This window comes from Magnolia sinica, chromosome 15, assembly GCF_029962835.1.
Source record: "Magnolia sinica isolate HGM2019 chromosome 15, MsV1, whole genome shotgun sequence".
NCBI classification, from domain to species: Eukaryota; Viridiplantae; Streptophyta; class Magnoliopsida; order Magnoliales; family Magnoliaceae; genus Magnolia; species Magnolia sinica.
The window spans coordinates 14,047,127-14,119,215 of NC_080587.1; the positions used below are offsets into that span (position 1 = coordinate 14,047,127).

Below are 72,089 nucleotides of genomic sequence, written 5' to 3' on the forward strand. Positions count from 1 at the left end.
AGCTTGTCCGAGGAGATTGCTCTGCAATCATTTTCTTACAACGAGCTCGTAAAAGCAACTGACAATTTTTCAAGGAAGAGTTGGGAAAGGGTTCTTTTGGAACAATTTAAAAAGGGACCTTATACAAGAGTAACATAATAGTTGTTGTTAAGCGACTTGAGAAAGTGATTGAAGAAGAAGAAAGGGAGTTCCGTAATGAAACGAGGACCATAGGGAGAACTCATCACAGGAACTTGGTGCATTTGCTCGGCTTCAAAAAATCTTCAGGCTACCCAGTCAGCTCCCCAGTCTCAACCTCCTTCACTAGTAATTACGTAAAGGTCTCAAAACCAGAGAAGTCGACTCATCTCCCTCGAAAACTAGGTGGGAGCTTTGACCAGTAACATCGATCGTATCATGAGGTTGTTGGAAAGACAACATGTGGTCCCCGCCAATCAGCATGCAAAGTTAAAAGTAGCAACTAAACAATCTCGCCTAGTACCTGTGCCCCTGAACCACACGCCATGAAGGCTCGACTAAGAAATAGTATACATGTCCCAACACAAACCCTGGGAACCACCGAGCTCGCCAAGTCAGACCTGCGACATACACTAAAAAAAAAAAGAGGTGAGCTTAAGGAAAGGCCCCAGAGGTCACGACCAAAAATGAGGTTCCCTGGAGGGCAGAGATGAAAGAAATCCGAGATCAGCTCAGGGTTATCCAACAAGACTTCCAAGCTAAGGCCCCAACCTTCGTAAACGCCCTACCAAGCAAACTAAACCACCGTTTACAAATGATATTATGTATGCCCAACTGCCATCCAGATTTCGGATGCCCCAAATAACTCCATATTTAGGTTCGGGGGATCTGGTAGAGCATCTACAATCCTTCCGGGCATGGATGGAGCTCAATGGTGCCTTTGGGCCCGTAATGTGAAGGACATTCTCCCTAACACGAGTGCGAGCTACTTGGAAGTGGTACAGGCACCTAAAACCTAGGTTTATTAGCTCGTTTACGCGACTTAGTAGGACGTTTGCTACCCAATTTATTGGGGGAAGGGACATAAGGTAACCCGCGACCCACCTCCTCATGATAACACAAAGGGAGGATTAACTCTTGAGAGAATATATTGTGTAGTTCAATGCTAAGGCTGTCCAAGTGGATGGTTACTCTAATTAAGTTGCCTTCATAGCCATAATTGTCGGTCTCAAACAAGGGAAGTTCTTTTCTCAATTGGGAAAAACTCCCTGACAACTCTTGCTAACCTCCTTCACCGAGCTAAAAAATATTCAAATGCGGAAGGTTAATTTAGCACACGTAGAACCACTCGAGGCAAAAACAACTCGTCAAAAGACAAGAAACGAAAGGAAGGGAATAAGGAGCTTAGTATGAACTCCAAGAGGAGAATAGACGATGACTAGAGCAATGACCATCAATCCAACCGACAGCTGGAAAGCCGATTCCACAGATATACTCTATTAAATACCACACTAGAACAAGTACTCATGGAGGTTAAGGACAAAAGAATCTTGAGGTGGCTAAACAAGATGAGAGTTGATCCCGAGAAAAGAGACAAAAAGAAATGCCATCACTTTCAGTGGGATTATGGTCATAACACAGCAGAGTGTTTTGACCTCAAGGAGGAAATTGAATCTCTTCTTTAGAAGGAACATCTATGCAAATTCATCGACAAAGGCAGAGAAGATTGGCCAGCCAGACAATAAGAGCAACGTGATAAGTAGGCTGACAATGAAGTAATAGGCAAAATACATACCATCTTTGGAGGACCTGCAGGAGGTAAAGACTCAAACCAAGCGCGTTGAGCTCACACGCGGAGTTCTAACAGCACTAAAGAAGAGAATCAGGTTTACCTCACTAGGCGACCCAATAAGGAGACTAGGATGGATTCATGTGGTGTCTGTCACCTTCACCGAATAAGACATGCAGGATTCAACATCCATATGATGACGCCCCAGTGGTCGCCATGACCGTCACTAACCACAAGCTGCATAGAATATTGGTCAACACTGGGAGCTCAGCGGGTATCCTGTTCGCAGTCGCCTCCGATAAAATGGGAGTTGTGAGATCAAGATTATGACCTGTGTGAACCCCTTTACTCGGCTTTGCAGGAGAAAATGTGGCCTCCAAAGGAAGTGTTCTCCTGCACGTAACAGCCAGTGAGGGTGCTAACCAAGTCAACACTATGGTCAACTTTCTTGTGGTAGACTGCCCCTCGGTGTATAACATGATTATGGGTAAACCGTTCTTAAACATCATGCGAGCTCTGGTGTCCACCTACCACCTCAGTATGAAGTTCCCAATCAAGCATGGAGCCGGCCAGGTCAGAGGCGACTAGCATGAAACCCGACAATGTTATTCGATAGCTCTCCAAGCAAAGACACAATAACAAGAAGCAATGCAAAGTACCTCTCTTGACCAACAAGAAGAAACTGTCAAAAAGGGTCACCGATGGAGGACCTCATTGCGATACAACTCTCTGAAGCCAACCCATCCCGTACTATTCAGGTCAAATCATTACTCGAGCCAAAGCTTCAGGCGAAAATAGTCAATCTCTTGAGAGAACATGCTGATGTATTTGCTTGGTCCCGCCAAGATATGCCCGGTATATACCTAGGAGCTATGGTCCATCGATTGAATGTGGACCCTAATTTTAAGCATATAACGCAGAAAAAGAAGGCGTTCAACGTCGAAAGATATGCAATAATCAGTAAAGATGTCGACAATCTCCTCAAGGCTGGATTCATCGAGGAAATACACTACCTTGATCGGTTGGCCAATGTTGTGCTAGTAAAGAAAGCCAGTGGAAAATGGTGGGTCTATATAGATTATATAGACCTAAATAAGGCTTGCTCGAAGGTAGGGTTGTACATTAAGTCGAACCGAGTTGAGCTACCTGAAGGTAGGGGTGTACATCGAGTCGAACCGAGTTGAGCTGAGGCTAGCTGACCTCAGCTTGAACTCAGCTTGGCTCGGTCCTCGAGCCTGACTGGCTATCTCAGCTCGGTTTGGTTAGCAGCTTAGTCCAATTCGAGCGAAGTTCGAGCTAAGTTCGCCTGTGTAACATTTCCATAAACACCTAGACTGTACCTTTAAAATCCTATTGTATGTGAAATAGCAGCAATGGTTTTCAAGGTATTTTATCAAACACCTTCCAAGCAACATAAAAACTAAGAAAAAAGGGTATTCATTTCATGTACATACCTTCCTTGCCACCAACCACACTTTGTTGAGCCATTTCATCAAACACTTGGTGAGCAACATCAATATCAAAGTAACTAAGTCACTGAACTGGTTCGATCCGAGTTCGATTCGTGCTAGATTCAATCCGAGTCACCGAACTAATATAGTAGGATAACCATTATGATGTAAACCATAGGTCATACTACCTTTTAGGTATCTCGAAATCCTAAACAAAGCATTTCAATGCTCTTTTCTAGGGTTATGTGTATATCTACTTAGCCTTCCTACGGCAAAAGCTATGTCTGGTCTAGTGTATTTTGTTAAATATATAAGGCTACTAATTATTCTGAAATACTCCAATTGAGACATACTACTACCTGTATTCTTCATGAGAGTCATACTATGATCACAAGGTATAATGACAGGTAAACAGTCAAAATGGTTAAACTTTCTCAGTAACTTCTCAACGTAATGAGATTGTGATAATATAATAATATTATCTTTCCTGGTTGCTTCAATACCCAAGATTACACTAGCCTCTCCTAAGTCTTTCATGTCAAATTTAGATGACAAGAATTTTTTAGTCTTAATTACTAATTTAATATTAGTTTTAAAAATAAGCATGTCATTAATATAAAGGCATATAATAACATAATCATCTCTAGAAATTTTATTGTATACACATTTATGTACATCATTTATATGATAATTATTTGATTTCAAAACATCATCAAATTTTTCATGTTATTGTTTAGGAGCCTGTTTTAGACCATATAATGATTTAAATAGTCTACATACTTTATTTTCTTTACCTAATATCTTATAACCCTTAGGTTACTCTATATATATTTCTTCTTTTAAATCTCCATTTAGAAAATTTGTCTTAATATCCATCTGGTGTACTACCAGTTTATACATAAAGGTTATCGCTATTAAGACCCTAATAATTGTAATCTTAGTTATAGGAGAATATGTATCAAAATAATTTATTTATTTCTTTTGTTTAAAGCTTTCTACTACCAATCTAGCCTTAAACTTATCAATAGTTTCATCTGGTTCTAATTTCTTTCTAAACACTCATTTACAGCCTATTGGTTTATTTTCAAGTGGTAGGTCTACAAGTTCTCAAGTATTATTAGATATAATAGATTCCAACTCATCATTTATTGCTTCCTTCCAAAAGGTTGCATCTAGAAAATTAATCAATTTTGTATAACTTGTAGGATCATCTTCTATTAAGAAGGTGAAAAAATCATTTCCCTGGTTAGTTTCTCTTCTAACCCTAGTACTTTTTCTTGGTTGTATCTCTTCTACTACATGCTTGCAAACACTGTTACTAGTAGACGCGATATCTGATTCATTAACTTCCTCTATTCGTATAGATTTAAATTTCGTAGGGAATATAATATCAAAGAACTCTGCATCCCTAACTTCTATAATTGTATTAGGATCTATAATATTATTCTTACTCCTTAAAACTAAAAACCTGTAGGTTGTACTATTTTGTGCATACCCTATAAATACACAATCGGTCGTTTTAAGACTTAATTTTCTTTTCTTAGTTTCAGGTAATCCTACTTTAGAAAGACACCCCTACACTTTAATATATTTATAACTAAGAACATGGTTATTCCAAAGTTCGTATGGTGTTTGCTTAGAAGACTTATAAGGAATCCTATTTAGGATATAACAAGCAGACAAAATTACTTTTACCCACATATTTGAGGGTAAGCCTGAAGTATTTAACATAGCATTTATCATCTCCTTAAGAGTTATATTTTTACATTATGCTATTCCATTTTGATCTGGTGTATAAAGAACTGTAGTTTCGTGAACTATTCCACTCTTTTCATATAATTCTCTAAATTGAGAAGATTCATATTCACATCCTCTATCGGTTCTAAGACTTTTAATTTTTATATCTAACCGATTTTCAACTTCAGTTTTATATTTAGAAAAAATATCTAAAGTTTCATATTTGTTCCTTAACAAATAGACTCTAGTGAACCTAGAGTAGTCATTTACAAAAGTTATTTAATACCTTTTTGCTCATCTAGACATGTGATTTCTAAAATCACCTAAGTCACTGTGTATCAATTCTAATAGAACAGAGGATCATTTTATTCATTTTAAGGATTTTCTAATGAATTTTAATTTTACACATGTTTCACATTTATCGAATTTTTCATTAAATATATTAAGTAATAAACTTAATCTTTTCATTTTCTTCAAAGATACCATATTTACATGACCTAATCTACTATGTCAAAGATAGAATGCTTCAACGATATAAACAGAACTAGATGTCTTCTTATTATTATCATTGGATATATTTACAATGAATAAACCATTACTACAGTATCCCTTACGAACAAAAGTTTCATTCTTAGTCATTACAAGCTTTTCTGAATCAAATACTAACTTGACACCGGCCCTATTGAATAGTGAACCAGAGGCTAAGTTTCTTCTAATGTCAAGCACATGTAGGACATCATTTAACATTAGAATCTTTCTAGAAGTGAGTTTCAGAAGTATTTTCCCTTTTCCTACAACTGGAGATGTTCTAGCATTACCCATGAACACCTGTTCATCATCTCCTGATACTTAGTAGGAAGTAAACATGCTACGATCCTTGCACACGTACCTAGTTGCACCAATGTTTAATACTTACTCAAAGTTGTTTATAAGAAAGACTTCTGACACCACAGCTACTACAATGTCAGACTCATTGCCTGTTTCTATAAGATTAGCCTGCGGCTTATTTTTGTTTTTCTTAAGCCTGCAAGTTTTAATCTGATGCCCAGGCTTTTCACAGTTATAGCAATTTCCTTATTTCTTGAATTGATTATTTGTATTCTTCTTTTTTAGCATGCATTCATTTGCATAATGTCCAGGTTTGCCACAGTTAAGAAATTTGTCCTTATTGTTTTCCCAACTTGATTCCATAAGATTTGCCTTTGAATTTATTTCATTTTCATTTTCTTTTTGGTCCTTGATTCTATTAGCCTCCTTTATTTGTATGTGTACGATAATAGTTTCTAAAAAAACACCGTTCTTTTTATGTTTCATTTTATTCTTATATTCTTTTCGAAGAGGTGGTAACTTTTTTATCAACGCTCCTGACAAAAACGCTTCATCCAATTTAATTCCTTCTGACGATAGTTCATGAACTACATTTTGAAAATCATGAATATGATTTGTGACGGGTTTATCGTTTGTCATTTTATAATGAAAGAAATTAATGATTACATGTTTCTTAGCGCATACATCTTCTAAAATGTACTTCTTTTCTAAAGCAATCCATATATTTTTAGCAGACTCGTAAGAAGCATACACGTCATATAGTTCATTGGACAAAGAGTTTAGAATATAATTTTTACAATTATTTTCATCTACTACTTCGTTTGATTTGTTAGATTTATAGTAAATGATTCAGATAGAATATATGAAACTTTTAGGGTGGTCAGTACGAACATCAGTTTCTGTTTCCATCGTTCAAAGCATTGTTAAGTAAACGGTTCGATTTTAGCTAACTCAACAGAAGCATTTATCATTATGGTAGCCATAGTGTATTCAATTCAACAATTCAATTTCAAGATTGTTGGAATATTTGATTGAATTAAATAGACTATTAAAAAATCGAGAACCAAAAAAAAAATCTTGAGAAAGAATACTTATTGAATTGAGTCAAGGCGTGACGTGAGTCACTTAGCTTGAAATCGAATTTACTCCCATTGGACAACATCCAGAGTGCAACAGGTTTTCAGAACAGTCGACCTCTAGGATATAACGACTATGACCCGGTCCTAGCGGTGCACTCACTGTACGCGGGCTCAAACCACTTCCAGTTTAACCCGAAAGTGCTGAGTTAACTCAGCAACAAACTCAACAAAATTCTTAAACCAAACCAGAAGAACAGAGAGAGTTTTATAATATAAGAAATGATTTTCGTACTTTAGAAACTAGAGCGAAAGTCCTTATATAGACTCCGAAGTGGTGCATTAAGCACCCTTTAGAAAGGGTTAGGTCCGTTGGGTTTAAACCAAACCGGAACGGACACATCTATCTGGTTTAAAAAGAAGTGCGAGTACACTCTCACAAATAAAGTCTTGCGAGTACCCATACACAACACCTACGCAAGTACACTCCCACTCGCACCTGATCTCACCCCGTCCCGTCGTGTCACACACGCGCACATGCACACAAACTCGGACTCGGACTTGGCTCGACACGGCTCGGCTCGGCGCGCGCGTGCGTGTGGTCAATGATATATATTAGAGCTATTGGCATAGCCCCTTCACAAGAATAAATTCACATACCCCCTGAATGAGGCTCAAGCCCCAAGGCAAAAAGCTTATCTTATATACAAGAAGATTTTTTGTGGAAAATCCGACGTGGGACAAAACCTTCAACCCAAAAGCACTAAAATTTCAAATGTAGAGGGAAACCGAAATATTTGAAAATCAAATTTTAATGTTAATTTTGAAACAAAATACAACAATGCTAACATCATAGTGGGCCCCACAAAAGTTGGTATGGGAAATCGTACGATGCCTATGTCTTATAAGAAGGGTTAACAGGATCCCTTGTGGCCTTCAATGACTGTATCTTTGGAAATACCATGGAATTAAATAGTATTGAATTGTATTAGATGGGATTAACATCATTATTGCACAATGACTGCATGTTTGGAAATACCATGGTATTGTAGTCATCCAATTCCATGTTTGGGATAAAATTTTGCTGTCGGAAAACACCAGATTAAGCAAAATCATGTTTGGTGAACCATGAAATTGTAATCAACTAACCAAATTCACAACAATGCCGTTCACTTGTACACATATAACCAGAATGTCACGTGTAAACGGTGTATATGGATGGACAACATGGATAAACGCATGCATCAATGTAGGGCCCACATGTGTAGTGGATTTCAAAATTCACAGAAATCCTATATGGGACAAAATGCAATTCCATGGGCCTAAATGCATATTCCATCCTACCTAATCCCCACCTTTCCCGTCCTCTCTAAATGCTGGATGGAATTGGACAGGACCAAATGCAATTCTATCCCACCTAATCCCATCTTATACTCTTGGCCAAATGCCCTAGGATTGCATTTGGTGGGATTAAATGTATTGAATTGTCTTAGATGGGATTAATATCATTATTGCACAATGATTGCATGTCCAGAAATTCCATGGTATGTTGGCCATTCAATCCCATGTTTGGGATAAAAATCTTGCCACAGGAAAAACCATTGGATTAAGCAGAAGCTCGCTTGGTTGACCATGAAATTATAATTAATGAACCAAATTCACAACCGATGTTGGTCACTTGTATATGTACACAAACAAAATGTCACTTGTAAAGTGTGTGTATGGATGGACGGCATAGATAAACATATGCATCAATGTGGGGCCCACATGTGTAGTATATTTAAAAATCCATAGAAGTCCCATACGAGACCAGATGCAATTCCATCTCATCTAATACCGTGTGCCAAACGCCTCCTAAGCTTCATGGGACCCACCTATTGACTGTTCACATCCAAAACTCAAATGAATACCTACCATTTGAACCTTGATAGGGCCAACCACAGTGTTTTTGTATGCCATCCAATCCACTTACACAGTTTTTCACATCAGGATGAAGAGAAAACACAAAGATCAGCGCTAGAAAACAACTTTAATGGCCCCTGAGTGGGTTTTAGCTAAGGCTGTCATGGGATAGGTTCAATCATGCCAAGATCTAACATGCCTGGCTTGCAAAGCAAAACCCATTCCCACATTCTGCCTGGACCCATGATGGACAAGAACAAAGAGGTCTGAGCCTAGGCATGTCGATTATGCATGGCCTGGTCCAAGTTCGGCTTAATCCATCCCAACCACATTCTTTAGTGTAAGATTTAGGTTAATCATTCGATGCGCTCAATCATATATGATATTAACAAAAATGCCCTTAAAATCCTAAATAGATTTAGGTTGAGGCTGGGTTAAAGGCTTCTTATATGCAGCCTATCCCACCCCATGTTTAGTGTTTCAGCCAAAGCCATATATAAAGGGAAGCAGATTGGCTGGTGTACCACACACCAGCTATATAGCCGCTGTAGGCACGTGTCGTGCGAAGGCGAGCACTGGCGCTCCTCGATCTCTGAGTTGTACGAACAGTTCAAAGGAGATCAAAGTTTTATGAACCCCACCGTGATGTATTTATTATATCTATACCGTTCATCTATTTTTAGAGATCATTTTAGAGCATTATTCAAAAAATGAATCATATCCAAAGATCATATGGACCACACCACAAATACTAGCAAAGATAATGACTTGCACCATTAAACAATTCGTAGGGCCCACCATAAGGTTTATTTTCCATCCAATCTGTTCATAAGGTCACAAAGACCCGAATGAAGAGGAAAAACAAATTTCATATTGATACAAAACTCCTGTGAGCCCCAAAAAGGGTTTCAATGGTAAACATTCAACCCCCACTGTTTTTTGCAGTGTGGTCCACTTGATAGTTAGATCTGTTTTATTTTTGGTCTCAAGCCTTAAGACGAGTGCGCCAAATGGATGGATGGTTTGGATATAAAATATACCTTATGATCAAACCCACGGAACTTGTTGACTTCAATACATCACCTTACAGGTGGTGTGAGGTACACCAACCACTCCACTTCCCATATAAATTCGGCGGAACCTGAAAACCGGACGGGCCAACTCGGCTTATCGACAACTTTATTATTAATGATGAGCATTTAATCTCTACCATTATTTTGATGTGGCTTAATTAACTTTTGAATCAGGCAATAAATTTGAAGGACAAAATGTATGCGACATGAAGGCCATGGTGGGCCCCATTAGAGCTTATGGTTCTAGGGTTCTGAAATCACCGACCTTCAAATGCATGTGATTATTTCCCGTCTTAATGATGATGGGTTTCACAATTTAGTTTGTTTATATGTGGCCACCAGTGGTCACCGGCCTTCAAATGCATGTGATTATTTTCCGTCTTAATGATGATGGGTTCCACAATTTAGTTTGTTTATGTGGCCACCAGTTGACCACTGATGCATGGCTATTCAACGATACTTTATGGGCCATTATGATATATATATATATATATATATATAATTTATGATGGCGTCAAAATTTTGAGATCATTTTAGAGCATAGGCTAGAAAATGAAGTTGACCAATATCTCATATGTATGGCACCTCAATAAACAGTGGTGATTGGATGGTCATCATTAATAATTTATTGGAGGCTATAAAAGTTTTGAATGAACTTGAAATTTGTATTTTCATTTCATCCAAGTCCGTGCAACCTATCAAGCACACTCTCCAAATTTATTAGACAACTCTATTTTATTTTTTTTCTGACAGTTATGGGTACTCGAACCCTTGACCTCTACCCGGCGGCGCAAGAGTATGGGCCAGTTTGAGAGCAAAAGTTTGAATTTAATTACTAAATCAACCTTAGTATATCTATTTAACCAATGCATGTAATGTTTGACATAATGATTGTAATAAGCTTGCTGAAATATTTACTTTGCTTGAAAATGATGAAATTCGAAGCATTGGATGTGTCACAAGCACAAGATTACATCCTAATAACTAACCAACAATTTCTAACCGTTGATTTACATGGACAATATTTGGAGGGTATTGATCGATGTATAAAAGTCATTATAGTGATGCAATTAATAATCTAAGTATTTTGAGATATCATTAGTGGGCCATGTCCAATAGATTAATAGTCCGGTGACAAACATACCACGCATGCTACTCTTGAAAGGATTTTAGATATAATCCAAGCTTTCAATGCCAATTTCAAACTCCTTTGGTTTTTTGGAATTAAAAACTCCCTAAATTTCAAAACCCCGTTAATTTACGGTGCCAAACGATAAGGGATTACAAATTCCCTTGTATCCCCCCAAATCTATGGTGCCGAAAGACCCCCACCTCCCCTATGTAGCTCAGATTAGATTGCCTGCGACCCCGGCCAGGGCTCGTGGGTCCATAGAGGTGTTTGTGACAAATCCACTCCGCCCATCTGTTTCTAAAGACTGAACAACGTATTCCAAACATCGAGCAGAATTAAAACTCAGGTGGGCCACACCATCAAAACAGTAGGAACAACAACGTCCACTATTGAAACCTTATGGGAGCTGACCATGATGTTTATATGCCATCCAAAACCTAAATAGAATTATTACCACTTATATAAACAGTGTGAACAAATATCATCTTGATACAAAACTTCTTGTCACCACCAGGCGTTCAATCCCCATTGTTTCGTGTGATATGGACCACATAAGCTCTGGATCTCCCTGATTTTCAGCTTTCAAAACAGACGGGCGGAGTGGATTTGTCACGGACATCTCTATGGGCCCCACACAGCTCCGGGCACAGAGAGCCATAGGCAATCCTCTTCCGGATTTAATAAATCCCCTTCGGCTGCGGCATTTTCTGTGAAGAAGAAAAACTCAGCAGCAGAAGTAAAAAAAGGAAAGGGAAGAAAAGGTGCGATTTTGTATATTCTCTTTTAAGGTTAGGTTTTGATTTTCCACATATCCGCATTCGATTAGCAGGCGGACTTTTTTTTTTTCTGGAAAAACTCGATCCCGCCTCTCGAATGATATCTCTTTTGCATCAGAATCCACGATATTTGATATGGCAAAAATCTAGGGCTTTGGTTTTTGTTTTCTTTCTGCATTCGATTTGCAATCATGCTTTGAGTTTTCTCCTTTTTTAGAAGATTTCTAGTTGACAGCTCGGAGAATATAGATTTTCATCGGACTCTTGCTTTATGGTTGCGTAGTTCCTATTGCGGATGTCTCTCGTTGATCTCGGTAGCTGTTTGGTACAGATTCAATGTGTTAGTGACTGTTTTCTGCTTGAATTTAGCAAAAATAGGGTTTCGGGATCTCAATAGAGAGGAAAAAGGGGGGTCGGTGCTATTATGTATTGATTAGACGGCATAATGGCTCTTCTGAAAGGTGGGGTCCACCTCTCTTGGTGATCTTAGCAATTGTTAGATTTGGGTTTGCTAAGAACAGGAAGTAGCAGGCAACAGGTTTACCTCACACCTAACTAGATTGCTAAAAAGTGGTTGCTGGAATCAGACTTATCTCTGATCAGACCGCTGAGGTGCATGTATGCATAGTACCGAAGAAGATGGAGCTGGCAACATTCGTTGAACAAGGGCCAAACACAACCGGGTTGCTCTCTCCCTCCCCTAAAGATAGTGACCTAGGTATGTGTATGGCCTGGAAATGGATCTCCTTGGGTGATTATAACTACCTCAATGGATTTTGGCTGTTGCCCGCATATTATTGCCTATATTGTTCTGAGAAAATCTTGTCAACCAAAGGAAAGGCATAATTTTCACGTGTTCATTGTTCTTCTTTGAAAGATGATGAACTACACAAGACAAAACGAAAAAGAAAAAAAAGAAAAAAGGGAAAGCAAACAAGTGGAAAAGAAAAGAATATGCAAAACCCCTACCCAAACAGAACAAACATCAATGCTCCCACTCAGACAACATGGAAAACACCTGACAGACCACCCCGTTCGAAGAACAAGTGCCTATTGTCATGCCCTATTTTACAAGTTTGCAATTACACATGTGCAATTTTGGGACATGGGCAAAATGAAAGTGGGACTGACATTTATGGTAGAATGGGTGTCGCATTATCATGCATACATGTTGTATTGGATAATTCTTCTCATGTAAATATCTTTAAAAGACTAGGTTGATACCTTTAGGCCTACTGCTGCTCTACATAACTCAATGGGTCTCATGATATAAAGTCCCCCAGGACTTAATAGTCCACTCCCTAGTTTATTCAACTTTGGTTGCTCTTCCAGATGGAGCTAATGGACAATGTTGGAGGCTATTTGCTTAGATGGCACAGAGGAAAGAAAGAACAAAATAAACATGCACACAGACATACATATAGATAGATAGAGATGGATAGATAGGGAGGGAAGGAGGAACTGAGATTTACACAAAGGTCAATATGAAACCAAGTGATTGTTGGGAATTTGATGTAGGATGATGGAAACTATTCGAGGATGCAAGATGAGAGATCAATTACACATTAATTTCAGCAAGCAACATGTGAAATCAAACATATTCACATAATAGATTCGTAAATTCAAATTTATAACACGAAGATCCTAGGTTATCACATACGTGGTGTAGAAAAATATAAAATAATTCAAGAGTGGCCCACTTGGAAATAAGGACTTCCAATCTAGCGTAGGTAGTGCAACAACCACATGGATAGACAAAGATGCAAGCAAAATTCTAGTTTGGGAAAATTTTCACAAAAATTTAGATTTTCATTAGGGTTTTGTATTCATGGATGGAGATTTAGGAATGAGGTTTTTAGGGATTCAAAGGATCTAGGGATTAGGGAGTTTTAGAGGAAAATCAAAGAGGAAAAACCCCAAACAGAGGCCCATACGTGTCTAAGTAAAGTAGAAGAGAGAGAGAGAGAGAGAGAGAGAGAGAGAGAGAGAGAGAGAGAGATTTTGATGGGTTTAAAAGGTTGTAATGGAAGGGCAAAGAGGAAGACAAGAGACGAATAAGAATATCATTTGAAGAAAAGAAAGATGAATAATATACCTTGCGAGATCCATTACCAAACAAGCCTCTACTCTTTCACAGTTCAATTGGAAGTTGGGGTTTCTCACAAACTTTAAAACACAAGGAGGAAAATTCCTTCACACAAGAGAGCTTCCCTCTCTTTTTCTTTCTTTTCAATAACACCACTAAGGTTGAACCTCCACCCCCCTATGCTTTTATAATTAAAAATTCGGAATAATTACAACTATGCCACTCACTTAAGTAAAATGGCTCATCATCGATAATAATAAAACTAAAACACTTATTATCAATATCAACTATTAAATAAATCCTAAATATAACAAAAAACATAAAAGAAGCAAGATTAGAGTCCAAAAGACCCGGATTTGGAAGATCTGGCGGCTCGATGGCCTGATCGACAAGATCTGATGGTCGGATTGACACGAAATAAAACTCCTATGACTAAAATGGTCTCCTAAGCGTCCCACATGCATTATCCTAAAGTGAGGTATTCTTGATGCACGTCCAATGCACGTGGGGTCTTTAAAATGGCCCAACAGGCCCCATCTGAAACTCGTCTCCCATTCACAAAGAAAGCTGTGCTGATGTGGGTAATCATCTCCGTCTCTGGTACACCCATGTAGGTCCTTCGATGCTCCCATCGGAATTATAGTAGGCATAACAGTTGTAAAGATCAAATAAAAAAGAAAATTGCTGGGTATACACTCAATTCAAGAGTGCACAAACATGTGGGTGCGAGTGCATGCGTGCCCCTGCACAACTTGCATCAACCTGCCTTTGCTTGGCGTGCACATTTCCTTGTGTGAAAAATCACCCCATCACACTTGGTCCCAAGAACACATGCATTCTCTCTAAAAAGGGCTCAAGGCTCTAATAAAGCAAAACTATATGTAAGGTTGTAAAACGTCTTATTAGATCCTGACCGAATGGAGGCTTTAGATTGCTTTTCTTCTGCTAGTTATGGGGTTGAGTCGTTTCATTGGTGAGTTCACATCGTATTCATCTTTTGAACCTACTGAAGATGAATGAAACCAAGTGCCATATGTCTGTTCTTCTTTGTGATGCATTAGCTTTGTAATTGTCCTAGGTTCAGCCTTATCCCAAGTAACTAGGGAGTGGGGCCAGCTACACGAATCTTGTTGCGCTGTTCTTGTCAGGATTCATGATAAAAGTCATGTTAAAAATTTCATGCCGGTTGCCAACCCGATGCAACTTGGGACTGCCAATGAGAGCAAAAAACTCCTACAGGCGTAATAAAAAAAAACATTACTTGGGTTATAAACTGGTCGATATTGCAATATCTGTACGTGACTTGGACATTGGATATGGATTCAGATATTGTGCAAAGAAGTCGGATATAGTTTGGATATGGATAGTTGCTCAAAGAAGTCGGATGTAAGTGGGATAGTTAGCTAATCAGATATCCGACTGATATCTAATTTTTTTTTTTTAAAAAGGTAAGTACCCAATAAAGTTAAAAAAAGTACCTAAAAAAACAAGTTTTATGACGTAATTAGCTGAACTTTGCTTAGTGCACACGTTAAAAAAAACTTGTATAAGCATTGCACGTATATGTGAGATCTAATCCATCCATTAGGTTGCTCCCACTTCTTACATGTTTTCCCAAAATGAAATATGGTCCAATCAGCATGTGGACCCTAATATTGGAAACAAGTGCATGGGTTAGAAAACTTTCAGCCATTTTTATTTTTTGAAAGATGAAAATATTATTAGGGCCCAAAGGCCAAAACAAAAAAGAGAACAACAACAGAAGCAAAAAAGAGAGAAAAACAAACTCTACAAACAGGGGACCCACTCCCCGAAGACAACTAGAACCCGAATCCACACAACAATTAGGGGACCCACTCCCTTGTATACAACATCACCTTGCTATAGACACCCTCAGAGGAGGACATGACATCACGGAAGCACCTATTTTCCTTTCTAACCAAACTGCCCACCAAATAGCCAGCACTGCAACCTTCCATCTTGACTTTCTCATGCAGCCTATCCCTCTAAAGTGCCAAGAACGATAAAGAGATTCTATCGTAACGGGCATCGCCCAAGACATATTGGCCAGACGAAGGATGCCTGACCAAACAGAGGTGGAGAAAGGACAATGGATGAACAAGTGGTCGATTGTCTCCTCTGCATTCAGAGTTCAGACAAAGAGGGCATGCATTAGGAAGGCAAAGCCCCCTCTTGTGCAGATTGTCAATGGTCAGAATCCGATTTCTCCCGGCAAGCCACTCAAAGGCCGCAACTTTCGTAGGAGCTCCATAGGTCCAAACCTTTGCTATACGGCACTCTTCTCCTTGTTAGCCTTCTCCCGTGATAACATAGTAACAGGACTTGATTGAAAAAGCTTCGGATTTGCCATATCTCTAAACTAGAAAGTCTTGTGGACCTAGGATTGGCTGAATTTCCTTCAGACGGGAAAGGAGAATCAGCATGTCATTGAATTCCAAATCATTTAAATTCCTATGACAAAGGAGGGACCCAAACTCCTCCAAACTCTTGGAAGGAATAGCATTGGGCAACTGACTGGTTTCGATTGGGCAGAAGTTTGCCAATCTAGGGAAGGAGGTGCATAAAGGGGTGTCCCCACAGGCCCACACCAAATGTTGTCCCAAAATCTAATTTTGGTTCCCTCTCCAATAGAGAATTTGTAACCACAGAACATAAAAAGGCCATTGCGGCCACCGACTTCCATAAGAAGGAAGCCCTTTAAAGGGAAGAAACCTGAGTCCATCCCTCTTTGGAGGTGCAATGCCTGGCTTCCACAACTTTTCTCTACAAACTGGATTCCTCCATGCCAAAATGCCAAACCCATTTGCCTAAGAAGGCCTTATTGACAGAATCAAGCTGTCTGATTCCTGCTCCCCCTTCCTTGATAGGATGGCACACCTCAGACCAATTTAATAAGTGGAATTTCTTGCCCTTAGCTTCCCCCCTGCCTAAGGAAGTCCCATATTAATCTATTGATACAATTAATCACAGATTTAGGACATTTAAAAAGGGACAGAAAATAGACAGGGAGATTGGAGAGAGAATGTTTGATTAGCGTAATTCTCCCACCAAGGACAGGGTCTTGTTTTTCCATGGGGAGAGCTCTCTCCATTCACTCTACTACTTTATCCCACAAGTGAAGAGGGGGTTTGCCCAAACAAAGAGGGTGGCCTAAGTAAGAGGATGGGAAAGAACCTGGATTACACCCAAACAACTTTGCAAATTTGAAGATTTTGTCGTGAGAAATATTTACTCCGAGAAGTTCACTTTTTGAAAGATTAATATTTAGACCAGAAACTACCTGGAACCATCTCGTGGCAATCCTCAGATTCAGCACATTGGAATCAGAAGCTTCACAAAACAGGATGGTATCATCTGTAAACAGGAAATGACTAATGTGCAATGGAAAGTTAGGAATCAAAAGCCCTTAAAGAGACCTTCATCTTGGCCCTGAGACAGTATTTTGCTTAAAGCTTCTGCCACCACTACAAAGATAAAGGGGGACAAGGGATCTCCTTGTCAAGGCCTCCCAAAGATTTGGAAAAACCAAATGGAGAGCCATTAATCAGAACTGACAATTTGGCTAATGAGATACAAGAACGAACCCACATTCTCCATTTTTGAGCCAAAACCCAATCTTTGTAGCATGTAATCTAGAAAGGACTCATTAACTTCATCCAATTTTTTCAGAGCTTTAAATTTGTTTTTGAAACTATGGCCCACCTGAATGGTGGATCAACCTGATTCTTGAGCTAGGGCATCATTATAATGGTGCCTTTTTATGGACTGATTGGATCTCAGACCTATTGTGCCATGCTGGTTCTTATTTGGTGTGTACATGAGCTTTATTGCGCACGCATGTGGGCTTAGCAAAGATCTAATTAGCTAATATCAAGGTAAAGCATTTATACAAAACTTACCAATAAAGTCAATTAACATGGTCACCGTATCAAGTATCAACATCATCATCCATGTGAATCTTGGTCAACACCATCGAATTTGAAATATCATATACTAGTATTTTATATTTTAGTTAAAAATATCACCAGTTGAGTTTGTGAAAATGCCCTCGAGCAATTGGGAAAACGGATACCTATATGGAAATATCCGTACTTGGCCTGCTTAGGAGTCGGGTAATTGGATAATCAGGTAAAATGCTTTGAATCGTGTAAAAATCTCGTCTCTGTATCCGATTTTCTTGAGTCGGGTAACTGGGTGAAGGGATATCCATTGCCAGCCCTATACTTACCGATTAAAAAAAAAGTCTGCATTCAACAGTCAAAATCTATTGATTAGATGGTTACAATCATCCAATCAGATCCATTTTGGGGCCATACAAGTATCTAGTGGGCCCACAAACCATGGTGAACAGTTAGAATTGATAATCAGATGGTTCACACGGTGTGTGTGTTGAGAAGTACATGGTTTAATACATGAGCATCGTACTGGGATGCAGAAGAGTCATATTGTATCATTCTTCAGGTAGAAAAAATGTCATAATGGTCCCTGAGACCAGTTATTCTAAATGATGGAGGTAAGGAAAGCTCATTTGTATCTTAAGCTTTGAGGTTACTCCTGATTTCAATGTAATTTGTTTTTTTTTTGAAAGATAATGTAATTTGTTATTTATTGAGTGGATAAAAAATTCTTGAACTTAGAATTGACTCTCAAGCATTTTCAAATTTTAATCTGTTCATTGGTTGAAGCAATGTTATGAGTTGTGACAAATCTGATATCAGCTTTGAATGGATGCATGTAAGAAAATTTTGGCATCGGTTTTGTCACCAGCAAGAATTGATTCCAATGCATTTTACATTCTATTTTTGCAGCTGAAGTCGATTATTTTTGAAAATGTTTAAGAATACATTTCAATCTGGGTTCTTATCCATTCTGTACAGCCTAGGGTATGTTTCTTTCTCATTTTTTATTCTTTGAGTCATTTAATGTTCTAGTTTACACATTCGCATCTCATCCACTGGTGGTCTTACATTTTATTTTTTTTTCTGTTTTTGACAGGAGCAAGCCTTTACAAATATGGGACAAAGAAGGTTTGCACTTCTCCCTGTTGTTTTTACTGTCGTTATTGCTGTAACCTTTTTATGAACATGTGAATTGCTTGCTAGACATTATTGTATGAAGTCTTCTGGTTGGATCTGTTCTTCTAATCATAAAACCTTCCCTTCATTACCCGCATGTAAAACCTCCCATCCATGATCCACAATTATCATCATTTTGCTTGGATTTCATGCAGTTGTCAATGGTCAGATCAAACGGCCACAGGATGAAGACATCCAGTCCAATGTCCTTGAAATAGTTGGCTCAAATGTGCAGTCAACATATATTACATGTCCGGCAGATCCTGCTGCAACTCTTGGTATAAAGCTTCCTTTTTTGGTTATGATCGTAAAGAATCTAAAGAAATATTTCACATTTGAGATACAAGTGCTGGATGATAAGAATGTTCGACGGCGTTTCAGAGCTTCGAATTTTCAAGTGTGTAAGTCTGTCAAATGTCTAGCTGTTGATTTTGATGATGTTATTATACTTTACTTCGTGCCACCAACAATATTGCAGTTGCTGAATTATTGATGGTTAGACATCCTTTTTGATGAAATTCTTTTAATACCTAGAAGGATTGTAAGCTCTATCTTTTGGACGTCAATGTTGAAGAAGAATACTCAAAAGGGGAAATAAGATCACAAACTTAGGTCATATACACCTTTTGAATAATCAATGTACTATAGTGTGATTTTGATTTCGTAATCCTATCCTTTTATGCTGTTGTAGTGGGCCTTGTATCTGCTTTTAATTCGATGTAAATTCTTTAATATAATCATGGTTCATGGCTATCAATATCTTTTTAATTGTCGTGTGAGCTATATGGTGCAGCCTAGTTATCGAGTCAATGAGACCTCGTCACCCAAATAGCAAAGAAATGGACAAGAGTACACCCACATAAATATTTGATTAGAGAAGGAGAAATAGTTTATTTATATCAAACTTTTTCCTTCAGTATTTAAGAAAAACTCACACGTAGAAAATTTTGGAATCCCTACCTCCTACCACACCCCCTCTTTTTATATTAGATGAATTTTCAATGTTGATTTCCCCAACTAAGAGATTGATTTCAAATCAATCTAATTTACCTAAGATGGTAAAAACCTAATAATAATAAAAGCAAATCTAGGAAATAATCCTCCAAATCTTCAATCACATTTAGCTCCCATATTTTTGATCACATCTCCCCATATCTTTAATCATATTTTAAAATCAGCTCCCCACATTTTTCGATAGATAATAAATTGCACATCTTGATATTTAGACCTGAAATCTATAAATAAACAGTTCAAAATCAGCACATGTTGGGCCCTGCAATGGGCCGTGGGCTGCATCACTATAACTGAGATAGCTTCATTCAATGGCCCCAAACACCTGATCCAGATGGTTCTTGAATGGGGTCCCTTGAAGTTCTAAATCTTCAGTCTCTGTTAAAAAAAAGTCAGTCCCAAAGTGACTGAGGTTGGTTATTCTAACAGAAGAAAGGTCTTCATGGTTGAACGAAGTTATTTTTTCTTCTCTACTCAAATATTCTTGTGGTGTACCCATGCCCTTTTTTTTTTTGTGATTCAGGTGTCGAGATCTCATTGATTCGATAACCAGGTTGGACCACCTGCACAAAACAACTTGACTATCGAGCTAGAGGCAAATGCAATATTTAACCTAAAAACGAAGTATAGTCTGAATGAAGCCTTACTTACATCACATGGTATTAAAAAAACAGTTGCGTAACAACCATTATGTGAGGGGGTCCCTTGAAGTTCTAAATCTTCAGTCTCTGTTAAAAACAAGTCAGTCCCAAAGTGACTGAGGTTGGTTATTCTAACAGAAGAAAGCTCTTCACAGTTCAATAAAGTTATTTTTTCTTCTCTAGTCAAATATTCTTGTGGTGTACTCGTGTCCATTTTTGTTTTTGCGACTCAGGTGTCGAGATCTCATTGACTCGATAACCAGGTTGCACCACCCGCACAAAACAACTTGACTATCGAGATAGAGGCAAATGCAGTATTTAACCTAAAAACAAAGTATAGTCTGAATGAAGCCTTACTTACATGGTATTAAAAAACAGTTGTGTAACAACCATTATGTGAGGGTAACAGTGGGGGCAATTGCGCAATACGAGGCTGTAACGGCTATTAAAAAAAAAGAGGCCCATAACTGTGGCCGTTACAGGCCGATACGGGGCTGCAATGGACCAACATGGGCTAGTAACAGTCCGGTACAGGGCTCATACATCTTCTTCCTCTGAAAAAAATGCTGAACGTTACAGGGCCGTAGTGGCCATAAGGCTGGCCAATACGGCCACCTTTACCATTATTGAATACCTTGCTTAGGACAGCAAACCATGAATTTAGTACACGTTGTACATCAAATGTAATTATTGTAGCCTTCAGGTGTGAAAGTAACCTCTACTTATTGGACTCTTCTCTTTGTGTAGGCTGTGACACGAGTGAAGCCATTTATCTGCACCATGCCGCTTAGATTAGATGAGGGATGGAATCAGATCCAGTTGAATCTTGCTGACCTTACAAGAAGGGCTTACGGCACGAACTATGTTGAGACTCTACGGGTCCAAGTTCACGCAAACTGCCGCCTGAGAAGGATATATTTCTCTGACCGCCTTTATTCAGAGGAAGAGCTTCCTCCGGAATTCAAACTGTACCTTCCTATGCAGGTTACCATCAACTCTACTATTCAAGAGTATTATTATTATTATTTGTGGTAGTCTAAACAATTGGAGCTCATGCCTGAACCTCCATACCGTTGAACTAATGGGCCCAAGAAATGGATGGGAGATGCCCCCAGAATTCCAGATAAGATGATACCATCTATGGCATTGGCCTACAAATAGACATTTAAGGAAAATGACATAGCAACAGTGTGGCAGGACTTCGATTTAGATCATCAAGGCATACCCTGTCCAAATTGGGGACCATTCAATCAACGGTTGGATTAGTAAAACTTGGGTCCCACTTTCACCTACTGGGTGTTAGAACACCATCTGGATCCCGATTCATGAGGACCCCCTATAATTCTTCCTTTATGGCCTGTTTGGACGTGGTGAATCCAAGAGAAGGAAATGGAGAGGGTGGGCGAAACCAAGAACCTAGATTACCTAGGTAAATCTATTGGATCTCCTTTTCTCTTCCACTTGTTTGGTTTGCGCAACATTTTTTAATGGAAATATATTTTCACTTCCTTTCATCTGTTGGTATTGACATGCAAAATTATGGAATTCCAACTGTGTTGTGGAGCTTGACACAATTGTGACATTTACATACATACCCATGGCATATTAAAAAATAAATTAAAAATTACATACAGACATACCCATGGTATGGTGGTCCACAACAATTATGTTTATGTGCCATCCAATCCATTAATCTGCCTTGCCTCATTAGAATGGAAGAAATACCAAAAATCACAGTATTCCATAACGCAGGTGGGAATACCACATGCATTTAGAGATTTTGGGTATATTTTATGGCGTGGCCTGCCTGAGTGTTGAATTAGCCTATTTTTGGGATCAAAGCCAAATAGGGGGTGGTATACCTGATGGATGGGATGGATTTCATGCATGTTAACTTGTTTCCCCCACATTAGAGAAAGTAATCCTGGTAGATACCTAGGTGAGGCATGTAAGCATTTTCCTCCCTACAATTGGAGAAATGAGATGGTGGAAGTTTTATTCAATGCAAAAGGTGGAAAGGGAAACATATTAACATGGTTAGTCTGCATTCATAATTAGGTGAAACTGGCTCATTAGGAAAACCTTTTCATTTCCATAAGGGAAACCCCTTTCACCCTATCCAAACAGGCCCGGCACAATATTCTTAGTTTACCTTCATGTTGCATATCTCATGCCACCTGACACTGACTGCAGAAGGCATAGTGATGGTGAAAAGAACTGTAGATGACCTGTGCCTTGGAGGTCTCTTGCCCCATTTCCGGAGGAATTGGCAATGCATCCGCTGCGGACATCATTACGTCTATGCATTCGGTACGACCCTGTGTGTAAAATGACTGTCTTTATCTATTAAAATTGCTGACTTCGAAGTTCGAACTATTGTACTAGTCCTAGTGTTAGAGACAGGAGAACTCTAATATCTGAACTGATTGGCTTATCCTGATCTGCTCGGTGATTGATTTCTACTTGATAGAAAGTTATACAAGAACTTTAAACCTGCACAAAAAAGAAAAAGAAAAAAAGAAAAGAAAAGAAAAGAAAAAAACCCCACCTTTCTTGCATTTGGATTTTTTTTTTTTTTTTGGGGAGTTATTTGATACTCCGGTTGCAAATGATGCTTGAAATGCAGGCACTTTAAAATGGTACACGCAGTGCACAATAACTCAAATTGCACCCGCTAAACTGTGTAACTCACTGTCGCCAAGTTATATTCCAAAAATCAATTGGTTTCACAACCGTAACCTCTAATTGTGGATACTTATTTGTTAAAGTAAGACCATTAGATACTTTTCATTTTAACCGTTCAATAACTGTCTGCGAATCTGATAGCAAGATAGCCAAACAACTGTAATTTTTGGCTCATGTCACATCTAAACCTGTATACGGAAATTGGATTGTTTAATTTGAATTACCTGTATGCCATGTGGGCAATTCCTTAGGGTGTGTTTGGTTTTCCAATTACAACGGTAATGTATAAAGTAAATGAGCCATCATTATCATTTCCTGGTGTTTGTTTAAACAAGAATTATGGCTCAGAAATTGAAAGTCATGTGCACTTGTAAAAGGAACAGTTAAGAGAATTGAAATAATTTCATTTTTACATGATAAAACTACCATTTTTACAGTAATTTCTGGGTGAAACAAATAATGGCAGCAAACTCATCATGGCAGTCAAATGTAGGTGATGTCACCACACCATTACAGAAGTAATCATTACCCATTTCTAGCCATTCACTGGTGTAATTGGAAAACCAAGCACACCTCCCTCCCTCTAGTGATTGGAATCTTTCCAATTGGTTTTATGTTTGCACAAAACTGTTGGCCACCCCCACTGGTGTAATTGGAAAACCAAGCACACCTCCCTCCCTCTAGTGATGGGAATCTTTCCAATTGGTTTTATGTTTGCACAAAACTGTTGGCCACCCCCACTGGTGTAATTGGAAAACCAAGCACACCTCCCTCCCTCTAGTGATGGGAATCTTTCCAATTGGTTTTATGTTTGCACAAAACTGTTAGCCACCCCCACTAGGGAATCGATACCAAAACCTTAGTGTTGAAAGGAGGTATCTTTCACTCAGTCTACCACTTGAGCTATGGATCAGGGTGTATCAAAATCCATGTTTCCAAATGAGAAATGCTTTCATCTTGGTTGTGTTTGCTGGAGGTCATTCAGGCGAGATCTAGAATTGTGTTTCATTGTTCCTTTCCACCAGCGGACGATGCAATTTTTTCTACAGTTCTGCAAGGAGCTGTTTGTGGTGAGGGAGTTGGGGTGTGGATTCGTGAAATCCAGGATTTCAAATTGAGGATTTCCAAAATCTGCAACTCCCATATATTCATGGATTACGGGGCAAATCCAAATCCCCCCAAAATCTAAAGACTAGACAAATCTTAAAAAAATGGAACTCTTATAAAGGCCAAGAAAGTAATTCCGTTGCTGTAAAAGCTGTACTGCAGTAAATGCTTCTCAAGTCAATGGATTTGTGGTTTGATCCCCAGACGGTGGATTTTGGAATTTGCCCAATTCAAATCCAAATGCAAATTCATGAATTTGACCAGTTCATAGATTTACGAAATTCAACTTCTCAGTTCCTTGATCTTAAACATGCCCTTAATAGGTTTTGTCACTGTGCTGGTAAGGATTTCAAGACTTTTGGGATGGAGAAGTGATGCTGTATTTCTAGTATTTGAAACAGTTGGTTTGATGTCCGGTTCTGGTTTATTAACATTGAATAGGGCTTAAGAGGCAGGTGCCATTATAATTGTGATTTTATTTCATTAAAAAGAAACTAGGGGTTAGGGCATGTGCGAAGCATGTGGAGAGAGGAAGTGAGAGAGAGAGGAAGGGTGCAACTACATGCTGCCCATTCAACATGGGCTGTCCATCACTACTTTTTCCAATGCTGCGGTCTATTTGTGTTTTAGATCTGCCTTACGGCTGAAAGTCGGGGCGGACTCAACCTGACCAACCCATGACTGACCTGACATTGGGTGGGGCTCAGGCCGGATGTATTGGGTTCGGTCTTTGGCTTGGGCTAGGGTTGGGCTCAGGTTGCCTGACTCAACCCGAACCCGATCAATATATAAGTTACTTATAAATTATAATTGAGTGCGGATCATCTCTGTTGAAGGCACAGGAAATACCAGTGCTGTTGCATCTCATTGGTCCACACCATTTCTGATGACTCGCGCTAACAAGATACGCCGGATTTCTCTCCCAAGTAGATTGTGTGTTACACAACACTTTTAAAGGAGTAGTAGTCCTATATTTTAGCTTGTATGTTTAGTAAAATCAACTTCTTTATTATAAATAATTACATATATAATTAATAAAATCATAGGTATAAAAATAAGATGTGTACTGAAGTATGATAGACTAATGTAATAATAAAAATATTAGCATGTATCCACTCGACCTGACCGAGTCCACTTGGCTCAAGAATTGCCAACTCGAGATTGGGTTGGATTAGGGTTGAGGTATAGGAAACCTTGGGTTGAGCCAGGGTTGAGCACCAACCCAACCCAACCCGCCTGACTTTCAGCCCTAATCTGCCTTATGTTTAGCTGACCTTGTAGTAGTGGATAGCATATAGTTATCATGTGGAGCCTATATGTAGCATTTGTTACCTAAGTCCGTAGTAGTAGTAGTAGTAGTAGTGGAAGTGAATTACGTCCTGACCCTGCCTGGATGTTAATCCCAGGGCTGTGGGGCCCACCATGATGTATTTGTTTTATCTGTCCTTTTTGCCAGGAAGTAGCAGTGATAATGACACCCACGGTTGAAACGTTCTTAGGGGTCACCGTAATGTTTATTTGCCATCCAACCTGTTCATAAGGTCATACAGACTTGGATGAAGGGAAGACACAAATATCAAGTTGATCAAAAACTTTTTAATGGTAGGCGTTCAATCCCCACTACATGGTCCACATCAGACTTAGATCTGCCTCTTTTTTTTGGGGTTCATATCCTAAAATGATCTGGCAACGGCATTGATAAAACCCATTAATCCTGGTGGACCCCACAAAGCATGCCCTAGTAGCAATGTCAGTGCAGCCTTAAAGGAGAGTGGGCCGCCCTGACATCAAATACCGTTGAGGTGCTGCCAGCCTTCATGTAAAAGGAAGAGGAGAGGGGGCGGCTTGCATTAAATAAATACCTACTTTAGTGGGTGTTACCCTTACCGTGGGGCACTCATTGATGACGTGTTATATATCCACTGCTGTCCATCCATTTTTTTCAGCCCATTTTAGGATGTGGACCAAAATATTAACCAGATCCAAATCTCAGGTGGACCACACCACAGGAAACAGTGGTGATTGAACGCTCGCTGTTAACAGCTTGCTAGAGGGGACTGTAAGAAGATCTGTAATTTTATTTTCCATCCAACCCGTTGATAAGGTCGAAAAGACATGGATGAAGGGAAAATATAAAGATCAGCGTGATCCAAAACTATTGTGGCCTACAAACTACAAAACGTTTTTAATGGCTATTCACCACCTTTTATAGTGATGTGGTCCATTGGAGATTTTTACCTTCTTAGGTTTTTTAATAATGCCATGAAATGACCTGGAAAAACGGAGGGGCGGCGTGGATATACAAAACATTCATCATGGTGGGCCCCACCTAGTAACGGTAACAGCTAATATGCTTCGTACAAAAATTGTTCCTGTCCACTTGTAGGGTCAGCAATAGTCTACGAAAGGAACAGGGCGGCTCAACATTTTTGGGGGCCTTAAGCAAGTCATAAAAATGAAGCTTTTTAGTTTTTTAAAAAAAAATAATAATAATAAATTCAAAATTAAACTATAAATTTGTGTCTTGTCTTTTTTAATACAAAATTACTAATTTAACTTTTGTATTCAAGTTTACTCAATAAATCAGTTTCGATAGATAAAATTGTTAAACCGTTTAATCTATCTTAAGACATAATTATTCGTAAATAATTTTTTATAATCCTTAGTTTTGAAAAACTTTTCTTTGCAATGCAACGGTAAAAGGTATGGTAAGTAGTATTTTATATGCGATAAAACAATTTAGAAAATAATTTAGTTCTTTTATTAGATTAAGTATTTCAATTAGATTATTAATTTCTGTTTTTGCAACTTCTTTTAAAACTCTTAATTACGAAAATAAATCCAAACAGTTAGAAAAATGAAATTAAAATTTAATTTAGAAAAATGACATTAGAATTTAATTTTTTAAGAACTTAATTAGTAATAAAGTAGGTAATTGTGGTCCTAGGTTTTAAGAGAAAAATTTATTAGGAATGATACTATTATTTTGAAAAGAGACGATAGAGTTAGACTGTTATTATGGATAGTAGTAGTTTTTAGGATTTGTTTTTATTTTCAATTTCAAAATTGTAGATTAATTTTTAGATGTTCCTATTTTGTAGCCTTTCAATAAATTTTATTTCAAAATTTTTAATTTTTTTTCTCTTCTTAATTCTAATTTTGCTATAATATAAGACCTCCATAATTATGAAAATTTAATTTTGCTATAATACAGGGGGCCTTAGGAGATTGCCTCACCTGCCTACCCCTTTGAGCCGCCCCTGAAAAGAAATAAACAGCTGCAAAAGAAATTGTCCGTTTGCCTGTTTCTAACATTATGGTCCACCTCAATAGTGGACCAGCCTGATATTTTGAACGGATTATCTACACCGTCGGTCCCATCTGATGACTACATCTGAACGGACCGGATCGTGCTCCCCTTTCTTGGCGAACAAATAAAGGGGCCACATACCTGAGGTACCTATCGGGGCCCATGATTCTAGAATGTGCGTTTCGCCAATTCACTAAACTGTGGCGACTCATCCAGCATAGACGTGGCATCCATGCAGAGAATCCAGGCCGTCCAAATCATGGGGCCCAATATAAATGGAGCATAGCCCCACCATTTACACAGATCAGATGGTCTTAACTGTCCAATTCGTGATTTCCGTGGATGATGAAAAAGAAAAGAGTGGGCCGTCCAAATTCAATTGGAATAACCCAAAAGATTTAAGATCGTCCAATCAGTGTAGCCTACAATTAATAAACGTTCACCCAGTGTTCATTCATGTCGAAATAATAAACAAAATCTAATAAAATTCAATATACAAATGTGAAAATACACACTTCTACACAGCAAATGAGCAAGACACTCTCTAACAATATCAAACTTCCAAAGAGAAGAAGCTTCTAGAAACTTGGACACAAAATCCTCATGTCTGCAAATCAAACAAATGGGACTTCCACAGACTGAGACCGTTGATCTGATGGGTCTCACATGGAAAAACAAAGCCTAACCTGGTGTGCAAATATACAAATATTAAAATAAATAAAGCAATGGTTCACATTGAACTGAATGAAATGCCAAAAATTGGACAGGTAGGATCTTTGTTTTTTGAGCCAACGTTGATCCATGGTTGGGTCCATCATATCAACGGTATGGATCAACAAAACAATGGCCCACTTACACAATCTGAAACTTCATTTCCTGTACTTCATGTCTTTAGAACCGAATCCAAAACAAACAAACAGGCCACTGGGCTTATATGGTATGATGGTTTTCTTTCTCATGTCCTCATACACACCCTTCTTTCCATTGTAATGGGCCTCATGCACAGATCTAAAGCTCAAACTCCTTATATCCTCTCTCTTTCTCATCACAGCCGCCTGATTTCTCAGATCGAGCTTTGGGTGGGCCCATCTCTCTGAAGCACTCCTAAATAGGCGGTCCTTGTTCATTTTTCTCTTGGACCAGTTAACAAAAGAGACCCATCTACTAATCTTCTTACTGGGCTCACATTTGTTAACTCTAGGCCCAGGAAAGATGCTCTTTCGGGTGGGCCCTGTTGAAGTTGATTTGATGGGCTTGGTGGGCCCTGTGGGGAACAATGTTAATTGCCATGTGTCGTCGGTGGGCCTCACATAGGACGACTTTTTGGGCCCTATGGGCTCTTTGGGGGCAAATGTGAATTGCCATGTAGGTTCCAATGGGCCTATTTTGTTGTCGTGGTGCTGCGGGCCACTTGCGCGGTTGCGGCCCCATCGGAAAGTCCTAAATGAGGAAAAAGACCGGGTCCGCCTACATGCGGTCCCTTGGTCTATCCCCACATCCTCCTTCCTGATCTCATCGAGAGCCGCTGCGAACGGATCAATGTTCTTGTTCTTGAAACTACGCCTATAAATGGGCCCACAAGATGCTGAGCCCGGTGACCGGCGCGATGAAACACAAAAACTTGGACTGCTCTCGAATTGAAGGCGTGGTGGCAGCTTCAATGGCCGAAGCTGGCCGTTACAAAAAAGCTCATCTGCAAATGACGTGATGGGAAGCTCTCCCATCTTTTGTTGTTGTTGTTGTTGTTGTTGTTGTTGCATTGATGTTTCCGTATGTCGATTGTGAGGACACATAAGACTTTCAAATCTTTGACTAGTACCAAATTCAAAATTGTCGTCGTCTTTGGCACTCTTGGCTACCCCCAGCTTGGACTCCCATTTGAGCGCTACGATCGGAGACGTCGGGCTCCCCGGCACACTATAGAAGTAAGGTGGGCCATTGAAGCTACTACGCCGGCATGGGCTTGATGGGGCACTCACATATGGTGTGGGGATGTCACCCTCCATGTGAAAATCCATGCCATGTCTTGGGCTCTTGAGTGGACCACCTTCCATTTCAAAATATTTATAAGTGGGCCTTAAAGAATTTAATGGCCCTTTTCAAAAAATGGATTGCTTAGTTGGAGATTGAGTGACCACCTTTTCTGGGCCTTAAAAGAAAAGGTTAAGCTACACTTATATATGGGTGGATTGAGTGATCCTTTTTTATGGATAAACTAACCTTCAAAGGGTCTATTAATAATGGAGTAACCCCTAATACAAGTTGCTTAAGATATACGGCTGAAAGTAGGCCACATCAGCGGTGGATTGATTTGGACGGTTCATATGGGTTTGGTGGGGTCAATGTGTAACGAAAATGGGAATGATTTATATTAATTATAATCCATATTATCGTTAGAAAGATGGATTTTTTAAAGCATTTTGTGACTATGTTTTTGTCTTGGTGTGTTGAAAGCTTGACTGTTGTGTTGAAGGGAGCGGATTAGGAGTGACACCGGGCACAGATGTGTGGGGCCCATATAAATGTTTCTGACAAATCCACTCCGTCCATCTGTTTTAAAAGACCGCAATAGGACTGATATCTGAAAATCAGGCAGATTCAAAACTCATGTGGGCCATACTACACGAAACAGTGGGGATTGAACGTCTGGGGGCGAAAGCCTATGAACGGTTTGGATGGCATATAAACATCATGGTCAGATCCTTTGTGTTATGGCCCACCTGTGTTATGGATCCACCTGATGTTTAGGCTGCTGTCCTATTATGGTCTTTTAAAACAGATGGACGGAATAGATTTATCACGAACATCTCTGTGGGCCCCACACAGCCCCGGGTCACAGACTCACAGGCAATCCGCTCCCTGAGTAGAAGGGAAGGCAGAAGCAGTAGAGGAGGGAGCATAGGAGGGGTTTTTTCGTTTTTGTACAAGTGGGCAGATGGGTGAATGATCCAGACCACTTATCTGCTGGACCCCACTTAGATGGACAAATTCTCAAAAGAAATTTTCGATGGGTCAATTGATCCGTTTAATCCGTGCATTGTAAACAGACGGTTAAAAAGAAAAGTACAGCTCTGGTGCACATCCAACTGAGAAAATGTCTTAGATTGTTCGCTAGAAATCCTGATCTGGGATTTTTTTGCGGGCATGGTCTATCCACAGAGGGTTTGAATCAGATCAACGTTTCTGATCGATGAAACCGTGGGGCCCACCTATACCTACTGAAATTCGAGTATAGTGCATCATTAGTTCGTCACATGTATGTATGTTTTCGCGCCTGCGCTTTTCGGAAGCGGATTGGCTGGCTGGTGTACCTCACACCAGCTATATAGCTGCTGTATTGGCGTCAGCAAGTTCCGTAGGTCCGATCATGGTGTATGTGTTATATCCAAACCATCTATCCATTTGGTGAGCTCGTCTTAATGCTTAAGAAGAAAAATAAGACAGATATAACTATCAAGTGGACCACACTGCAAAAACCAGTGGGTAGGGGTGTACATCGGGTCAAACCGAGTCGAACTGGGCTCAACCCGGCCAGGCCCGGTCACTAGCCAAACCAGCCCAAAACCGGCCCGGCCCGGTCACCGGGCCAACTTGTCCAACCTGAACTTAGCCCGGTCAGCAATCAGGTGAGTTCGGGCCAGTTTCGGACCCACGATTTGGACGGCCTTATTTTTTGACTCTACTCCATCTACTCCATGAGAAAAGCTTTGGCAGGTAACTTGAACGACCTTGATTTTTAGAAAGGGCTTTTGTCATAAATTTTTGAAACTTTGATCCATCTACAAAGGGACCCACGATTTAGACGGCCTGGATTGTTATAAATGCTTAGGGTAACTGGGTAAGAATTTAGGAATATATATATATATATATATATATATATTGTGGTCGGTGCTTTGTGGGCTCCCCAATGATGTATGCGTTTCATCCATGCCGTTCATCCATTTTTAAAGATCATTTTAGTGCTTGATACACAATTAGAGGGATATAAGTCTCATATGGACCACACCACAGGAAAACAATAGTGATTGGATATCCACCATTAAAATCCTCATAAGGCCCACTATACTAGTTATTTGACATCCAATCTGTTGATTAGGTCATATAGACCCAGATGAAGGGAAAAAACAAAGATCATCTTGATCCAAAACTTTTATGGCCCCCGAAAGGATTTTAATAGTCGACGTTCATTCAACATACGTTTCCTGTAATGTGGTCCACTTGAGATTGAGATATACCTCATTTTTTGTATCATAGCATAAAATGGTCTAGGAAAATTGATGGACGGAGTGGATGAAACACATACATCATGGTGGGGCCCACAGAGCACCGACCACCAGCCATTGGCCGGTGGCAGGGGGAGTAGCCAATCCGTTCCCGTCATGTGGGTGATATCCCAGGAGGCGGTTTTGCTAGTGTCGCTGCCACTAGCCCAGTGGCTACTGGTCGGTGCTCCATGGGCCATACTATGAAGTATATGTTTTATCCATGCCATCCATCCATTTTTACAGATCAATTTAGGGCCCGATCCCAAAAATGAGATGGATGTAAATCTCAGGTGGTCCACACCACAGGAAAACAGGATTGATTGGATGCCTACCATTAAAATACTCCTAAGGCCCACTGTACTGTTTATTCCAATCTCTAGTGTAAGTAATTATCACATTGGAAGTAGGCTTGATAGGTTCTTGGCTAACTAACACTTGCTAGCATACTTCTACAAACTAGAAATCTGAATTTGGAGCTTTTCGATCAGGCACACATGTTTATTGATATTAGTAGTGGTTCATTTAATTGCAAGTCTCCTTCCAGATTCTTCAACCATGGATGCAAAATGGATTATTTCTTTCACATGGTAGCTAAAACTTGGAGCAGACTTATTAAAGGAACTCTCATATTTATGGTAGCTCGTAGTTTTATGAATGTCAAGCATTTCTTCTCTTGGTTCGGGGTGTGGGTTTTTTTTTTTTTTTTTGTTAACTTTTGATCCTAGATATGTGCTTTTCTAGTCCAAAATATAAGTGTTTTTTCTCTTAATTTAGGAAGTGAGTTTTTTCTTCTTTCTACGTTTCCTTTTATTTTGATTTTTTGCTTGGCCTCGTATGCTTCTTTATATCCTTCAGTCCTTTATTAATTTCTTTTCAAGCAGTTTGCCTTCTTGGAAGTAATAAAAATCTTGCTTGCCTTTTCATGATAAATAAATAAAACATATATGCACGTTACCTTGTATTGGACTAGTGGTCCCATCTTAATTTATCTGGACCATATGTGTTTGTATTGGACACCAGGTGTTGGTAACCTCGGATATCTCTTGTAACCTTGATATATTTTAATTAAAACTATCCGATTCTTTTGACTGAAATGACATTTTACTAATTCTGTTATGGACCCATTCTTTTGACTGAAATGACATTTTACTAATTCTGTTATGGACCCATTCTTTTGACTGAAATGACATTTTACTAATTCTGTTATGGACCCATTCTTTTGACTGAAATGACATTTTACTAATTCTGTTATGGACCCATGCCTGACATATGCATATGGTCCTTTTTTAAAAAAAATAGATCAGAAGTTGAGAGCATATGGTGCTTTTTTTTTGAAATATATCAAAAGTTGAGAGAACCTGATGTAGTCCAACGAAAAAGTGCCAACGAATATGACTTTTTTTCAAGATATGATCCATCCCCAATGTGACCCACAATTTGGATGGTGTAGATATCCATTCTAGAGTCCTCAATATGAGGAAATAAATCATCAATATTTTTAAAATGATAGATGAATTATCAACCGTCCAACCTTTTACAAAATGATAGACTTGAGTGGGGGCCATGGCTCAGTGATCTAAACCATTGATTTAATGGGCCTCATTACAGACTGTACAAGGCAACAAAAGTCCTCCAGACTCAGAAATCCAAGCTAGAAATATAGACATTTCTTTGTTGAATGTAAACCACCCGCATTCCTACATGATTGTATAATATCTTTGCATGAATACAATCCCCAGCATTTTGAAGTGGTCCAAAGTGAGGCTAGCTCCACAACAATCTATTTACTCTTTATTGAATTGGGTTATTGCAATTCAATTCAATTGAACATCCAAACGGCACCTTAAGTACTCGAAAATCACAAGTAAAAGAAGAGATTTTTATTGGGAAGAGAGTGAAATGGGTTCTTCTACACAAGGGGATATAAACCCACAAACACAAAACTCACATCCTCTAACCTTTCTCCTACCACTACAGCATCTATCCTCATCTGTACAACTTCAATACACACACACAAAAAAAGAAGAAAGAAAAATACGTACCGCACATGCGAAAAACGCCCTGCATGGCATTTGGTCTTGCTTGGCAGGGGCGGACCCTGCTTCAACTATTCCTGGCTTCGAGGCGCCCACTTGCCCAAAACAAGTGTGTAGGATCGTCCCTTGAAATTCCCACTCGAAGAGAGCAACGAGATGAATTACAAGCGTTATTTTCTTCTTTTTTAGTTTAAGCCTTTGGCATCGACCGTGAAGATATCCCGTGCAAAAGTCTTACAAATCCCAAGAAACTAAGCTTCCCGTCCGAATGTCTTATCCAGTCTTGGAGAACGACATGAACGGGGACAGATGGGCCAAGCCCGAGTTCCTGATATTGTGAAGATCATATGAGTCTTTGGTAAAAGTTCAAACTAAAGAAGAAAGATTTCCTTGATTGGATGCAAAAGAAAGAAAGAAAAAAAGGACAAAGAAATGATAAAAGGCCAATGATATAAAGATGAACAGAATCACGGATAACTGTCCATAGAACTAGGAAAACAAACAGAACCCACTCCTAATTTTAAAAATCAAAACCAATGGTTTCATGCATGTTCATGAACTTCAGATGATAGTCTGAAAGGAGTGAGAGCAAAGAAATAGCTGGTACAAGAATGGGTGATATGTTGGGTATGGAATGTTACTAGAGCTAATGCGGGAGACTAATGCACTAGGATTATAGGCCATGGCTACATGGGCCAAATCAGGTTGATCGGCTCGATTGGACAAGGCCCAAAAGTGGGTGGGTGGTCTTTTTTGGTTCCTCAAATCAAGTGGTTAGGATCTCCAAATAGGCCAGATTTTTGGGCCATGATGCATATATGGTGAAGACAGCCAGGTGAGCAGAATGGATCTTGTACACATTTGCCACATGCCCCCATGGATTCATGGAACTTGTGGTATTAAAAAACGGTTACTAAACAGTAACAGTGGGACCCAGTGCATGATACGGGGCTGTGACGACTGTTCTGAGAAAAAAAAAACAGGTCCATAATGGGCCTTTTACAGGTAAGGTATTTCGTAATGGTGGCTATAATAGGCATCATTGTTACCTTTATGATACGGGTCATAACGACCATTACAGCCTCTCTAATACCAATAACGTTGGGAAAAAATATTCCGAAAAGCCTATATCTGTACCGCAACAGACCATTACGAGGTTGTTATGGCCTTTACAGGAGGTGTTATGACCCAGTAACGTATAATGGTTGCCACCGTTACCTTTTCGTAACAGCCATTATCACGGCACACCATGGTTATAGGCCATAACGGTCCAATATAGGGCCAATACATTTTCTTCAATTTTTTTTTTGACCATTTTCCATTACTGTCCATATCGTATTGGCCATATGGCTGGCCATCACAGCCATCATTACTGTTATTAAATACCTTAGTGTAAAGTCCTAACCAAAACAGTAAATAACAATATACCTAATTAAGCATCAGAAACCCATATTAATCACTGAAGTTGAAAAAGTACCAAGTAAAAAAAATAAAAAAATTATTATTATTATCTTACCGAAGCAAGCTCCTCAATCACAATTGGCCTATTCCCATCCTTCTCAAAGAGTTCATATGCACGACGGGCATGTTGCTCCCAAGTATCCAGTCCTTCCATCTGATGCACGCTTATGGCAGCAACAGAAAACTCTTCGAAATCTAATTTTCTATATTGAAGAGAACTCACCTACAATGGCAGTAAAAAGGTGGGATAAAGGTTACATTCTGAGACATTACATGATTAATGACGACAACAATGACGACAATGACGATCAAAGCTATGTAACTCTGGAACCAATATGTGCTTGGCGTCGAACACACATACACGGTGTCAAACACAACTACTTTCAAATGACCCACATGTCTGTACAAACATATTAAAGCATTAAGTTTTAAGGGAAGTGATATGCCACCTTTTTAAAAAAAAATAGTTAGGCTTGTTTACTCTACAGCCACCTTGTTGGATAGATCCACTCTTTCTTCTTCTTCTTCTTCTTCTTCTTTTTCTACTTGGGGCAAACAAATAGTACAATTTTTGTACTCATGGATCACCAAAAGTAGAATATAAGGGGCGACTCTACTAAATGGGGAGGGGGAGGGTGTAAATAGCAGTTCCCTATTTAAATATCATACTGTTTAAACATTAAAAAAAATACAAGAACAAATCTAAAAGTCAATTATTTAGATTAACAAAATATCCCAAAATAATAATAATAACTAAACCTAAGAATTAGTTTTATGCACTGAGAAGTGATCATCTTAGACACGGGGCTGTCAATGGGCCGGGCTGGCCCATCAGGATTTTGGCTGCTGGGCTTGGGCTGAAATACTAGGCCTAAGTGCCAGACCTGGGCCGAAATACTAGAACTAAGCGCCAGATCTGGGCCTAAAGTTTAAGCTTTTTTATCAACTGGGATGGGCTTGGGCTGCAACTAAGAGTTCAATAGCCCAACCCATTTAAGGTTTCAACAGCATTTTTTGTCAAATCATGCACGATTGGGCACTCCAAATGAACAGCCTAGATCATGCATAAAAGAGGGTGCCTAGGCTCAAACCTAGGCTGGACTTGGACCTAGGTTTTACTTTGTGGCTGGGCTTGCATAGGCCTCACCCTGCCCAAAACCGGCCCCTTGACATTTATTGACATGAAAGTCAGAACCATTTCTAAGAATTGGGATCATGGTGTGCCATAGCAGCCTTTATGGGGTGGTAAAGGCCGTTATGTAAAGGTAACGGCGGCAACCATTACACATTACGGGGTTGTAATGGCCGTTACGGAAAAAATGACCCATAATGGTTCATTACGGGGCCAGTACAGGTTTTCCAGTTTTTTTTTTTTTTTTCATGAGAGAGAGAGAGAGAGAGAGAGAGAGAGAGAGAGAGCATAACGGCCGTTATAGCCCGTATCATAAAGGTAACGGTGGTAGTCATTACGGCCACCATTACCATTACGGAATACCTTGATTGTTATGTCCTTGTTACATCATGGGAAAAATAATAACAAAAAAAAGGTTGGGGTATGTACCATGCTAACGTAATCAACAACCCTTGAGTCCTTCACAGCATCCGTCGAATTTTTCACTAAGGCCTGTCAATTTCCCAATTTCCAGCATCATTTAGAATGACTTAGTAGATGACGAAGGAGCACAACAACACTAAGAAAATAGAAAAAACCAACCGTCTTGAAATTCTGCATAGAGATGCAGCCGTTTTTGTTTGGCCCTAATAACGTAAATTGCTCCCGCAGATAGAAGAGCTGAGACACTGTCAATGTCTTTGCAAGGGCCTGTCACACGTGGTGGAAATTCTCTTAGTGCTTACTGAGGAATGATCAAAACCCAGCAGACTAAAGTGTAACAACTAGAAAACAATGTGCAATTTCCACGATTTCTTGTATGGTAGTGATGCATGGCACACATATATTTCAATCTAGATTCTCCAAATTGCAAGCCCCATTGCAGATTGATATAGCCCAAAAATCACATGGACCAGACATGTTAACTATCTGATATTAGCCACTAAATTTCAACAGTGGACCATTTTCTTTTTAACCATCCATTTGATGGCCTCCAATTGAATGGTTAGGATTGTCCAGTAAGTTTCATTCACGGAAACACCCCATCCACATTGGCACCCATGATTTGGGCAATCTGGATTGACATGTGTATGCAACATGCATGGTGGACGAATCACCAACATTTAGAAAACGGCCCACGTGGCAATCAAGCAACGGGGTATTACCCCCAAAGCTGCCTTCCGCAGAGATGACGAGCATATGTAAGCTTTTGTGAGTTTGTACACCAGAATATCCAAAGGAATCTTGACATCTTCACAATCACGTATCCAAGGATGACCTAAGCACCAAAATCATGTAATCAACATTAGCCTTTTTCAGATGATTGGAATGGTTAGCTATGGAAGCATGGTACTGAGCCTCAGCAAACGTGCACTTTGCTGATGCACCCACTTCCTTACACGAGGGGCACATGGTTTGGTGATCCAGACCATTGATCTTATACACTGCCATTACTGTATTTTGTTTTCCTTGAACATCTATTTGTAGCCCAAAAATGAGGTGGTCTCAAATCCAATCAGTTTGACTATAATTTACAGTCCATCCAGCAAATAACTTCCAACCTTTCGTGTGTGCGCGCAACATCCAACCCGTCCAATAAGTTGGCCCAATCATTGGGATTACCTTGTGAAAAAATCAGCCATATCCACTCACTGAGTGGACCACACTTCTATTTTGTTATTTATCAATGGCAAAGCATTGTTTTCATGGTGTGGCCCACCTGATGAGTGTGTGGGGATGATCACAAGGCGATCCTCATGGTAGGCCCAACCTATTGGAATGGTTGGATGTCACACGAACATGATAGGTTGGAAGTTATTCGCTGGGTGGACTGTAAATTATGGTCCAACCGGTTGGACTTGAAACCTTCTCCCCACAAATTGAAGAGTTGGGCCTTCCAATGTCAATATCTTCAGGCATCCACCATCCATAGCAGGACCATCAGATCAATGGTCTGTATCACAGTACCATGGGCCTCAAATACAGATCTGGAGCATCAATGTACTATAAGTTTGCCGCTGCTCAGGATCCCATATTCTATGATCATATCAAGGCAAGTGACTTACAAAGAGCTTGAGAAGCGGTCATTCTTTTACGGTAGTCCTTATTCAACAATCTCTTGACGAAGTCTCTGGCCTCGGGAGACAACGAAGGCCAAGGTGCATCTTCAAAGCTTGGATCTGCCTTTAGGACAGCTCGGAAAATGCCCGATTCGGTCCGGGCCCAAAAAGGACGGCTCCCGCAAAGAAGAATATATGCAATTACACCAATACTCCACATGTCGGCTTCAGTTCCGTAAGCTCTATGCAGAACTTCTGGAGCCACATAATATGCACTCCCAACAATGTCATTCAACCTTTCATCTGCATGTGTCACAACTCACAAGAATTCAGATGCTAGACCTTAAGTTGAAAAATGAAGGAACAAGGCTCAAGAGTCCTTGCAATTCTCACATGAACCGCTACATGCGGCCCCATGTGCTGACCTGGCGTGTACATGGGACGTCCGAGCGATGGTCGAAAAACTCAAAAAAAGAAGGAAAAAAAAAAAAACTTGACTCGATTCAATATCCATCCAGGTCAGGTAGACTCAGAGACTTGATTCGACTTGACTTGATGTTTAATACTTAAATTAGGAATTTAATTACACTAATAATAGACACTTAAAATGTATTATTATAAAAATATGTTGTTTAAAAATTGAAATCAATGCATGGTCAGTTGGCTGCTGCTGTTGCTAGCTTGGTGAAGGTTGTGTTCAAATCACACTCTCTGCTAATTCTTTTTTTCCTTCACTTGAAAGTCTCTTAACACAAGCGACTAGTTCGAGTCATGCAAAGCCATGTCGACTGAGTAGGTCAGCCAACTCGACGAATCAAGCTAAGTCTGAACTGAGTCAAACTCCTTAGCAAGTTTCACATTGGCTCTGCTCAAGTTCTGGTCGAGTCAAGTTGACCTGGCCGAGTTTCTAGTCAAGCTAATGAGTTTTAGAACTATGGTCTGAGCCATGCCACAGGTAGGTCTCATCATTTAGATTACTTGGCCCAAGAATCTGGCCGGTCGACTCATCAAGTGGGCGGTGTGTCAGACATTTTCAAACTGTCCACTGCTTCAGAACACATATTGCACACCAAATGACTGGACCAGCCTGTTCAACTGCACAGTGCGGCCCAGCTGATTCATGGCTCGAATGGGCTGCACATTAGGTGCATGTGGACTTAGCAAAAGTGGGGATCAAGACTCAAATCGTAGGTGGAAAATTTCATAAGGACTAACCTGGCTTTACATAATCAGACAAACCGAAATCTATGGCCTTCAAGGTAGATTTCTCATCCTTAGAACTGAAAAGAAAATTCTGAAGCAGCAAAGAAATATGTCAGTACAAAATCTCATTGAGAAGTGACATGACTAACCAGGAAATACAGTTCCGCAAAGAAACAATCTTTCAACAATTCTCACAACACATCTCAATTTCAATTTAGTACTTAATTTTGGGTGTGTTTGGTTGCACCAAATATCATGATATTTATGATTAACAGTTTAATTTGGTGCAAACTTTCATGACATTTCATAAAATTTGGTGTAACCAAACACGCATTAGATCACTTGCCATTGAGAAATCACTTCAAAACATATGTTTTGCAAAAACTTAAAAAGATGGCAATGGTTTTAAATGTTATATTCTTTGCATTGACTGTTGAGAAGCCTGTCCTACAATGATATGAGGGTATTATACAATTCTCAGGCTGCGAGCATTTTCCATTTGTTCAAGTGTGGCCCACATTCCAGTAATCTATAGGGATGATATTGTCAGCCCCCCTCTGGGCAGTCCATACACAAAACATGTACCAGTTGAGAAAATCATAACCCTTCAATTAGTGGCTGGAAAATAGACACTTGAGAAGTTGAGCAATAGTCCACATTCAACCAAAAAAAGGCCAAGCATTCAATGGGCATGATCTTCCAATATGGGGACATTCAGTTTATGGACCATCGATGGGAAGGCCCATCATATCAACATTTTGGATCGCTAAACCATGGGCCCACAAAACCTGGGCATTTGTCCAACTCTCTGCTCGAGAATTGTGTCACACCTCCAATGACATTTCCAGAAAACAGATATTCTTGACATTATAAGAACTATTCAACTGATACACGAAGATGTGTGTCTGACCCAGACGCAAGGAATTAGAAATGATGACTCACAAAAACGTAACACTCTAAAATACCATATAACAATAAAGATGTATTATTATATAAGGATCGTGTTCCATGGGATCCATTGAAACACATGAGACTCTTTCCAAAATCTCCCACCATCCAATAATGACAGGCAGGAATATCTATGTACATTCAAATGATGATAGATGAGATCTTTCTAATTGAAAGAAACGAAAAATCTGGGCAACGGAAGGTACGATAAGAGTAGATTCATATATCAGCTTCAAATAATGCTGCACTAGAACATGAAAGAGGTAAGCAAAAATAGGAAATGGTACCACAATACATACAATGAGGATACCTTGTGAGAGAAATGGTGCAATGCTCTCCTAGAAGATGTAAGTTATAGTAATCATACTTTCATAGGAATATGAATGGTCCAATCATCAAACTGGTCTATCAATTAGGTCCAGCCCACACTTATGGTTTACAAGCAGAAATCTCACCAATCGGACATTCCTGATCATCAAATCAATAGCTGATAAGATGGATGATCAAGATTGTATATATCAAAAGATAGGTTCAACCAACAATTAGAACCATCCATTTGGTCAAGTCCATGGATTGCTTATGGTTCTATTCCTAATCACATCATCCATGGGTTGGAAAATGGATGGATGTAACAAAGGCCAGCTATTGGATGAATTGAATAATGCTACCTAAATTGCGAACCCCCTATGTTTTCTGTTCTGGATCGTGCAATCCAGATTATGGGTCGTTTGCGATCTGGATCGCCATTTTTACCAATCCAAAATAATGATTCTATACTTATTATTGACTAAGCTGTAATGTGCATTTATATTTAAAATGTAAAGATTTATACTTTGTTTTACGCAATAGAATGCAAATAACGTAATACCATGCATGTGGGATCCATAATAATAGCATTCATCATTTCATATATAAATTACAATATCAATTCACATATACGATGGCATGATCCTACCCCTAGTGTAAAACATGTTGGAGTAGCATCCTGCATACCATGAACTGCAGCAACCGGCAATCATCTGATCAGAGTGCAGGCTGAACCTATTGGACAGTCCAGATTGATTGATTGGACCGGCCGTGTGTCCATATGCAACAAACAATGCAAGTCATAGTGATCTAGGAACGCTGGACCTTTTCTCCCATACAATTAATCAGTAGATGATGGGAAAAATAGAAGATAAAGCAGACTTTTAAAACCCAAATTTATAATTAGAAATCCACTGATAACTTGTGTACTTTACAGTTTTGAAGTTTCAAGAAGCAATTACCTCTGGTTTAAGGTCTCGGTGAACTACTCCTTGCAGATGACAGAAGGATACAACACTTAGAATCTGGATCATGACAACCTTTGCATCTTCCTCTGAGTATTTTCCACCCCTAAGGAACATGACCAACAAGTTAGAAGATGGTCTGTCAATTGGGACTTGGGACAAACTATGAAGCTGCTTGGATATGACCAAAGTTTGTCATGACAAGTAATAAAAGCAACTGTAAATGTCCATGGTTTGCTAACTCAAGAACTAATGCACTTTTGGACAAGTATCATGGATAAGTAACGTTAGACCATTGATTGGGTGTCTCTGGCGGAGAGGTGGAACTCTTATCAATGACACTTTATGATTTGGTGTACATGAGATCACTCTTATCCGTGCACATGCGTAACATGTTCCAACATGCCACGTGTGCAACCGTTCAAGTTCAAGCATCCCAAACGTGCATACATGCCACTATCAATCTTCAAGTAGTAAAAAATGTGGCACATGTGTGCATATGTCCCTTTTCAATTTGCTCCGTCCCACATGTACTAACCACTCTTTAAGTTCTCCACATGGGCCACAATCTATCTGTCCATGTTCCAAGGTGTTTGACAAACAGACAAACATTGGGCATACTTCAAACGCAGCCACACCGTTGATTAAATGGTGATGATGTGGTCAACCATGGATATGCGGCTCTTCTGGAACAACTAGTCAGCAACATGTCCATGACCAATAGACCTGACAGCATGCAACAGATTGCTAGTCGTGAAACAACTTTGCTCAAATCCATAACAGATTGCCTAGCGTCCTAACATGTCCAATTTATACTTGCGAGGGGCTCAGGGCAAAGAGATCGGTGATGCAGACTGGTGATCTAATGGGACACACCATGGATAGGGATGCCCCAAGTATCTCCCAAACTGAAAGATCCCAACCATCCAACAGTGAGCTATAAGAAAATGGGTAAAGCAAAAATACTGAAAATGGCCAGGAAAAAGGCAAAAGATTTGATGTCTCGGGTCTCGGGTCTTGGGGCATCTGTCATCCACAGTGGGGCACATGGGCCTAAGTTCGATTATAATCCATGGCCCCCACATGTGCAGAACCAGACATAACAAAGCACTATACTCAACTGATGCATCAGGACCCTATAATTCCTTTCCAGTCTGACAACAATGTAAACCACACACGGATGGTGAAACTGCCTAAGGATGCATTTAGATATGGAAACGAAGCGAATTGCAAACATTCATTTTAATCGAAAAGAAAACAAAAGCGGATGATGTTTCCCTCGAATTGCAGTTACATTACTTTCAAGCCCAAATCGAAAGTAAAACAATTGCAATTTGGGACCCAAACCTGCGATGTGAATCCAGAGTATATTACTATTTGGTTGTCTACACTTTATGAGACTAAGATTGCAATACAACTCGAGAGCACATCCAAACACACCCTAAAGGTCGAACCGTAATAAGAGCCGCTGGTTGTAGAAGTAGAAGGTACCTTGAAAGTATTCGATCTAAAAGTTCACCACCCTTGCATAACCTGAGGAACATGTACAAATGGTAAGCTACAAAAGACCAAGTGAAGAAAGAAGTTTCCAAATTCCAGGCTGTATTTAATATATAAAAGCATATATGGAAAATGTAAACTTACTCCATCACTATATACACATTGTCTTCATCTTCTTGGGCATCGTAGAATTGCACTAGATTCTTATGACCCGTCAGAGCACTCAATATTTTCACTTCTCTCCTCACATCCTCAATTGCAATGGCCGTTGTCATCTGTCAAGACACCATCATTTATCAGATTGGACGGAAAATCTGAGAATATTCTCCAGTAATCCACATTGACTAGAAAACTTGATATAACCGCTCTTTCTACATGAAAATAAACAATTCAGTAGTAGGGCCACTCGCATATCATACTGATAGAGTCAATGTGCCGTAACAGCCATTACATAGGTAACAATGGCAACCATTACACATTATGGAAAAAATGTCCGGCAATGGCCCATTACGCCCCCTAAAGGCTGTAAGGGTCCGTCACGGGGCAGATACAGGCTTTTTGGTTTTTTTTTTTTTCAATAAAAGAAAGAGACCCTAACGACCGTTATGGCTCATATTGTAACAGTAACGGTGGCCACCATTACTGTTACAAAATACTTTGTGATAGACACACCCACTGCACATGTGGCATGTGTGTATTTCAATCTAAAACATCCAAACTGCAGGCACACTAAGGATGGGGCATAATCCAAAATCATCCGTTCACCGTCTATTGGGTGACCATCAAACAAACAGAAAATTATTCAAATTCAGCTATGGAATATACATCAATAGGACTGTTAGGATCATCCAGTGGACAAGATCTGTGAATTATATCCCATCCACAGTTTGGCCCATGGCTTTGACAGCTTCAATTGGGGGTATATAAATCCAACATGAAATCAATGAAACTGCAATTGAAGATAGTTCCTAAATTAAATTATGAACGGGGAGGAGACTGCAATTGGGCTTTTCTCGCCTAAACTAGTTATGAAAATTCAATTTGATAGTGCATCCAAACGCGCCCTCAATAAATGAACTGTTGAAAGAATAGAACATGACAACATTTTACAAAAGATGGAAGCTTAGATTAGATCTAAAAAAGGTTGACTATATAGATAGCTAAGAGCCAAAGGTAGATCTGCATAGTTGATGTTGAGTTGGAAATTCACAAAAAGAAATAGACAGAAGAAAGATGGACGACAGCCCAATGCACCAAAATAAAGAAATTGCAAGCAAAAATCACAAGATGGAAACAGATACCCAGTCCTTCAAAAAAGATGGCTTCATTCATCAAAAGGGATCTGAAATTGAACTGAACCAACATGATGCTCTCCAATACAAAAGTAATTCTTTTACCAATCAGAACACAAAGAAGCAACAAAGGAAACCAAATGTAGCACGCGGCTTAAGCCGTCAATCATCATTGATGAAACATGCAATGCTCAGCCCAAACACATGGTGTTGTTGTTAAGGTCCGGATAATGGCTGCAACTAACCTGAGTTTGGGTCGGGTTGGGTCAGGTTGTCAGGGTCCTTAGGTTGGGTTAGGGTTGAGTATTCAGGAATTCAGGTTGGGAATCTCAGGTTAGAATTCAGGTCAGGTCAAGTTGCAGATTGGGTCTGCTTGTGGTTGAGGTCCGGCCGGGCTCGGGTTGATCCTCAACCCGATCCAACCTGCCCAAGTTGCACCCCTAGTCCGAATTCCATACAGGTGGGGCCCACCTGAATGCAATCCAAACCATTCATCTGGCAGCCCCCACCAACCAAGGGTTAAAGTATCATCCAAAACCAGCATCAGACAAGCCTAGAAAAAGAGCTTGGCCTGCAAATGGATCACCAAGGGTACCATGTGGGCAAAGATCAACATGCACCAGGAGAGAAGTCCATTGAGGTCTCTTCAGAGACATCCAATAAAATTGAAGAAAAAAAAATGTCCATCGGGATGGCTACGATGGTTTGATGAAGGTATTTATTCAGTCCATCCGTCAATCCATAGTGGGATCCACCGAATGAACAATCTGGATCACAAAATGGTAGACCCCACCTGTACAGCATGTTTTCAGGAATGTCACAAAAATGCTCTCCTGGGAACCGGTTCTCATAGAAACTTCTTGAGAAATTTTGACACATGATGTGGGCACACAATCTGGATGGTCCAATTTCTTTTCTTTTTCTTTTTCTTTATCGTGTGTGTGTGTGTGTGTGTGTGTGTGTGTGTGTGTGTGTGTGTGTGTATATATATATATATATATATATATATATATATATATATATATAAACACCACCAATTCAGCCCAAGCATTATATCATACATCTAAATTTCAAGTATCAAGATATAATAAAAGAGGACATATCACCTACAACCAGTTGTATGCTACAATCCATATTTTCTACCTTCAGAATTTTGGTTTTCACTTTTGACCTTGAAGATATCATAATTTACAAGGGCCCCATGAATTCAGAACAAACAAACCTACTAAAACTCACCAAAACAACACTAGTAAAAAATTGCATCTTTGTGAAGGAAATTCAAATCCATATAATGAGAATTTAAATCAAGAAGCTTCTAAAATTGAAATGAACAGAAACCAACCTTTGATTTTGGAATGACTTTCACTGCCACCTCCTGCCCTTTCAATTCTCCCTTCTTCGCCTTCGCTGAGCAAGTAAACCCAAAATGCCCACGCCCGACCTCTTCCCCGAGCTCATACTTAGTGAAGAACTGCTTCGGGTACCCGAAATTCTTATCCAATCCCAATTCATTCTCTTCAGGAATGGAGGCCTCGTTCGGCTTCACGGAGCCATGCCTGCGGGCGAGCAGTGCCCGGATGTGCTTTGCGGGTGATGGAGGAGGGAATGGGCGCTTCAAGATGCGAAAAGGGGTGGAAGTCCTGCTCGAATTCGCTGGCGAGTTCTTGAAAGGGAGGGGGCTGGGGCTGTAGAAAGGGAAGGAAGGAGTTTTGGCAGTTTCAGGATTCGATGGCGGGCCATCAGTATTTCCAGGAGGTAGAGGGTTTTCTGCTTGGGATTTTTTGATGTTCTTTCCATGACAGAGTCCCATGGAAACAAAAACTCAAGAAACTTATATTTATAAAGGGAAGATATAAAAAGGAAAAACAGAATTCAAAAGAAAAGACTAAGAAAATGGCAGAAATAGCAAACCCAACAACGAAAATACCGGAAAACTTTAAAAAATTCAAGAAACAGAAAAACCACAAAGATTATTAGATTAACAGAAGGAACAAAGGAAAAAACAGGTGAAATCCCAGAGAGAGATTCACAACAAGGAAAATACCAGAAACAACCAACTTCTCTAATAAAAAGAAAAAAGAAAAAAGAAAAAAACCAAAGAAAGAGAAAATCCCAGAAAATAAAAACCCAGACGTAAATTCCAATTCTACAGATGAAGAAACCCGAGAAACAGAGGAGAAGAACAGAGAAACAGAGTTCAATTCTTTTTAAATTAAAAGAAGAAGAAGAAGTAAAAGACCAAAAGGAAAGACACCCAGTAACTAAAACCCCATTAAAAATCAAATTCCCCAGAAGAGTGAAGAAATTGAAAGAAGAAAACCCATGAAAATCCAAACTTTGCTACTCAAACAGAGAGATAGAGCCCAAGAAATGAATAAAAAGAAGAGCAGAATTAGAAGTAAATGGTAGAAGAATGAGAACGAGAGAGAGAGAGAGAGAGAGAGAGAGAGAGAGAGAGGAAAACCCAAGTCAGGAATCTATGGAATTCCCAGAGAGAGCTGTAGAAAAGTTTTAAGGAGATGCCTTGGCATGACTGAGAGAGAGAAGGAGACAGCCTTTCTTTTTGGAGTGCGGTTCCGATACAAACGTTTCTACATTAAGATTAACATGCAAACCTACTTGTGTGGGCCCACCTGATGTTTTCATGACATCCAATCCGTACATCATGTACAAACTTTTATTCTATTCTACATATAAATTTCCTTTCTTCTAAAATCTTAGGTGGGCCACACCACAGGGAACAGTTGGGATAGGAACACCTATCTTTAAAACCTTTCAGATTGTATTGAGGGACAACGACATTTCCTTTTATTCCATCTAATCTATTCAGAAGATATATCCAGAAAAATGAATGGAAATTAAAAAACAATAATAATAAGGCCTTAAAAAAACTCATGTGGACCGCAACACCTGATTTTATACAATTGAGTCATTACTTTAAATGGTGTGGCCCAGATAAGATTTGGATAAAAATTAATTTAGGAACCCAACAATAATTAGAGGGTGCACAAATGATGGACGGATTGGATTTTAATAAAAAATCAAGGTGGACCCACATGTTGATTTGTACTATTAAACTTATATCAGAGACGTTTGTACTGGATCCAGCCTCTTCTTTTCGTTGGCTTTTTAGCTTTTTTGAGGTGTTTGGGGGAGGAAATGAGATTTTTTTAAATAGAGGTTGGAATTCACTAATAATGGGGAGTTTTATTGGGATGGAGGCTTTATTAGTTTCCTTACAGCCTGTCCTCTCCATCCCCAAAAACCTATGCTGCTATGTATTGTATTCTACTATTATTGATATAGGCATCCTCATCTAATCGCACGTGTGAGATAGGCCAGTTGGATTTGCAGCACACGTACAAGTATGGAACATATGTGAGAGATCCGGGCTGTTCGTTGGGTAGTTTGTGGGGTGAGCATGCCATGATCTAGAGATCAAACCGTTGAGATCATTTTCCGGGCCATAAACCTATGAGAATAATGAACGGTGCATTCATCGATCTTAATTTTGGACCGTTCATTCATCTATCTAAAGTGTCCATTGAGTTTAGCCTGCTCTTCATGGGGCATTATACCGAAATCACACTTGATAGATGACCGTAACCCTTCGCCAGAGTGGTTCGTGAAATGGACAGTCCAGATAAGTTAATCTGCAGAGAAGTACAACCGTTAGATTATGGCCTATCTACTGGACCCCACTTAATATGCTCAAGATTCAAAATGATGCAATGATATTAACCATCGGATCAATGGCCGATTATTTCCATGAAAGGATTATTTTTAGATGGTTTGGATCATTGGATCAATTCGGTCATTGCATGATGACCCATCTAGACTGGATGGACGGTCCAGATCAAGTCTTTTATCTACCAACAATTCCATTACAGCTAGTTTGCACCACATGATAATATAGCTGTAGTTCACCTGACGAATGGATTTTTTTTTTAAAAAAAAAATAGATAATCCTATGATGGGACCAAATGATTGGACGGTCTGGATGTCACATGCACACTACAGGTTGGAAGTTATCCGCTGGGTGGACGGAAACTTACGGTGCAACCGGTTGGACAGAAGACTTCCTCTTACACGACAGGCGTTGCTTTTGGCTTTTTGCAACTTGCAATGTAGCATCGCGTCCGTCAGCTCATCGAGATCTTCGCTAAGCCCACGCGCGTTTACAAGTCCTCAAGGAACACGCACTACATGTGCCATCTTGGCATACATATAAAATATCCAAGCCATCCATTTGAAATATACCACTATATATATTTATCATCCCAATAATTAGATCATTATACTATTCATATGGCCAAAATTAACTGAACAAATGTACGGTTGTATAAAAATTGGCTGAAGTTTTCTAACCGTCCAATGTTTTCCAATACCACGGCACATCTGTAGAATCCACCACCTTTATCTTTGGGCAGTAAAGTTTAAGGTCCACCTGATGGATGGCTTGGATATTTCACCAATCTGCCACGCTGGCATCTGTGGTGGCGTGTACATTAGCTGAATGTAGACACGTGCGGGCTTAGCAAAGTTCGCACACGGGTGCTTGCATATGAGCTTTGACCAGCATTTGAGTGGACGCGGATTGCCGCCTGACGTTGGCAGGAGCGAGTCGCTGCTGTCGGTGCTGTGTGGGCCCACATGATGTATGTGTTTTATCCATGCCGTCCATCCATTTCATTTTAGGGTATTAGCTCGAAAATGAGTCAGATCCAAATATAATGTGGACCCCACCATAGGAAAATAGTGGTGATTGAACGGTCACCATTAGAAACTTAGTAGGGCTTGCCATCCAGCCTATTAACGGTGGGCGTTCAATCACCAATGTTTTCCTGTGGTGTGATCCCCTCTTACATTTGGATACGCCTCTTTTTAGGCTCGTGCCCTAAAATGATCTGGAAAAATGGATGGACGGTGTGGATAAAAGACATACATCATGGTGGGGCCCACAGAACACCTGCAAGTAGCTACTGAAAGCGTCCGTAGGCAATCCGCGTCCCCTTTCTCTCGTACGGTCAGGCATGTTTTTTGGACCCTTCATTTGATAAAGCAGCGCTCTCAATGGCTACCCGGATTCGTGACTACGTGAGGTACCCGATTGTTAATCGGAACTGGACCCAGATTTCAAGCCTCTTTAATGATCGGCTCAGATTTGGGGTCATAGACTCTGATCTGATTTGGGTCCATGTACTCTGATCTGATAAGAAATCTGGACGGTTCAGATCCATGATCAGGCACCGACTACACACTTGTTTTTTTTCCTTCTTTTTCTTTATTCTTAGAGTTTTATCCTCTAAGGTGCGTTTGGTTGCTCCAAATATCGTGCTAATCAGATATTTCATGATACTTGGTACAACCAAACGCACCTTTATATGATTCTATCTATCATTTAAAGAGTAATTATCTAGTAGGCTGAGTGCATTGAAACCTTACAACGCACGCAACTGCATTTAAATTCCTTGGAACCGACATCACCTATCTTGACCGTACATTAGTTAATCTTGTTCAAAATTCATGAAAAAGGCACTGTTTATTTATTTATTTTTTTCCTGCAATCGTACAGTTTAGACACTGTTAACTGGCTTGGGTCAGATAGTACCTTAGAAGGGGATTAGGTGGGATGGGATTCATCCGGTAATGTGCCAATTCCACTCCATGTTTGGGAAGAATGGAATTAGATTAGATGGAATTGCATTGGTCCTGTGTCAATTTCATTCAATGTTAGCAAGTTGTGTAGGTCTCACCATGATGTATAGGATATATCCACAACGTTCACCCATTTTTCAAGATTATTTAAAGCATGGGCCAGAAAGTTAGGTAAGTCTAAAGCTCAAGTGGACCCCACCATAGAAAGCAACATGGATTGAATACTTACAGTTGAAAACTTCTTCAGGGCCACATAAGTTTTGGATCTACCTCATTTTTGGGCTCATGCCATAAAATGAGGTTACAAAACAAATGAACCGTTTAAATATAACACATATATGTTATTTTCAGTAATTTCAAATGATAGTGGGTATATCCATTCAATGTACCACCGTATTACCAACAAAGCATGACATTAATCTTATCCCGTGGCAACGGGGACAATCCATGATGGGTAATAATTATGTTTTTTGGAATCCCGTCCCACCTAATTCCTTCTAATCCCACCGCCCAAACACGCCAACTGCATCTCATCCAGCTCACTGATTAACGGAAACGCTACTCCCCGTGCCACCAGCGAATGGTTGGTGGTGGGTGCTCTGTGAGCCCCACCATGATGTATGTGTTTCATCCATGCTGTCCATATATTTTTTTAGATCATTTTATTGTATGAGAGTAAAAATGAAGTATATCCCAATCTCGAGTGGACCACATTACGGGAAACAATGTTGAATGAATGTCAACCATTAAAAACTTTCTGAGAACCATAAAAGTTTTGGATCAAGTTGCTTTGTTTTTACCCTTCATCTGGGTCTGTATGACCTAATCAATAGATTGGATGTCAAATAAACAATACAGTGGGCCTTAGGATGATTTTAACGGTGGATATTCAATCACTGTTGTTTTCCTGTGGTGTGGTCCACATGAGATTTATATCCCTCTCATTTTTGGGATCCAGCCATAAAATGATTTTTTAAAATGGATGAACTGAATGGATGAAATGCATACATCATGGTGGGGCCCATAGAGCACCGACCACAGCCACCGCGCTGGTGGCAGGGGAGTAGCCAATCCATTTCCCTGATTATCAGCCCCAACTCGTTGATCATCAATGAGGGTCCGATCTAGGGACCCTCATTGATAATCAGCGAGTTACGTGGGCCCGATTGATAATCAGTGAGTTGGGCGCGATTCAACTCAGGACTGAGTGAGTGGATCCGAGTCACTGAGTCTTTTCGCCGTAATCTAAATCATAATTCATACCCTCAAGTAGACTTCATAGGATACCTAAATCCAACCAATTTGGAGCAAGAGCTCATGTATTATATCATGTCCAAATATGAGAGGACCCGATTCAATTCCTTTAATCGGGTCTACAGACAGGTACATGAGTTTCCCACCCAAACCCAACAAGCCCTGCGTTATAAAAGGTGCCCCCCATTTCCTCATTTGGCCAAATTCATTCATGTGCTCCTGACTAGCCTGGCTATACTAAATAGGAAACATGCTGGTGAGGTTGGGGATCTTCAATGGCATGGTTAGATGTTAGTAGAACATGCATGTCATGGTCCACCACATTTGCATGGCGAATTAAATAAGAGTCGCTGCTGGAGCAGTTCTATACCAACACATCTACCCTATGTATTGATTCCAACCATTATCAATGATAAATTCAGAAGTGCCACCGAACTCCGGCGGGTGGTAAGATTTTCCATCAAAAATGAAATTTTCTTCATTTTAAGTAGTATTTTTTAAGCAAGGTCTTTAAGAAATAGGCATCAACATTTCTCCTACTGTGAGTATATTTCTTTCCTGTCTTTCAAATGAATGTGTTAATATGTGGTGGCTTTTTGTTCGCTGATATTAACTGCATTAGGTCAGGTCTAAACAATTTGAAACTTATTAAATATTGTTTTGAAGATGGAAAAAGAACGAAAACTACATCCCCATTAGCTGGATTTTATTTTTGGGTCACCAACAAATGTTCAATATGCTTAAAGGATTCGACCGAAATGAAGTGACCAATTAATATTTTGACCAAAACGTGATTTTGGGCACTTTCAAAAGCTACCAAACATCTATAGAACTATGAATGTGTACCGACATATTGCGTTGATTTGAGAATGGAAATTAAGAAATTAAGAAAAACGACACTTTGGGTTAGTGTAGGAATCTTTTATGGATGAGGATTTCTCTCAATTACTATTGATTTTGTTATTCTTGTAATTAGATCATTGTAATCTTCTCCTTAAACAGACAGTTGTGCAATCCTTCATTTCAGTTGAATATATTGTCCTGATTTAAAACATTTTCAATTTGAAAAGAACTGTTATAAGAAATTATTAATTAGATATAATTAAGAGAAATCAAATAGATTTTTATAGCAAGATTCCTCAGGAATTAGTATTTTACCTAATAATACCCTCATTTATTTATTTATTTATTACCTGACAAGCAATGACGTGGAGAATTATGGCCACCTGCTATGTGTATAACATCCATCCAACACATGAACCCCACAATCATAATCAGACAAACCAAAAATCTGATCGATCGAATCAGCAGATGAGCCACGCCTGAACTTGGATGTTTTTGATTGGTGTATGTTATTTTTTATGGTTTGGCCCATCTTATGATTGAATCTGCTAGATTTTTAGCTTGTCTAACAGGCATATATAGATTTTTAGGTGCATCAGACGACTTAGATGTCATGTACATGCCAAGTGGACCTCTTAATTTTTTATTAATTACTTTAAAGAAAAATTAAACAAGGGCATTTATGTAATTTCACCTTAAAATTTCTTCTTAAAAATTTTGATTCCACAACATTATTAGGTGATTGCTAATTTCTAAGGAAGTTTCAAATAAAAATCCCAAAATCAAAAGAAGATTTTATTTTTTATTTTAAAAAAGAAAAAGCCAAAGTGCATGAGTCCTCATGGCTACATGCCTTGAATTATGATACAATTTATCTGTGAGTACCTTTTTAGTGTTCACATTTAGTGCCTGTTTGGATCTTAAGTTGCTTAAGATAAGTTACTTATGCTACAAGTAACTTATCTTAGTTTCTACTTATTAAGAAGATAAGTATGTTTCCTACTTATCAGCTTCTTCTTTATTTCGTCTCTCCGATGCCTCCTCAGCAACTTATGAATAGTAGAAAAGCTTTTAAAAAAATAATTGAAGTGATTAGGTTCTTTTAAGTAAAAAAGTTACTTATAACTAATCATGAACCAAACTTACTTATTTGAAATAAGTTACTTATCCACTACTGTAAGTAGAAAAAGTAACTTATTTGGTGGTATCCCAACATCTTCTTAGAGTTTGCGGCCCACTGCTTTATTTTTTTGTTCAATGTGATAGTGTGCTACTAGCTTAGAACATAGAGTGCCGTTCATATTACTTGACCTGATATTACCTATTAATAGTTGTGTTTTCCATGTACATGCCAAGTGCCACCGAAATGGGGCGGGTAGTAAGATTTTCCATCAAAAATGAAATTTTCTTCGCTTTTCATAGTATTCTTTAAGTTATGTGTCTTTAAGAAATAGGCGTCAGCATTTCTCCTACTACGAGTATGTTTCTTTCTTGTCTTTTAAATGAATGTGCTAACACATGATGACTTTTCGTTAACTGATATTAACTGCATCAAAACCAAGTGTAAACAATTTGAAACATATTAAATGCTGTTTTGAAGATAGAAAAATAACTAAAACTACACCCCGATTAGTTGGGTTTTATTTTTGGGTCGCCACCAAATGTTTGATATGCTTAAAGGATTCCACCAAAATGAAGTGACCAATTAATATATTTGACCAAAATGTGATTTTGGACACTTTCAAAAGCTACCAAATATCTACCGAGCTATGTATGTGTACCGACATATTGCATTAATTTGAGAGTAGGAATCTTTTATGGATGGGGATTTCTCTCAATTACTATTGATTTTGTTATTCTTGTAATTAGAATATTGTAATTAATCTTCTTCTTAAATAAACATTTGTGCAACCCTTCAAAGAAAGTTTGCAACCCTTGGTGGGTTTTCTCCTCTACAAGTGAAAATGTGCCCCTAGATATTGTCTTGATTTAAAACATTTTCAATTTGAAAACAACTGTTACAAGAAGTTATTAATTAAGATATAATTAAGAGAAGTTAAATAAATTTTTATAGCAAGATTCCTCAGGAATTAGCATTTTACCTAATAATACCCTCATTTATTTATTTATTTACCGTCATTTATTTATGTATTGCTTGAGAAGCAATGAAGTGGATAATTATGGCCTCCTGCTATGTGTATAACATCCATCCAACACATGAACCCCACAATCATAATCACACGAACCAAAAATCTGATGGATCGAATCAGCAGGTGGGCCACACCTGAACTAGTATGTTTTGGACTGGTGTATGTTATTTTTATGGTTTGGCACACCTTGTGATTGGATCTGCTAGATTTTTAGCTTGTCTAATAGTCATATACAGATTTTTGGGGTGCATCTGTTGGATGGCTTTGATGTCATGTACATACCATGTGGGCATGACATACCATGTGGTCCTCTTAATTTTTTTTATTAATCACATTAACTAAAAAATAAACAAGGCCATTTATGTAATTTCACCCTAAAAACTCTTCCTATTTGATTCCACAACATTAGTATTTGGTGATTGCTAATTTCTAAGTTTTAAATAAAAATCCCAAAATCAAAAGAAGATTTTGTTTTTTTATTAAAAAAGAAAAGAAACACCTCATGCCGACAGGCACTCTGATTTTGGAATAATTTATTTGTGAGTACATTTTTAGTGTTCAAATTTAGAGCATGTTTGGATGGTAAGTTGCTTAAGATAAGTTACTTATACTACAAATAACTTACCTTAGTTTCTAATTATTAAGAGGATAAGTATGTTTGATAAACAACCACTTATCAGCTTGTCCTCTCTTTCATCTCTCTTATGCCTCTCTTCAACAACTTATGAATAGTAGAAAAGCTAAAAAATTAACTAAAGTGATTAAGTTCTTTTAAGTAAAAAATTACTTGTAACTAATAATAAACCAAACCTACTTATCTGAAATAAATTACTTATCTACAACTGTAAGCAGAAAAAGTAACTTATTTGGTGGTATTCGAATGGGCTTTTAGGGCTTGTTTGGGAGCGTAGATTTAGAACAGCTTAGATTTGGAATCCCCTAGATTTGAAACCCCTTAGATTTGAAATCCTTCTGTTGTGGTTGGTCCCCTGAATTTAGAGTCCTCTGTAATCCAAAAATAGTTATGCATAGTATATTTACAAGGGTTTGAATATAATTACTAAATTAAATTTAATAACTCTAATTAGTGTACGTATATAATGTTTGACACAATGGTTGTAACAAGCCCCTGAAATATATACTTTGCCTAAAAATGATGAAATTCCAAGTCTCGAATGAGCCACAAGCACAAGATCACATTTGAATTTATAACCGTTGATTTACATGGACAATGTTTGGATGGTGCGAATCATCATGTTAAAGTAATTATAGTGATGCAATTGATAATCTAATTGTTTTGAAATATCATTACTAAGTAATGTGCCCAATAGATTAATAGTCCAGTGACACACATATTACACATGCAACTCTTGGAAAGATTTTAGATGTAATTCAAGCTTTCACGTTGGATTTGAAACCCCCGCTTTGAGGGGATTTGAAACCTCCAATTACTTTATGGTGTCAAACATACTATGGGATTTGAAATCCCCTCAACACCTCTCCCCAAAAATCCATGGTACCAAACGAACTCTTAGAGACTCTGGCCCACCGCATAAGCCCAAAAATGAGGTAGATACAAAGTGGAAGTGGGCCACACCCTAGGAAATAGGCAGAATTGAATGCCTCCCATTGAAAACTTCTTTGGGGATTATAGAAGTTTTGGATCAAGCTGATATTTGCATATTCCCTTCATCCATGTCTTTGTTACATTATGAATGGATTAGATGACAAATACACATCCTTGGGGGCTCTAGAAAGGGTTCATCTTTCAAAGATATATGTCTTTACCCCCTTATTTAATGTTGTGTGGGTCCCCTAGGACTTTGGATCTATCTCATTTTTTGGATTATGTGCTAAAATGCACCAATAAAACGAATGAACGGCATGGATCAGACATATACATCACAATGGACCCCAGAGATTTTTTAAGTATGCAGTCCACGCTATCTCATACATGTAATCACATGTATAATTAACCATGTATTTTTTCCTTCCAAAGGTGAAAAGTCATAATTATTTATTTACCACCATTTACCATAATAAATAAAAAGTCAAATACCCTCTTAAGTGATTTCAAAATGATCTAAATTGTAATTTCCTTCTTTAAGGTTCCTAATAATGATTTGGGTCCAAGATGCTGATTACTTCACCTCAAGTTGGACTTGAAAGAAAAACAACTGTAATTTAAGGACTACTTCCTTATTACAAATCTTAAAGTATTCTTTTCCATTAAACCAAGCATTTGTATTTCAATTCATTTGTGCATCCAAACACAACCCAAAATAAAAGAAGAATAAACAGATCTAAAAAGTTCATTCACAAAAATTTGAATTTCTCAAGCTTTTTATAGTTTTAAAGAAAAAGCATACTTTTCCAACATTGTTCTCGAACCTTATATATACCAATTGAAAGATAATCGCCACCAATGAATTTTTCAGGTTTCTTATTTGAAGAGGAATTTATGCACGCATTCCAACATAAATTTCTACACTAGATTAAGCACACCCACATCAAAAAGCATGTTGTATTTAATTTAAAAAGCCTTCATATAATCCAATATATAAGACTATTAAAATGATCCAATGATATGGAATCATTGCAAGCTTTTTGGGAGATTTCTGATTGATGGGTGTGAGAACAAACACCAAGAATCGAATCTTGGGTTGTTTTGGAACATTGGAAAGGAGTGGATAGAAAAGCTAGTGTTTGTTATTTCTTTCAAGGTTTTTGGTCCATGGCCCATCTTTCCACACAAATGAAGCCATTTGCTTAAGACAAACATACACATATGCCCCATGACTATTTTCGGACCCTTAAAGTCATAAAAATGTGGTGAAGGGACTTCCATGCTTATTCAAGATTTGAATGACCTTTGATTGTGGCCCACCATTTGAATGGTTCCAACACAAGGAAAAGCAATACAAAAGGCTAGAAATGATACCACTTTTGAAAGATTGGACTAAGTTGTAAGACAAGGCATCCTTTGATTCCATTCCCTATCTTCTTTGTTTCCCCACTGGAATAAAGCTAATAAAGATAGGGGAGGGCATATAAAGGAATAAGGCTACTCGCGCCACTAAGGTTAGAATCTAGAAGTCATTGATACATGCATCTGTAGACATGAACATGAGATCTGGGTCGTTCATCAGGTGGCCATTGATATATTTATTTGCAAATTTAAAATCCGGATAGTTTACTAATTTGGTGGTCCACTCTGAACTTGGACCGTTGATATTTTTTTATTCATCCATTTTTGTATTCACGTCTTCTTTATTCGATGAGCGCTAATTTGGTGAGGAAACATAGATAATATCCAGGGCCTGCCTGATGAACGGTCTGGATCTTGCACACATGCACCAGGCTAGCTGGAACGTGTGTATGATGAGTAGGCCTTCCGAAGGGTGCAGGACAAAAAGGAGTAGCCCATTTGCAAAGCCCACACGCGTCTGCCAAGGCATACCATCTGTACGCCATCATATGTGCCAGCATGGGGAAAGGTGCAACATCCAAGCCATCCATCAGATGGGGCCCACCATTTAGATCTTCTCACTCAACCATAAAGCTGATCCACCTCACATGTGGGTCATGAAGGAATTGGACGGGTCATAAAACTTCAAGTGAATGTGGTCTATTTAACCAATGGACTCCAATGATTCTTGGGCTAGAACATCTAGACAGTGATGACCATCTGATGGATTGATTGGATCTTGTGCATATGAGCCATGGTGGCACATGTGTGGTGTGTAGATGAGATGACTCACACGTGCATGTGGACCTAACAAAGATCTGATCATGATGGGAAAAATCTAAGTGAGGGTAGTTGGGTCAAATAAAAAAAAGGAGGGAGGGTTGTATGTGAACATGGAGTAACATGGGATACAGATGTTTTCCTGCAATGCAGGGAATGCTTGACTGAGAAAATCGTCTTGAAAATCAAAGGGATGAAATGGCCGGAAATGAGAGAGCATTCCATTTCCACGTTCGTAAGGAAGGTGTGAGAATATCACGTGTAAAAAGGGTGGGAAACGTTGAGTTCACGGGTTTCTCTCTCTCTGATGTGGCACATGGTTGAGAGATCCACGTGGATCTTGTTGCGGTCCACACAGGGAATGATGCTCTTTAGACCAGGAATGTAGAGGACCGTTGATGAAGTGGGCCATACATGGATGGAGAACTGGACATTTTGAAAAGTAGCAAGGGATGGTCTAGGTTTGTTGTGAATCTAGTGCTTATATGATGAGCTTGGGTAGGCCTACTTTTTTAAGATACGCAAGAGTTAGTATTAGACTTTAAATGTGAGCCACACACGTGGCACCTGTGCCTAGGATGTGGGCTTGGACGGTTTAGATCATTAAAGTGATGTATACACAATAATAAAGTATCTTGTACTATGCTTTATGATTTTGGGCATGTTTGGTCTATGGATTAAATGGTATGAAATTGTATTAGATGGGATTAATAACATTACTGTATAATGATTGTGTGTCTAAAAATATCATGTTATTTGGGCTATCCAATTTTGTATTTGGGATAAAAAATTTGGTATTGAATTAAGCAAAATTTGATTCGGTGGACCATTGAGTTGTAATCAACTAACTAAATTCACAGCAGATGTGATAGCTTATAAACATATATAAATAGAGTGTCATGTATGAAAGTCGTATATGAGTGGAAGGTATAGATAAAACATACCCAGATCCATAGATCAATTGGTAGACTGAGTGGAGATACCTTGTTTCAACACTGGAGGTCTTGGTATCATGTCCGTAGTGGGGGTGGCTAACATAGAGTGTGTGTACACACCAAATGTATAGATAAAATGGGTGTTAAAAAAATGAAAAAAAAAAAGGTATAGATAAAACACATGGCCAACATGTGTAGAAAGATCAAATGTCCCGCTCAACCACGGGATGAAATTTGGACAGTGATGTGTCTAACAACTACCCAATCTGTTAGATAAACCATTCCATGGTGGGACATGAGCTTAAAGATAAAGTTAATCTGTGACTTGGGTGGGCCACACCACATGCAGTAATTGAGAGGGGTTACCATCTCATTAAAACAATATTCATAATTATTTATTGGGCCTTCCATTGTGTGTATCCCACTTGGATAAGGAGTCAGACCAAGTTTCAGCTGCATCCAAAACTTAGGTGGGCCCCACCAAGTATTTTTATATATTTTAGGCACGTTTGCACATGGTTTTAGATGCTATAGCCCACCTGAGTTCTGTATACGGTGGATTTTTGGATTATCCCATAAACTAAAGGGGACCCAAATGCAAGGTGTTGATGTTCAAGACACATCACGGTGGGGCCCACCCCACACAGCTCGACCTCATCGGAAGTTCTCATGAAGTAGACCGTACCGTTTCCATTTGCAAACACACACACACCAGAATTTCATATAGGGCTAATTTTTGAGATATTCCAACCTGGGAGCAGTTTTATCCCACTGCTGCCGAGATCAAATAGGTACACACACCCCCACACTCCCGCTAGTGGAAAGTCACCACCTATGGGTACTCGAACCCTTGACCGGGTGTTGAAACTCATGAGAGTCTACGACCCTAGCAAGAGCAAGATAGGCATCTATAAAAGTCATTCCTCTCTCTAGTCTGCTCTTTTCCAATTCCCACTGCAATTGAAAATTTCAGAATAGAGAATGGTAAGAACATGATATGATTTGAGCCTTCAGGGGTCTTCTCACGTTGAGCTAGTTGGAAGTGGATTATCTGGTGTACCACACACCATCCAGGTGGCTGATGTGTTGACGTTACTAAGTTTTGTGGATCCCATCATTGGGGATGCATTATATCCAAACCGTCCATTCATTTGGTGATCTTGTTGTAATGCTTGAGCAGAAAAATAAGATGGATCCAAAGATCAACTGGACCACACTGCAAAAATCAGTGAGGGATTGAACATCCACCGTTGAAACCCCTTTAGGGGGGTCGCGGAAGTTTTGGATCGATATGATATTTTTTCCCCTCTTCATCCAGGTCCTTGTGACCTTATGAACAGATTGGATGGAAAACAAATGTTATTATGGTGAGCTCTACAAATGTTTTAACCGTGAAAATTATTGTCCCACTACTATTTATGGTGCGGTCCACTTTAGCTTTGGATATGACTCATTTTTAGGCTCATACTCTAAAATAATCTTGCCAAATGAATGAACGGTGTGGATCTAATAAATTCATCATTGTGGGGCCATGTAATTTTGATCTCCTTTGAACCCTTTGCCGCACGACACGTGCCCACACCAGCCAGGTCGGTGGTATGTGGTACACCAGCCAATCAGCTTCCGAGCTAGTCCACACACCCATGCGTGCGGGAAAAAATGATTCATGGCATTGGCAGTAGGACCCACAAATCCAGAGTATGGTACTTTTTTACTCTAGGTTGGCCATATGTGTGGCCCAAAAGAGCACACGTGGAACATTTTTTCTCACTATGTGAAATGTAGGGAAACGGATTGGCTACTCCCCCTGCCACCAGCCATGTGGCTGATGGTTGGTGATCTGTGGGCCCCACCATGATGTATGTGTTTCATCCATTTTTACAGATCATTTTAGGCTTATCCCCAAAAATGAGAGGGATATAAATCTCAGGTGGACCACACCATAGGAAAACAATAGTGATCGGATATCCACCATTAAAATCCTCCTAAGGGCCACTGTACTGTTTATTTGACATACAATCTTTTGATTAGGTCATACAGGCCCAGATGAAACAAAGATCAGCTTGATCCAAAACTTTTATGGCCCCCAAAAAGTTTTTAATGGTCGATGCTCATTCAACACTGTTTCCTATAATGTAGTTCACTTGAGACTGGGATATAAATCATTTTTGGTCTCATACCATTAAATAATCTATAAAAATAGATGCACGGCATGGATGAAACACATACATCATGGTAGGGCCCATAGAGCACCGACCACCAGCCATTGGCTGATGGCAGGGGGAGTAGCCAATCCGTTTCGATATGTAGGGCATAGAATCAATTTTGTCTATGTTCCCATTCTCACCTTGGAAAATTCTATGAAGAGGTTGCTCCCTGATATATTGTAAACGAAAGAGCTAAGAAAATCAGTGTTTAATCCTCGAAGTAGGAGCTGACGATGATAGAAACCGTCCATGGCGGTGAACCACACGCACATGTGAGACAGAGGTCAAGAGAAGAAGGTGGGAAGAAGGGATGGCACACACATTCTCTCCACAGTGTGACACCTAAGGGATGGGCATCCAAGCTTGCTAAGGTTTTCTTTTTTACACGCGTACTCACACCCCACACACACCCACACACTCGTACCTAGGGGTGTACACGAACCGAGCTAGCTCGGTTATCTCGCTCGACTCGACTCGAAAAAGCTCAATTCGACTCGGTTCGAAGCTGAGTTCGAGCCGAGTCGAGCTAATTTTTTGAGCTCGAAAATGAGTTCGAGCAAGCCCCAACTCGACTCAACTCGGATCAAATCCAGCTCGAATGGAACTCGGATCGAACTAGTTTGGCGACTTGGTTACTTTGCCAATGATGTTGCTCACCAACTGTTTGATAAAATGACTCAACGAAATGTGGTTGGTGGCAAGGAAGGTCTGTACATGAAACAAATACCTTTTTTCTCTTCTTTTTTTTTTTGTTTTGTTTTGTTTTGTTTTATATATGTATATATATATATATATATATATATATATATATATATATATATATATATATATATATATATATATATATAAAAGGTTATTTAGAAGGTATTTGAGAAAATACCTGTAAAATCATTGCCTCAGTTTGTAAAACAGTGAGATTTGGAAGTTGCCGTTAAGGTGTTTGTGGAAATACCTCAATGGCGAACTCGGCTCGATCTTGGCTCGAACTCGGCCCGACCTGCTGACTGAATCGAGCCAAGCTGGCCAGTCAGGCTTGAGAACCGAGCCAAGCTAAGTTCAAGCTGAGATCATCCACTATACGAGCCGAGTCAAGCTGATGCCAGCTCGACTAAGTTCCACTCGATGTACCAACCTACTTGTACCATGGTGAGATTTCACCATAATGGGTACTCGAACTCATCACCTCGTGTTGAAGCGCTTGTGAGTCTATCATCAAGGCATGAGTAAAGTCCTAAGGTTACTCTCCCTCTCTGCAATGGGATCTCAAATAAGGATTAGTTTGGATTTCAGAGGAACACTCAAATATGGTGCTTAATTATCTTATAAACTCCATTGTATCCTACTATGAAGTAAGTTCATCAATCTGCCTCATTAATGCAAATATTCATAATGTAATCATTCAATTGTCTAGGCCATCCACCATAGATCCAAATCTCATACAAACCGTCCACCATAAACTAAATCTTATGATAATCAAGTAGTAAACCACCAAATCTAGGCCATCAGATCATCATCATGTGTAATAAAATAAGTTTTAACAATTAAAATAAAACTTTAATTATTAAAAATATTTGTAAAGTTGATTAAAATCATTTAAATGTTAGTCCAACTGTATCATTACTTGATGGGTCCCTAATCTAATTAAATCCAACCTTAAACAAATCTCTAGGTAAACTCAGTGGATCCCCTATTGGCTCATGCAAGAATTAATGAATTCTGATATACATACCCAGCATCATCTATTTTTAATGGCCTAAAAAGCCTCGTGAGCAAGATAAAGCCGTCCAATCAAGATCAAAGACCCATATACATGCCATTGGTTTAAGTATAGAAAAATTTTGTACACTATCAAGTTTTTAATCATATGTTCATAATCTAGGCTAATGACCCCTTAACTATTGACTTGAACTTAATCCTTGAAAGCAAGTGTCCAAAAGTTCAATACCATGATCCTATATCCGTGATACACTCATACTCTCGTATAGGGTATGGGCAAAGGCACAATTGATACTAAGTTGGTTCTCAATGGTAGAGTCATTCCATCTTGACTCAAGTCAGTCTCCTCATACAGGAAGACCATACATCTTAAAACATGATGTCCCCTAGATATGTTGTAAGTATTTGTACCGATCATGACTCATTAGGGCACTAAGCTCCATGGAACACAATTCTCCCTAGTTAGTGCCCATTGTGTACAATCTCAAGTTCCCAATATAATGACTAAAAGAATTACTCCTCATACAATCCAAATCATATAAGTTTAAGGCAACGCTAGATATTATTTAAGGGATACACTGCGTGAAAATGTTGAAAATTTGACCACAAAAATATGCTAAATTCAATAGCGTTAAATTTATTCGATGGCATATAGCCATCAAATTTAAGAATTATGGATTAAAATGTGACAATGCCCTTTCTTCCCTCCATTTCTGATCTCTCTCTCTCTCTCTCTCTCTCTCTCTCTCTCTCTCTCTCTCTCTCTCTGTAGTTGTCGGCGAGTGGGGGCAGCAACAATGACATCGACAGTAGGAGCAACAACAACAACAACGACATTGGGAGCAATGACAATGGGTGCAGGTGTAGGCACAGAAAGGTATGTTTCTCTCCTCTTCTATTCTTCTTCTCTTTGAAGTCGAAATCCCTAATTAGTGATTTCAATCATTGGTCCAGCTCAATAGGCCACTAGAAAAGATCTGTGATCCCCACTATAATGCATGCATTTTATCCACTCCATCCATTTGTTTTACCAGTTTATTTGGGGACTGTTTGGATATTGGAGTTAAATGGTATGGAATTGCATTAATTTGGGGACTATTTGGACCATGGGAATAAATTTTATGGAATTACATTTGGGGCCTGTTTTGATTGCAGGATTATATGATATAAAATTGCATTTGGGAGCCTGATCCATAATGACCATCTATTTTACTAACTCATTTTCGGCATTAGCCTAAAAATGAGGCAGATCCAAAGCGCATGTGGACCATGCATCCAATGGTCTAATCTTTTTATAGATTTATGGACTCTCAAATGGTCCAATTTTGGACAGTTTTTAGAACCATTCAAGGGTCCAAAGTTGGACAGATATAGGCACAATTGTGACCTGAAAGATGAACAAATTTAAGCATATAGATGTGCATTAAAGCTGGACATTAGGAACATATGTACATCACAATTGTATAGGTTTGCATGATTTTGTGACAAAAAATTTGGCGGATAGCTTGCATGGATTAAATGCATAAAACCAATGGACATATTACACAATTTGAATGCATTAATTAGTGGGTAGATTTTGAACACAGGGTGCGCATTGAATCTATACAAATTTAAGCATATGGACGTACATCAAAACTGGACAGGTATAAACATTACTTGATGGTCTAGATAGGCCAAGACCGGACATCAATCAGACGCTACACTTGGACAATTTGGACTTCCAAACAATGGATAAATTTTTAAACAACAAAGGATGTCCGATCAAACGTTTAGATTAAACAAATTCTGGACATCAAAACATACACCACAAGAATCAAGAAAATTTAATGCATACCCTTGAAAACTTATTGGGGGCCATACAACTTTTGGATTAAGCTGGTATTTTTGTTTTACATTCATCCACGTCTTTTTGGCATTGTGAATAGGTTTAATGATAGATACATATTATTGATATGCCTTAGGGCCTGTTTGATTCCATGTGATTACCATGCATTTGAGGAAAATAGGTCATTATGGTATTTCAATTGTGCTTGTGAGGGTGGTGGAATACCTAAACCCTTATTATTCACCAATGTGTTTGATCGAACTAAATTTGCTATGATTAATTTACTTAGCTAATGTAAATCTTTTCTGTTAAAAGATGTATTTAAACTCAACTAAGACTATTATGATAAAGTTATTAACTGTTGTATTAATCCATTATCACTTGTGTATGACCTATATAATAATTTCTAAAGTTTAACTATTAATTTATGAAAATTATTAATGTAAAAATATTGTAAGATTGGAGGAGGAAACTTCTTGCTCAGGTGGAGAATTTGATTTTGTTGTTCACATCTACATTGTTTGCCAAAAGTGTTAATTCTTCACATCTACCCGTTTATTGGAAGGAGATTTTCGATATTGACTATAGAGCTATAGGACAGGGATCACTGTATGATTATTGGTTCAGAACTTGTATATGAATTACTTGTTTCCATTCATATGATAGTTGATCTTTTTATTTTTGTTGTAAATGGATTGTTGGTTTGAACTATTGTATTTCGAACAGTTGTTCATAGTCAGGGTTGGAAAGATCGAAAAATAAGTATAGAATTTGGAATTAATTTTGCTTAAGTAGTTGCTGAAGGATTGTTGCATAACATCTTCGAGTTCGCAAGCACCGGACATATACATATTGACCCACATGGATGGACAAAAGATGGTTCAGAAAGAACATCATATCCTGCACAGGTATTGCCTGTAAGACTTTATATATTACATATTGCATTTACTCTATACATTCATGAAAAAATTTATAATTTATTGGGCAGCGATAAAACATATATTTCTGATTGTATGCCATTTGCTTTTGCTCAGGTGGAGAATTTGATTTTGTTGTTCACATCTACATTGTTTGCCAGAAGTGTTAATTCTTCACATCTACCCGTTTATTGGAAGGAGATTTTCGATATTGACTACGGAGCTGTAGGACAGGGATCACTATATGATTATTGGTTTAGAACTTGTATATGAATTACTTGTTTCCATTCATATGATAGTTGATCTTTTTATTTTTGTTGTAAATGGATTGTTGGTTTGAACTATTGTATTTCGGACAGTTGTTATGGGCATTGGATGAGTATTGTGGAGATTGGATGTGTATTGAATGGTTTTGTGAAAATTGAATGTGTATTTGTCAGACCCTGAAAATTGGTGTATAGAGAGTCCGGTCCAGAGTTTTCTGGTGTGAACCTAGTAAAAATGCACATAGGCGAGTTCTCACGTGCCCACGCATTCTGGTTAACCATCACCCAAGATCAATAATCAGAATATCTTTAAAATCAAAGGCATCAAAACTTAAGTAGAGATAATTAAACCTAGAAATATATGGCTAATTATTCAAAATATACAACTCCAAAAGTGGTGACCGCCCAAATGAGGGATACATAAGCCACAATATACATTTAACAAAACTAAACTATGGAGTCCAACCAGTTGGGGACTCCGATAAATACATGACAAAAAATTAATAAAATGTAAAGTCTTTTGTTTTCGCCCAACATTCATAAAACATTATATTGATGGTCCAAGCTGGTCTAAGCCTACCCATCTGAAACCTGGTGGTTCCTCCATCAACGATATCATTTGGTTGATATTTTAAAACATCGTCATACGTGTAAGTGAGTAGCTAACTCAATGGTACCATTTTCTAAGTTACACGTGTTATCAAAACGATCAAGTGCATATAATGATAGCATAACAAAACCAATAATTTCTTATCTAGTCCTTTTAGGTGCATGGATGTTATAATGTGATAATGCATGATCCTCACAATCCAACACTCCCTCAGCAAGCAACCTCAAAGCCTATTTCGTAGAATGCCAATGCTTCCTTATTACACAACTCCAACACCTTTCGCAAACTACCTATCTTATCAAGTGTCGTGATATACATGATTAGCCAAATAATTATTAATCTTAATTCAAGGAGCAATTTGGTAAAGTCAGGATATTATCATTGTATCACAAGTCTCTACCTAGATCACGAGGCTCGATGCGGCCTTAACGATTCATCACCCATATTCCTTGATCCATTTTATGGTTTATCATCCAAGGACAATAACAAATAATATGAGGGTCATCATCCAAAAATAAATGTGGTGATGTCACGACATCAATTCCATTAACAATAAGGTATGTCACAACCTTCACTAGTGCTCAATGGTTACTACGTGGAGGCTCGTCACCCAATTTTGTACCAATATGGCGGGCTCGTCACCCAATTATGTACCAATATGGCGGGCTCGTCACCCCCATTTTTTTACCAATATGATAGGCATGTCACCCCAGCATAGGCGATAGATTGGACATGGTGTCCCATACCACCATTCCCGACTCATGAGTCTTTATATGATTATAATTTACTAACTACTATGAATTGACTTAAATCAATATTAACAGTGGTATCTTAAATTCCTTTGAATATTATACAACTACTAAACATAGAATGATTGGTCATGCATTGAACTGATTCAATCGACAACGGGGCTCCCAAAAAAACCAACATTGGGTGCGAAGCATCCCTTATAGCTCTAACCACCGTCAGTCGTCCGCGTTCAACCTTGATCGACCGTATAAGTGGATAGCTAACGCAAAGTAGGCCATCCGCTTAACGTTTTTGTAGGGATCGATCCACACAACTACAAATAAGATTATCAAATACATAAACATAATCACAAAACAACTTAATACCACAATAGGATGTATCAACCAAACATATAAACAAATCAATACAATTCAATGTATATCAATACAATCCAACGTACATCAATATCACTTATTAATTTACATATAAGATTTCTAACAGTAGAAGTTTTATCTTGTTCGAGCATTTTATCAAACATGTTGGCTGCCATCTATAAGTAACATTACGATTACAATAATAAAACAATTCAAATACAAATTGCATATGACATCTTATAATCAGCCAAAAATCATTATCTAAAACTATCAAGGGTTGATAAAATAAAACATAGAATAATGGTCCGCACCTTAGAGGGTTTCACCCAATTTACTCACACTTATAAGGTTAGGATTTTAAGAAAAAACATCGATTCCTATACAAGCACTAAAAATTATGTGAGATTCATGCAATTTATCCTAAAAAACCTAGATCGGGAAGTAGGGTTTATTTCTTACCTCTTATCATCGATGGAAGGAATTTGATGGTGAATTTGGTAATGGTTAGGGCTTTGGTTGGAGGAAATTGATGAAAAGGAGCACCAACCTCTCCCACTCTTGGTCTCATTCTTCTTCTTCTTCTTCTTCTTCTTCTTCTCTCTCTCTCTCTCTCTCTCTCTCTCTCTCTCACCTAGAAAATTCGAATTTGGGGGAGGGGAGCCCAAATAAGATGTATTTATAGTACTAAAAGTGGTGCTTTTAGCCATAAAGGATAGATTTTTGGTCATATAACCCTATTAGAGGTTAATTTTAGCTTTTGGGGCCCATATGGAGGTGTATGGTCAATCTATGTTGTCGAATAGCTGGTCATAGTGATGATCTATGTAAGACTTCGATCGCCCTGCAGTTTGTATGCAACGATTGATGAATATGATCAAAAGTCAGTTATATAGTTACTGATCATTGATCGAGGTTGCGGTTATACGTACATGCATAAAATAGTAATTTAAATTGGTGCCCTAAATTTAGTTACGATCTAACGATTCAAAAGCCACAACTTTAGTAAAGAGCGGATGTGGACAAATAACTTAAGTTCCTTACGATTTTAAGGGCATCTGCACATCTCATGCACTCACCTTGTGAGCCCAAGTTAAACAATTCAGCGGTCGGTCTTGTTTCGATGTCTCACAATGGACATTAAGCCCATTAAGACGAATGTTTTTTTATAGTTTCAGATTTAGTGGCTGAAAAAGCCGAGCTTAAAGTCCGAGAGGAGGGGGGGAGGGATAAATAGGACTATGCCAAATTAAAAAATAAATGCGGAATTACAAAGACAAACAAAGATAGATAGCACAATTATAAGCAACCTCAAATGCATAAGTATTGAGAGGTTGATACAAACTGAGTTCTAAGGATAACCTTACACTAAAAACCAAGGTTTATGGTAGGACAACCTGATTTCTAGAACATTTGTAAGTATCAAAAACTCAAACTTAGAAGGAAGCAAAGGAAATAATCTAAATTATTACAACATTCACCACAAGCGCATAAAAGAAAATTACAACATTCAGCACCACACATACATCACTATAAGCATCCACAAAACACTGAGAATTATAGTGGTTCATGTGTGTACACCAACTATTTGAAAAACAGCCACACAACTACTCCACTCCCAATATCCTCTCCCATGAGATATTGGTTTTCACTATCAAATAAGGTTTTCCAAGGTTTACCTTAAAACCTTCATAATTGTGTTTTTAAATGGGCTTACACAATTACAAAAACCCCACACTCTGAGATTTTCTGGCTTATCTCAGACAAAATCAAAAATAAGATTTTCCTGGCTAAATCTCACAAAACACAAAAGACACACAAAAAAATTTGTACTTATCTAAAGATTCTTTTTCTGATGAAGCCCGGTAGAACCAATCCAATGTAGAAAAAGATGTTCAATGTCCAGTCTCACAAATGAAAGGGTTGTAGGTCTAAATGATTTTTAGATTAAATTAACCTGGGCTAGCTTGATTTGATTTTGATCTCAAAGAGAGTAAAATTACAATTCTCTTCTTTAATGAAATAAAGTTGAATGGAGATCACAAAATCAAATACAAAAAGCTATTTAGGAGAATCTTAAATTAACACAATATAGCTTAAGAAATGTAAGAACTTATCTCTTAGAGTGATAACTTGATTATGCTTGGAATGAATGAAAAACTCTGAGATTCGTCCTCTATTTATAGGTGAAAATACTGTTCGCTCAACTGGTCTAAGGGTCAGTTCGATTGGTCGAAGGACCAACCACATTTCAAAATTTCTGGCATGATAAGATAAGATCGTTACTCGACTGGTCGAGTGGCCTGGTCAAGTGGTCGAGTGGGACCAAAAAACCTTGCTGGACTTTGAGTCGAGCCTACACAACTAGTCGAGCACTATTCACTCGACTAATCGAGCAGTCTCCACGACTGGTCTAGGGTCTAATAGAAAATTCTGAAAATTCACAACAAATCTTGGACTGGTCAAGAAACTTCTTGGACTGGTCGAGCCAGTGCTTGGACTAGTCGAGGAAATGATTTATAAACTTATGTAATGACCCAAATAAAATGTGCAATGAATATGACCTAACTTATGGTCAATCTAGGGTCATTCATATCTTGTTTGTGAGTTTGAACCATCAAAACATTGATCACTTCGGTAACTCATTCACTTGAAATATATGAAGCTTGTGTTCCAAATCTTGAACTTGAGCTTGAGCTAGGGCTTGAGTTCTTGATTCTTTAAAGTAGTATGTAACGCCTCGAAAATTGGGGGTCGGGCAAACACTTGACTCCCAAGTTCCCGAGTGTCACATATACCCAATTTTTATAGTTTTATGATAAATCAAGTTTAAATGCGCAACTGGGAATTACAGGAAACATGAATCACAATTCACAACTAGTCTACTGAGATGAATGAGTCTAAATATCTACAAATCCAAATTAATATAAACGGGTCGCACATGTCATTACCCAATAAGAGTACGAACAAAATATGTCCAAAAGAATGATTCACCAAGTCCCCTACTTAGCAATCCAAGTTCGCCCGCAAAACTAGGGCGAGCCACCCATCAACTAGAAATAGGACAACTTGTCCTCCACATCCAGTCTCGCACCATCATGCTCCTCGTACCCTGCATCACCTGCATCTACTGAAGAGTCTGGTTGGTGTTTTAAAACACCGTCCTAGAGTGAGAGTGAGTGATCAACTCAGTAGGTGCTATTAGTCTTAAGTCGTAATGAACATCAATTATATATGAATTTAATAAAGGCAAACATTCAGAAATACTTAACTAATCATGTTAATGCATATGCATGATAGATGATATGATGCATGCCTTCGCCACAACACTCCCTCGAGCGATTCCGTCTAACGATCCCGTATAACCAACACTCCCTCAGAGCAACCTTGACTGCCAAGTCGCCAGCCTAGCTAGTGTGATGTAATGATCATGTTAGCCAAGTTCTTAGTTAATTCCATTTATCCAGCAGGATGGGGAATCTGATACACCCCACATGTCAATGCCATAAACTGGTTGCGAGGCTAAGGCCCCCCAATGTGTGAGGCCGAGACTCCGCGATCCTTGATCCCGTCGGGTCTCCCCCATCCCCGACTTCAACACAGGGGGGTGCTAAAATGTGGGATCGCTTGCGGTCACTACGGGGAGGCACGTCACCCCAGCGTAGGCCTACAGCTCGGACACAGTGTCCCATTCCACCATGCCCGACTCACGAGACTGTGGATCAATTTCAATTTGGTTATCGATGGGCTACAACGGTTGTAGGGTGTTTCAGGTTTCATACAGGTGTGGGAAAATATGGTTAACAAATATGGTTGGTCAGTAAGTAGGCTAGACCGCACGAGTTTAGGCGAGTACGGGATAGACGGCATCGGGTATGAGCAACCCATGTAGCCTAACTACTGCCGCCCACACGCACCTGCCCAAATCCATGGGTTTAACCTCATGGCAGTCTTACCAACGGGACCACCTTTACTCTCCTCATATTCCTGACTAACCCAAGGATTTGATGATAATCTATAGCATGCTAACTAGCAGGGTTATCATCTAGTATAAA

The 72,089-nt window shown here is 38.9% G+C and overlaps 3 protein-coding genes across 4 annotated transcripts; 1 reads left to right on the plus strand and 2 right to left on the minus strand.

The window, feature by feature from the left end:
• Positions 1 to 11,601: 11,601 nt before the first annotated feature.
• LOC131227376 (uncharacterized) lies at positions 11,602 to 22,996 on the plus strand. Of its 2 annotated transcripts, none has more exons than XM_058223164.1 (6): positions 11,602 to 11,707; positions 18,638 to 18,712; positions 18,825 to 18,856; positions 19,060 to 19,301; positions 21,304 to 21,540; positions 22,750 to 22,996. In XM_058223164.1, exons 2-6 carry the CDS (start codon positions 18,660 to 18,662, stop codon positions 22,756 to 22,758), a joined length of 573 nt encoding a protein of 190 aa, XP_058079147.1. In that variant the 5' UTR covers positions 11,602 to 11,707; positions 18,638 to 18,659; the 3' UTR covers positions 22,759 to 22,996. The 2 variants fall into 2 exon arrangements, with proteins under 2 accessions (XP_058079147.1, XP_058079148.1); XM_058223165.1 differs by having other exon boundaries at positions 11,662 to 11,734.
• A 5,201-nt stretch (positions 22,997 to 28,197) lies between these two features.
• LOC131227484 (uncharacterized) lies at positions 28,198 to 29,709 on the minus strand. Its single transcript, XM_058223273.1, has 2 exons — positions 28,771 to 29,709; positions 28,198 to 28,737 (listed from the first exon to the last, which is right to left on the minus strand). Exons 1-2 carry the CDS (start codon positions 29,674 to 29,676, stop codon positions 28,528 to 28,530), a joined length of 1,116 nt encoding a protein of 371 aa, XP_058079256.1. The 5' UTR covers positions 29,677 to 29,709; the 3' UTR covers positions 28,198 to 28,527.
• Positions 29,710 to 33,788: 4,079 nt separating this feature from the next.
• On the minus strand, positions 33,789 to 47,307 carry LOC131226662 (CDPK-related kinase 1-like). The gene is made up of 11 exons (XM_058222275.1): positions 46,148 to 47,307; positions 43,658 to 43,788; positions 43,505 to 43,546; positions 42,011 to 42,119; positions 39,807 to 39,885; positions 38,598 to 38,894; positions 37,698 to 37,810; positions 37,135 to 37,242; positions 36,982 to 37,044; positions 35,476 to 35,643; positions 33,789 to 34,287 (listed from the first exon to the last, which is right to left on the minus strand). The coding sequence occupies exons 1-11, from the start codon at positions 46,613 to 46,615 to the stop codon at positions 34,150 to 34,152; spliced, it is 1,716 nt and encodes a 571-aa protein (XP_058078258.1). The 5' UTR covers positions 46,616 to 47,307; the 3' UTR covers positions 33,789 to 34,149.
• Positions 47,308 to 72,089: the final 24,782 nt, after the last annotated feature.

Bases quoted from the DNA above. Each gene is read 5' to 3' on its own strand.
- LOC131227376 (XM_058223164.1), top strand. From the start codon at position 18,660: ATGTTTAAGAATACATTTCAATCTGGGTTCTTATCCATTCTGTACAGC. The intron at 18,713-18,824 runs GTATGTTTCTTT...TGTTTTTGACAG, and splicing joins TCCATTCTGTACAGCCTAGG to GAGCAAGCCTTTACAAATAT. The intron at 18,857-19,059 runs GTTTGCACTTCT...GATTTCATGCAG, and splicing joins ACAAATATGGGACAAAGAAG to TTGTCAATGGTCAGATCAAA.
- LOC131227484 (XM_058223273.1), bottom strand. From the start codon at position 29,676: ATGGATTTTCACATGGAGGGTGACATCCCCACACCATATGTGAGTGCC. The intron at 28,738-28,770 runs CTATTTAGGAGT...AGATGGGCCCAC, and splicing joins GAAAAATGAACAAGGACCGC to CCAAAGCTCGATCTGAGAAA.
- LOC131226662 (XM_058222275.1), bottom strand. From the start codon at position 46,615: ATGGGACTCTGTCATGGAAAGAACATCAAAAAATCCCAAGCAGAAAAC. The intron at 43,789-46,147 runs GTTGGTTTCTGT...GTGTCTTGACAG, and splicing joins AAGTCATTCCAAAATCAAAG to ATGACAACGGCCATTGCAAT. The intron at 37,243-37,697 runs GTAATACCCCGT...CACGTGTGACAG, and splicing joins TGCGGAAGGCAGCTTTGGGG to GCCCTTGCAAAGACATTGAC.